The sequence below is a fragment of the Bos taurus genome, chromosome 13, assembly GCF_002263795.3.
Source record: "Bos taurus isolate L1 Dominette 01449 registration number 42190680 breed Hereford chromosome 13, ARS-UCD2.0, whole genome shotgun sequence".
NCBI lineage: Eukaryota > Metazoa > Chordata > Mammalia > Artiodactyla > Bovidae > Bos > Bos taurus.
The window spans coordinates 63,608,261-63,669,208 of NC_037340.1; the positions used below are offsets into that span (position 1 = coordinate 63,608,261).

The 60,948-nt window shown below is 41.8% G+C and overlaps 1 protein-coding gene and 1 non-coding gene across 2 annotated transcripts; both read left to right on the forward strand.

Moving 5' to 3' along the window:
* Positions 1-31,560: 31,560 nt before the first annotated feature.
* ASIP (agouti signaling protein) lies at positions 31,561-59,867 on the forward strand. The gene is made up of 4 exons (NM_206843.2): positions 31,561-31,723; positions 54,538-54,707; positions 56,023-56,087; positions 59,510-59,867. The coding sequence occupies exons 2-4, from the start codon at positions 54,548-54,550 to the stop codon at positions 59,684-59,686; spliced, it is 402 nt and encodes a 133-aa protein (NP_996674.1). The 5' UTR covers positions 31,561-31,723; positions 54,538-54,547; the 3' UTR covers positions 59,687-59,867.
* On the forward strand, positions 47,518-47,702 carry LOC112449441 (small nucleolar RNA SNORA73 family). The gene has a single exon (XR_003038006.1). It is a non-coding gene; the product is annotated as a small nucleolar RNA SNORA73 family (small nucleolar RNA).
* Positions 59,868-60,948: the final 1,081 nt, after the last annotated feature.

Here is a 60,948-nt window from a genome sequence, read left to right on the forward strand (position 1 = left end):
TTAAGGGTTATCATGCTATGCTATGCTATGCTACGTCACCTCAGTCGTGTCCGACTCTGTGCGACCCCATAGACTGCGGCAGCCCACCAGGCTCCCCCGTCCCTGGGATTCTCCAGGCAAGAACACTGGAGTGGATTGCCATTTCCTTCTCCAATGCATGGAAGTGAAAAGTGAAAGTGAAGTCGCTCAGTCGTGTCTGACTCTTAGAGACCCCATGGATTGCAGCCTAACAGGCTCCTCCGTCCATGGGATTTTCCAAGCAAGAGTACTGGAGTGGGGTGCCATTGCCTTCTATGACCCAATAATTCCACTCCTAGGTATATACCCAAAATAAATGAACATGTATCCACACAAAAATTTTTACACAAATGTTCATAGCAGTATTATTCAAACTAGCCAAAAAATGAAACAACCCAAATTCCTGCCAACAAATGAATATATAAGTGAAAATGTAGCATATCCATAAAATGGAATGTTACTTAGCCTTGAAAAAGAATGTACTGATACATGATACAACACAGATAAAATTTGAAAACATTATGCTAAATGAAAGAAGCCAGTCATGAAAATCTACATATTGTATGATGGTTGCATGATTCTGTGAAAATGCTAAAACCACTGAAATTGTACATTTCAAAAGAGTGAATTTTATATATGTGAGTTATGTCTCTGTAAAGCCATTATTTTTAAAAATGTTTTATTCCATCCCTCAATGATGCCAGCAGTCCGAGGATAGGGGGAATGAAATGTCCATCAAATACTTTGACTATTATTCCATTGTTGAATGAGTTTTTGTAATAAAAGGTGCATTATTATCATCATCCAGAAAGCCAAAATCATGTTAGTTTTAAGGGCCACACTGATGTGGCCAGAATTGGCTGATCAGACTAAAACAGCAAAATCATAATTTAAGAATGAATCGACAGCAATGAGAAACCCTCAGATGGGTTCAATGGTTCTGATTCTTCAATTCCTCAGGAACCAGTAGGGTCAATACTCACTGCAATATGGCCTGTTTTCACCATGAGACAAATAAGCCAGCTTCTGACAGAAGTCATAAGTCTGGCGTGCAGTGGCAGCTTCTACATCAGAAACATAGAATCTACGTAGAAATGTGTGCCCAGTGCGTGTATGATGTGCTACCATGTCTAATGTGATGTTGGATCTAGATAGCAGTTGTGGTAGTCTGAATGATGCAAGCGGCCTGATCAGCAGCTTGATTCCAGTTGGTATTATAAAAAAATGAGCCCTTATTTTGTCTGTCACGTGAGTGATCCAGACTGATTGGCATCTGCAGTTTGTTCCCAGAGTTCATGACCCAAAGAGGGGTTCCTTTAATCTGTCAGTCTGTCGTCTTCCAAGCAGCAAATCAGACAGCTAAGAATGGGAACAGCCAAAGAGTCAGTTAAAATATATAGCATGACTAGTCTTAAGGTAAAGGTGATTGCTTTCACTTCAGCTCATTGTGCTAATTGGTCCTATTGCAGGCGGTCTTCTGGAATTGTTGGAGCCAGCCAGCCAGTGAACACCATCAGTTTTCACTTTAATAAAACCATCAGTGAACCAGTCTTAGGCATTTAGGAGAACTTCTGCAAATCAAGGGCCCAAGTGAGCTAGTGAGGGGAGAAAGTTTTCACATAAAGTTGGCTTATCACTAAAGCCAGCCCAGCTATGCACTTAAATATACCATTTCCACTTGACTAGCAAGGCCTTTTGAATCTTCCCTGGTTGACTGTAGAGTTCTTGTTTATCCATCCAAAATGGGACTATCAGGCTGAAGAGTTACACAGCCTCGTGTGTCAGGCATTCAGCTTCAACAAGGGTTTAGTAGCAGGTTAACACTTGCCTTTTTTTTTTTTTTTAATTTAAGGGTTGTACTTGGTAGCTGCATCAGGCAGGTAGTGCTGTATAGTAGGAAATGGCCTCTAACCTATAACTCATGCTCTGATTTCCTTTTCCTTCTAGGAATCTATATTGTTTCTACTGGACCTCTTGTTCTCTGTTCAACCGAACCTGTAATGTCCTTACTTCCCCCAAAACTCACATCCTCATTGCTGTTGTTTAATTCAGCTTCGGGGACTCCTGACTCATTAGCTGTTGCCACATTGTCCTTTTACAGGGCCCCTGGGGCTTTCTGTCCATTGTCATCCCTTCCTTCTCCCACCCTGAGGAGAATGAGCAGCCACCATTCAGGCACCATTTTTTGATGGTTTGTTTCAGTCCTTCCTCAGACTGCTCAACTACATTAACAGGAAGGGCACTGGGAGACCATTTGCCCCCATCTCTCACCCACCACTTGTATAACACTACTCACTACCAGATCCCAAACAGCGTCCTCATAACCCCAGTCTTTGCCTATGGGGTCCAGATCCTTTGTCTTCCAAAGAGTCATGTCTCTGTCAGCATCCCATCATCAGAATTCTCAAGGCTGAGATGTGATTTTTATCCTGCTTACCAGCTGTGTAGGACTTCCCTGGTGGCTCAGACAGTAAAAGTGGTAAAAATGTCTGCCTACAATGGGGGAGGACCCAGGTTCGATCCCTGGCTCGGGAAGATCCCCTGGAGAAGGAAATGGCAACCCACTACAGTACTCTTGCATGGAAAATCCCATGGACGGAGAAGCCTGGTAGGCTAGAGTCCATGGGGTTGCAAAGAGCCGGACACGACTGAGCGACTTCGCTTTTCACTTTACCAGCTATGTAATAAAAACCTACTGGTCTTCCTGAGTAGAGAAAAACTGAGTTCTTTCCTCTTGCCTTTCTCTCCTATGTGCCTTCTTTACTTTCATCTCACACTTCTGCCACATTCACAGCACTACAGACAGCATTTATGTGGGGCTCTTTCCCCACACCAAGCAATTTTCTGCAACACCAGCTTATTGTTCTACAAGTCAACTCAATTTTGACACTATCTACCCAAAAAGAGCAGCATTTTCCACAAAGAAAGAGGTCAATGCCACAAAGTACACCCTGGTACACCACTTAAGACACCGTCAAGAGCTCAGATTTTTACCTGTTTTTCCGAACAACAAGGTTGGTCAGTTCCAACAACTTCCTGCTTGGGTTTGATTGATTTGCTAGAGTGGCTCACAGAACTCAGCGAAAACTTACTGAAGTTTTCCAGTTTATTAAAGGGTATGATAAAGGATACAGATGAACAACCAAATGAAGAGCTACGTAGACCAAGGCTGGATCCAAACAGAGGAATGCCAGTCCCTGTGGAGTTGGGGTGCTTCACCCTCCTGGTATGTGGATATGTTCACCACCAGAAACTTCCCCAAACCCAAGCTATTGGGATTTTTATGGAGGCTTCCTTGTGTAAGTGTAATAAATTATTAACTGCCTTTCCAGCCCCTCTTCCCTCTCTGGAGAAGTGGGGATTGGGGGAGACTGAACATTTCAAGCATCTAAATAATGATTTAATCTTTCTAGTGACCAGCCCTCATCCAGGGACCAACCAGGAGCATGCCCAGTCACCTCATTAAAAAAAAAAAAAAAAAGATGTTTCTAACACTCTTACCACTTCGGAATTGCCAAGGGTTTTAGGAACCCTGTGTCAGAGACCATATATTAGAACAAGAGATGCTACTAGTATTCTTTGTTGTTCAGTTGCTCAGTCATGTCCAACTCTGTGACCTCATGAACTGCAGCACACCAGGCTCCCCTGTCCTCCACTATCTCCCAGAGTTTGCTCACATTCATGTCCATTGAATCGGTGATGCTATCTAACCATCTCATCCTCTGCCACCCTCTTCTCCTTCTGCTTTCAGTCTTTCCCAGCATCAGGGTCCTTTCCAATGAGTCAGCTCTTTGCATCAGGTAGCCAAAGTATTGAAGCTTCAGCTTTAGTATCAATCCTTTCAATGAACATTTAGGGTTGATCTCCTTTAGGATTGACTGATTTGATCTCCTTGCTGTCCAAGGGACTCTCAACAGCCTTCCCCAGCACCACTATTCAAAAGCATCAATTCTTCAGCACTCAGCCTTTTTTTAGGGTCCAACTAGTGTTCTTATCACTTAGGAAATTATAAGGGTTTTAAGAACTCTGCACCAGGAAGTTGGGGAGGGGAGCATGCAGAGACCAATATAGATATTTTCTTTTATCTTACACAAACTAACGTTAGCATGTTGCTGGCAAGAGACTCAAGACTCCTGAGTCATAAACAGAGTACGTTATTGCTCACTGTATAGCAAACAACATGAAGCATGTTTACATTGGTTCTCATAAGTATTATGGTGGTCACAAGGAGGGCCCAGGTGGATGCCTAAGCGAAAAAAAAGCAAATTTCATTTGAGGTAATAGAAATGATAGCATGGAGCTTCTCTTCTTGTGGTATACTGTTTAAGGGAAAAGTCTCTGGAGTAAGATTAACTATTCCATCAATTTTATGGTTGTATAACTGTGAATGATTTTCTTCATCTTGCTAAACTCCAGTTTACCCATTATAAAATAATAGAACCTAGAATTGTGAAGATTAAATGAGATAAAGCATGTAAAGTGCTCAGCACCACCTGGCACAGAGTAACTGTCAATTTATTTTTAGTTAACATGTTCTTACTATCTTGAGTTCCAACAAGCAAATTGCCTGACATTTGTGTAAATCTCAAAGCACTATATTAAACACAGGATATGCTTACATCTTAGAGAAAAGGCTATATTTACATAAGGTCTTTGGTGAATCAAAAGGAAAAAAGTACAGTTTTTCAGGAAATAGTTGAGAAAAAAATAAGGTCATGTTCTGAGGCTTCAGGTGGACATGAATTTTGAGAAGGACACTATTCAACACACTACATCCATAATTTCTGGTCGATGCCTTCAGTCTAAAACTTTTAACTAACCATAAATGCAATAAGGTAGAGGAAGGGTAATTAAAGAGGCCCAGTTTTAGTTGTGACCATGCCACACAACAGTATGTAACAATGGGTAAGTCTCTTTGTTTCTCTGGAACTCAGTTTTCTATTATATAAACTGAGAGGGTTGCACTAAACAGACTCATAACATCCCTCTCAGTTCTTAAATTCTGTGATTCTTAAATTATGAATTCATTCACTTCTCACTGGACATTAATTGAGCATCTCTGGAGTCAGGCCCTGCACTAGGACCTGGGGATATTGTGGCAAACAATGTATTTAGATGCCTTTCCTCATGGAGCTTACATTCTACAAGAGAAATACAGGCACTACACACATTACACAAATAACTGTAATTTTATTCACTCTAAGAAAGAAAAGTACAGGTTGCTGTGAGAATGTACACTGGTGAGCCCTAACCCAGTTTGGGTCTTCTCTGGTGGCTCAGATGATAAAGAATCTGCCTGCAATGCAGGAGACCCGGTTTCGATCCCTTGGTCAGGAAGATCCCTTGGAGAAGCGAATGGCAACCCATTCCAGTATTCTTGCCTGGAGGATTCCATGGACAGAGGAGCCTGGTAGCCTACAGTCCACAGGATCGAAAACAGTTGAACACAACCGAGCGACTAATGCGTGCACACACACACACACTATCCAGTTTAGGGGGTCAGAAGATGTATTAAGTAGGTAACAAAAAAAGCAACAGACAGGCAAAATTATTTGAGACTAATACCATCTGGATTTAGAAAAGGCAGAGGAACCAGAGATCAAATTGCCAACATCCTTTGGATCATTGAAAAAGCAAGAGAGTTCCAGAAAAACATTTACTTCTGCTTTACTGACTACGTCAAAGCCTTTGACTGTATGGATCACAACAAACTGTGGAAAATTCTTAAAGAGACGGGAATACCAGACCACCTTACCTGCTTCCTGAGAAATCTGTATGCAGGTGAAGAAGCAACAATTAGAACCGGACATGAAACAATGGACTGGTTCCAAATTGGGAAAGGAGTATGTCAAGGCTATACATTGTCACCCTGCCTATTTAACTTATATTCAGAGTACATTATATGAAATGCTGGGCTGAATGAAGCACAAGCTGGAATCAAGATTGTCAGGAGAAATATCAATAACCTCAGATATGCAGATGACAGAAAGTGAAGAGGAACTAAAGAGCTTCTTGATGAGGGTGAAAGAGCAGAGTGAAAAAAGCTGGCTTAAAACTCAGCATTCAAAAAACTAGGATCATGGCATCTGGTCCCATTACTTCATAGCAAATAGATGGGGAAACAGTGGAAACAGTGGCAGACTTTATTTTCTTGGGCTCCAGAATCACTGCAGATGGTGACTGCAGCCATGAAATTAAGATACTTGCTCCTTGGAAGAAAAGCTATGACCAACCTAGACAGCATATTAAAACACAGAAACATTACTTTGCCAACAAAGGTCCTTTTAGTCAAAGCTATGGTTTTCCCAGTAGTCATGTATGGATATGACAGTTGGGCCATAAAGAAAGTTGGGCACTGAAGAATTGATGCTTTTGAACTGTGGTGTTGGAGAAGACTCTTGTGAGTCCCTCAGACTTGCAAGGAGACCAAATCAGTCAAACCTAAAGGAAATCAGTCCTGAATATTCATTGGAAGGACTGATGCTGAAGCTGAAACTCCAATAATTTGGCCACCTGATGCAAAGAACTGACTCTTTGAAAAAGACCATGATGCTGGGAAAGATCGAGGGCAGGAGGAGAAGGGGATGACAGAGGATGAGATGGTTGGATGGCATCACCAATTCAATGTACATGAGTTTGAGCAAGCTCCAGGAGTTGGTGATGGACAGGGAAGCCTGGCGTGCTGCAGTCCATGGGATCACAAAGAGTCAGATATGACTGAGTGACTGAACTGAACTGAATACCATCTCGTTGTGTAACTACTATAGGAATTGAAGCAGTAAAGAGTAGCTTTAAACCACAGTGCCTTCTGGCATCTCCAATAAGTTCAAAAGTTCGTAATACCCATGAAACCCAGTGGTAAAATTTGCTCCTATTTTCATGATTATATAACTCTGAAACTTTCAACAATTTATGAGCCAGTTAGTTCTGTAAAAACAAGGAAATGTCTGTGGTGGAAGTCTGTCAAGTGGTCTGTGCCTCAAATAGATGGCTTTTCATTCCAGTTGTGACTGAGATGTCATAACACCTTTCCCTAAAGATTTTCCTTCATAACTAGAAATGAAATTTTTTCTCTTTCTCCCAGTTTCAATCCAAACTCTCCTAAACCTGAGATTACAGAGACAACAAGGGAAGTTCCCCAAACTCTGTCCCATTGTTTCCTGGAGAAAATCAGACTGGGGTCTCTGTGGTGTCTCTGGAGTTCATAGAATGGCCATGGGAGCTGTGGGTAAAAATGAAGATATGTAGTTGGGACAGAATTGGGGTCTCTGAGAGAGAGAGAAGAGCAACACCACTTTAGCATTGGGAACTCTGGCCCTGACCTGCAGTCTGACTCCAGGATCACATAGAACCTATTTCTTCATTGAAATATTTTCTTGACTCATCTTAGGAGAATAGGAGATGAGCTTCTTGAAATCAGGAACAAAATCTTCTAAAATCTATAATGATCTATATTCTTGTTTTATCTTTTGTAACTTTTTTTGCCTATAGGATCACCACTAGGCTGCACACCTATACAGCTTTTAACAACTACATTTCCCTGTGTGTGGTATAAGGGAAATTTGAGAGGCAGTATATTGAAATAGTTCAGAACAAACCATTAAACTGCTCTGTGCCTCTGTCTTCTCAACTGTTAAACGAGAATAATTCCTAGTTTATAGTCATTGTGGGGGCTTCCCTGGTGGCTCAGATGGTAAAGAATCTGCCTGCAATGCAGGAGACCTTGGTTCGATCCCTGGGTTTGGAAGATTGCCTGGAGAAAGAAATGGCAACCCACTCTAGTATTCTTGCCTGGAGAATCCCATGGACAGAGGAGCCTATTGGGCTATAGTCCATGGGCTCGAAAAGAGTCAGATATGACTGAGTGACTGAGACACACATAGTCATTGTGAGAGTTAACTGAGATAAGATAAAGTTCTTAGCACTATGGCTGGTACATGGTAAGAAATCACTATTTGGTAGCTGTTACTATTATTACTGCTGGGCTAGGCCATATCCATATCTTTCTAGAAAGTAAAAAAGCTAATAAGGATTATAAGCTGGTAACCTGAGTCTTGGGTTGCTATTTATATCACTTAGGCTGCCATTAACTAATTTCCCTTTCACTTTGAGCAATGTAAGAAAGGAGGGGTTTACAGAGCACTAAAGGATTAAGCTGGAGTAGGAAATGGCAACTCACTCCAGTATGCTTACCTGGAAAACTCCATGGACAGAGGAGCCTGGCAGGCTACAGTTGATGGGGTTGCAAAGAGTTGGACATGACTGAGTGACTGAGTACTAAGGATTAAGCAAAAGTTGCCAAAAAGATTGAATGATCATCTCAGTGATCAATTATCTGAATTGTTTCTCCAGTGCCCATGATACTTGACATAAAGTAGATGCTCAACAAATATTTTAATTTGGTGAAATTATTGAAATTGAGTGAATTAATATATGGAAGCTCATCAAGAACCTAGATGTTTACTTTGTGTGATTTTACCATCAGGAAAGTCAACCCTGTCCCAAAATTGCTAGTTCATTACCTGCTCTCGTATCAGAAACATTCTCACTTAAGATCTGTTCTTTTAAGACTTTATATCATAAAAAGACTATTAAAGGTGCCTAAAGATGCCTCTTTCCAAAGAACCTTATAGAACTCCTTCATACTGCAAGCAAAAAGGAAAGGAAAGAAGGAAGAGAGGGAGGGACTTAAATAGTGCTGGGGATTTCTCCATTGTTCCACTTAATACTGTTATTATGAGTGTTAAATGAGAGGGAAGAATCTGCTCAGGCTCTCTCAATTCTTTTTGATGAGCTTCTTACCTAAACTAACTGAGTCTGATGATTAAAGAACCATGACCCCTAAATGCAAACCAACTCTTTAATCTGGTGCTTAACTGAAGTTGTTGTTCAATTGCTAAGTCGTGTCCAACTCTTTGAGATCCCATGGACTACAGCATGCCAGGCATTCCTGTCCCTCACCATTTCCCAGAGTTTGCTCAGACTCATGTCCATTGAGTCAGTGATGCCATCCAACCATCTCATCCTCTGTTGCCCCCTCCTCTTACTGCCCTCATTCTTTCCCAGCATGAGGGTCTTTTTCAATGAGATAGCTCTTCACATCAGGTGCCCAAAATATTGTAGCTTCAGCTTCAGCATCAGACCTTCCAATGAATATTCAGGGTTGATTTCCTTTAGGATTGACTTGTTTCATCTGCTTGCTGTCCAAGGGACTCTCAAGAGTCTTCTCCAGCACCACTGTTTGAAAGCATTCATCCTTCGGTGCTCAGCCTTCTTCATGGTCCAGCACTCACATCCATTCATGACTACTGGAAAAACATAGCTCTGACTAGATGGACCTTTGTAGGCAAAGTAGTGTCTCTGCTTTTTAATATGCTGTCTAGATTGGTCATAACTTTTCTTCCAAGGAGCAAGCGTCTTTTAATTCCATGGCTGCAGTCAACATCTGCAGTGATTTTGGAGCCCAAGAAAATAGTCTGTCACCGTTTCCATTGTTCTCCCATCTTTTTACCATAAAGTGATGCGACTGGATGCCATGATCTTAGTTTTTTGAATGTTGAGTTTTAAGCCAGCTTTTTCAGTCTCCTCTTTAACCCTCATCAGGAGGCTCTTTAGTTCCTCTTCACTTTCTACCATTAAGGTGACATCATTTGCATATCTGAGGTTATTGACATTTCTCCCAACAATCTTGATTCCAGTTTGTGATTCATCCAGCCCGGCATTTCTCATGATGTACTCTGCGTTTAAGTTAAATAAGCAGGGTGACAATATATAGCCTTGAAGTTCTCCTTTCCCAATTTTGAACCAACCTGTTGTTCCATGTCCATTCTAACTGCTGCTTCTTGACCTGCATACAGGTTTCTCAAGAAGCAGGTAGGGTGATCTGGTATTCCAGTTTCTTTAAGAATTTTCCACAGTTTGTTGTGATCCACGCAGTCAAAGGCTTTAACATAGTCAATGAAGCAGAAGTTTTTCTGGAATTCCCTTGCTTTTTCTATGATCCAACAGATGTTGGCAATTTGATCTCTGTTTCCTGTCTTCTTTTCTAAACCTAGTTTGTACATCTGGAAATTCTTGGTTCATGTATTGCTGAAGCCTAGTTTGAAGCATTTTGAGCATTGCCTTGCTAGTGTGTGATCTATGTGCAATTATCTGGTAGTTTGAGCATTCTTTGGCATTGCCCTTCTTTGGGACTGGAATAAAAACTGACCTTTTCCAGGCCTGTGGCCATTGCTGAATTTTCCAAATTTGCTGAAGTAACAGCAGTCTATTCTGACATTGAAGAAAAACTGGCTGTGTAAACTATATGAAGACAACACAGCATCTTGTTATGGGATTTCAAGGGCAATTTTGACTATGTGCAATTTTTGCTATATAAACTGACTTTAAAATCTAACCCCTGGTATACGATATGCCTTCACTATATTCATTTTAATCTGCTGTCACTTCTGTGTGTGTGTGTCACACATGTGTGCATTCTATGACTACAGATGGAATGATAGCTAGTTTGTATTTTCAGTGGAAAAAGAATAATTAAGCAATTTGTGAATTATGTTCTAAATTTATATTAGCTTGTATTCTAATTCTTAAGCATTTAAATGAGATCTTCTGCCTTGATTATAATTTTTAGTAAATGAACTTCAGTTTTGACATTGTATTATATTTTTAGTTTTTCCATTCAAAAAATTTTATTGGACACCTCCTAGTTAGCTGGCATAGGGCTAGCTGTCACACATTATTTCCTTGGAAATCAATAACCACAAAAGTTTTTGTGAAAATCTGCTTCCTCCAAAGCCACTGAGGAGTGATGAAAGAACCGGATCATGAGTGAGGCAAGGTAAAGTCTGAAATCTGCAAACACAGAGAAGGAGACAGTGTAAATACGTGCTAAGGCAGAAGTGAGGTATGAAGGAGACTTTGTTGACACTGTAACATGTCTGGCAAAATGGTGCTTGGTGCATCTTTAGGAAATATTCTTTCTAGAGTTAAGTGCCAAAGAGTCCCTGGCATCAGAAAAAACAGGCTCATCTTCTCTTAAATGATCTCTAAGCTGCTGGAGATCAAGGGAACACTCTCTAGGACAGGGGGGAAAAGAGCATTGCACCTAACAACTGCACAAAACATTCTTAAAATACCCTTGGAATATTTATTTATGAAAACTGAACAAATGCTAGGCCATAACGTGAGGCTAAACTTATTTTAAGTGGTTAGTATCAGACCACATTCTGAAACTACAACGCAATTAGTTTAGTAACCAATAACAAAAATTTTAAAAACTTCACGTATTTATGAAATTTAAAACTTAACTCATAGGCAGTTATACTGGCAACTAGAAAATACTTATAACTGAACGGTAGTAAAACTACTATGCATCCAAATGACGAGATGCAATCAGCCACTGTTTAGAGGGCAATTCATATCCTTAAAGGGAAAAATGGGGCTTGCCTGATGGTTCAGCAGTAAAAAAAATCCACCTGCAATGTTTTGGGAAGATTCCCTGGAGAATGAAACGGCAACCCACTCCAGTTTGCTTGCCTGAAAAATCCCCTGCACAGAGGAGCCTGTCCAAAGTGTTACAGAGTCGGACACGACTGAGCAACTGAGGACACACGCAAAGAAAAAAAGGAAGAAAGTCTTAAAAATAAAGAAAAAAGGAAAAAAACAGCAGAATAAATTCTAAGAAAGCAAAAGGAAAAGAAGCAGAAATTAATGACAAAGAAAGCAAATATACACTGAAGAAAATGAACAAAGCCAAAGTTTGGTGTTTTGGAAATGCCATTGATAAAATTAAGTAGACAAAAGAAAATATAAAAATAAACTATAACATTTTTTATAAATGATAAAAAAAATAAATAAATATTAGACCCTGATAATGGGAAAGATTGAGGGCAGTAGGAGAAGGGAACAACAGAGGATGAGGTGGTTGGATGGTATAACTGACTCAATGGACATGAGTTTGAGCAAACTCTGGGAGATGGTGAAGGACCGGAAAGCCTGGCGTGCTGCAGTCCATGGGATCTCAAAGAGTTGGACATGACTGAGCGACTGAACAAGAAGAAGTGAATGTAGAGGATGGGAGTATGGATAAAACAAGATTGTCTTTTATTTTATTTCTTGGCTTTGCTGGATCTTCCTTGCTTTTGTGTGGGCTTTCTCTAGTTGCAGTGAGTGAGGGCCACTCTCCAGTTGTGGCATGGGCGTCTCATTGCAGTGGCTTCTCTTGTTGCAGAGCATGGGCGTTAGGGCTTTTGGGCTTCAGTAGTTGCAGTATGCAGGCTAGTAGATGTGCATGGTCATAGTGGCTCCGAGGCATGTGGAATCTTCCCAGAGCAGGGATGGAACCAGTGTCCCCTGCACTGGCAGGCAGATTCCTATCCACCGAGCTACCAGAGAAGTCCTAGTTTTGCATATATTTAAAATTACCCACTATAAAAAGTTAAAGAGATTTTAATGTGAAAGGTAAAACTATAAAACTTTTAGAAGACAATATAGAAAAATATCTTCATGACCATGGGAGGGAAAAGATTGAGATTTCTTAAACATACAGAAAGAAAAATAAATTTTACTACATTAGACTTAATAATTTATTCATCTAAAATACCATAAAGAGATTAAAAGAACAGGCCACAAATTGAAAGAAAATATTTGCAATACATGTAACCGACAAAGGGTTAGTACACAAGATACTTATGAGTAAGAAAAAGACAATCAATGGAACAGTGGGGAGGAGACATGAACTGGAATTTAATAAAGAAGAAAATTCAAATGCCCATAAGAATATGAAGGGAATGCGCAATCTCTTTGGTAGTCAAGAAAATGTAAATTCACATTGTAATGAAGTACTGTTTTATACAGAATGGGCAAATTTTTTGAAGTAAAAAAATAACCAAATATTGGTAAAATAATGGGGCAAGAACAGTCCATATTCACTCCTGACTGGAGTGTTAAATTGGTAAAATCATGGTAGAACACAGTTCGGCATTATCTAATTAGGTTGAGCATGCATACATCTTTAAAACCAATCAGTTCCATTTCTAAGTGAGTAGTATGTAACCACTGTGTGTGCCAAGGAGACTTACTCAATAACATTCAGAGAAAAAAAAAAAATATTCAGAGCCCCACTGTTATTAATTGTCCATACTGGGAGCAACTCACATGATCATCCCGGTAAAATATGGATAAATAAATTGTGGGATAGTCACACAATTGAATACCATATAGCAGGAAAAGTAACTAAACCACAACTTCACACATTAAAAGGTAAAACAAAAGAAGCAAGTCACATAAGCTAAAGTTATGGGACTCTATTTAAATAAAGTTCAAAATCAGGCTAAATTAGACTATTTATTGTTTAGAGATTAAACCTAGACAGTGTATTAAAAAGCAGAGACATTACTTTGTCAACAAAGGTCTGTATAGTCAAAGCTATGGTTTTTCTAGTAGTCATGTTTGAATGTGAGAGTTGGACTATAAAAAAGGCTGAGTACCAAAGAATTAATGCTTTTAAACTGTGGTGTTGGAGAAGACTCTTGGGAGTCCCTTGGACTGCAAGGAGATCAAACCAGTCAATTCTAAAAGAAATCAATCTGAATATTCATTGGAGGGACTGATGCTGAGGCTGAAGCTCCAATACTTTGGCCACCTGATGCAAAGAACTGACTCATTTTAAAAGACTCCCATGCTAGGAAAGATTGAAGGCAGGAGGAGAAGGGGATGACAGAAAATGAGATGGTTAGATGGCATCACCGACTCATTGGACATGAGTTTGAGTAAGCTTCCGGGAGTTGGTAATGGACAGGGAAGCCTGGCATGCTGCAGTCCATGGGGTCTCAAAAGAGTCAGACACAACTGAGCGACTGAGCAACAACTGGTGTGGTAGAACATGAAAGCAAGCCAGGGGCATTATTCAGCTGAAATTCGAGGCAACAATTTCCAGTCTCTGGAAGACTCTTAAAGAGTGGTGCTGATTCCAGAAGAAGTAAGATTTCATTAAGGAAGATATTTTTGGATAAAAGGATCTGAAGCCTCTTAGATAGCACCCTGGTGGCTCAGACAGTAAAGAATCTGCCTACAATGAGGGAGACCTGGGTTCAATCGCTGGGTCAGGAAGATCCCCTGGAAGAGGGAATGGCTACCCACTCCAGTATTCTTGCCTGGAGAATTCCATGGAAAGGAATTCTAAGGAATTCTAAGGAGGGCTAAGATGGGTTCAGTTTCTGGGTTCATCAGTCCACGGGGTTGAAAAGAGTCGGACGTGACTGAGCAACTAGCACTTTTAATTTTTTTCAAATAACACCAGAGGGAGTTAGGCTCTTGTCTCTGAAAGTGTGGTTCAGGCCTCACCTCTCAAAGCCACTTTTTTTTTTTCTTTTTGTTTATGTAGATCATTTTTAAAGTCTTTATTGAATTTGTTACAGTATTGCTTCTGTTTTATGTTTGGGGTTTTTGGTCAACAGGCTTGAGGGATCTTAGCTCCCTGACCAGGGATTGAACCTGTACATCCTGCATTGGAAGATGAAGTCTTAACCACTGGACTGCCAGGGAGGTCCCTCAAAGTCACTTTCTTCCAATCAGCAGAGATGCATACAGCCCTCAGAGGCAGTTCTGCACCCAGAAAAACTATTCTAATAAGTTCCAGATGTGGTGCAGAAAGCATGCCATCACCACTCCAGGCAAACCACATGACCCCCCTGCCCAGCTCACCCCACACAGGAAACTGAAACCTGAGCCCAATGGCCTATTCAGACTCTTTCCTGGAAATATTATGTACTAGGTCAGTATTACAGAGTTTTTAGAAATAGTTCACAAGCATCTTCTCATCAGATCTTCACAACCCTGTGACATGCCCCTTGACCTTGGAAAACTTCCCAAATCCCACACTTCAAAGTACCTGTATTATACCACTGAAGTGAAGTGAAGTGCAAGTCACTCACTCATGTCTGACTCTTTGCAACCCCATGGACTGTATTCTTCAGGCCAGAATACTGGAGTGGGTAGCTGTTCCCTTCTCCAGGGGATCTTCCCAACCCAGGGATCGAACCCAGGTCTCCCACATTGCAGGCGGATTCTTTACCAGCTGAGCTACAAGGGAAGCCCATATTATAGCCCTGCTCACCTATATTATAGCCCTTTTGTGAAAACCAGCCAAAGGGCTCTTGAGAGGTGAGTTACTCAACTCTACCCAATGTCGGAAAACCCTGTGGGTCTGCAAAACTAACAGAAATGTCAATATTCTTGGAAAGAGATCTTAATTATCTGTACTTGGAATTCATTAGAAGCTATTCATAAGACCTAGCCAACTTTTAAAAATATTAAAATTTTTAATTTAAAAATATTAAAAAGCAGAGACATTACTGTGCCAACAAAGGTCCACGTAGTCAAGGCTATGGTTTTTGCAGTGGTCATGTATGGATGTGAGAGTTGGACTTTGAAGAAAGCTGAGTGCCGAAGAATTGATGCTTTTGAACTGTGGTGTTGGAGAAGACTCTTGAGAATCCCTTGGACTGCAAGAAGATCCAACCAGTCCATCCTAAAGGAGATCAGTCCTGGGTGTTCATTGGAAGGACTGATGCTAAAGCTGAAACTCCAATACTTTGGCCACCTTATGCGAAGAGTTGACTCATTGGAAAAGACTCTGATGCTGAGAGGGATTGGGGGCAGGAGGAGAAGGGGACAACAGAGGATGAGATGGTTGGATGGCATCACCGACTCAATGGACATGAGTTTGGGTGAACTCCAGGAGTTGGTGATGGACAGGGAGGCCTGGCATGCTGTGATTCATGGGGTGTCAAAGAGTTGGACATGACTGAGCGACTGAACTGAACTGAGCCAACTTTGAGAAAGAGGAAATTAATATTAAGCAGCTATTATGTACCTGGCACTGTGTTTGCAGCTGTTTATGGATTGTTGTTGGTTAGTCACTAAGTTGTTTCCGATTCTTGCAACCCCATGAACTGTAACCTGCCAAGCTCCTCTGTCCATGAGTTTTCCCAGGCTAGAATACTGGAGTGGGTTGCCATTTCCTCTTCCGGAGGATCTTCCTGTCCTGAGAATTGAACCCATGTCTGCTGCACTGGCAGGAGGATTCTTTACCCTGAGCCACCATGGAAGTCCTGTTTATGGGTACTTAATAAGTGTTTGTCAAATGAATGAATGAATTTCTCACAATAACACTGTGAGATAACACCCTTTCAGATGAGGGATTAAGAGAGGTTTAGGTTCAAAATTACACAGCTAGCTAATAAATGGCAGAGCTCGGTATCAAACCCAGGTTTTCTGGCATATGCTCTTTTCTTTCAACATCAGTTCAGTTCAGTTCAGTTTCTCAGTCACGTCCAACTCTTTGCGACCCCATGGACTGCAGCACACTAGGCCTCCCTGTCCATTACCAACTCCCAGTGTTATTCAAACTCATGTCCATTGAGTCAGTGATGCCATCCAACCATCTCATCCTCTGTCATCCCCTTCTCCTCCTGCCCTCAATCTTTCCCAGCATCAGGGTCTTTTCAAATGAGTCAGCTCTTCGCATGAGGTGCCCGAAGGATTGGAGTTTCAGCTTCAACATCAGTCTTTCCAACAAATATTCAGGACTGATTTCTTTTAGGATGCATTGGTTGGATCTCCTTGCAGTCCAAGGGATTCTCAAGAGTCTTCTCCAATACCACAGTTCAAAAGCATCAATTCTTTGGCACTCAGCCTTCTTTATAGTCCAACTCTCACATCCATACATAACTGCTGGAAAAACCATAGCCTTGACTAGACAGACCTTTGTTGGCAAAGTAATGTCTCTGCTTTTTAATATTCTGTCTAGGTTGGTCATAACTTTTCTTACAAGGAGCAAGCATCTTTTAATTTCATGGCTGCAGTCACCATCTGCAGTGATTTTGGAGCCCAGAAAAATAAAGTCAGCCACTGTTTTCCCTGTTTCCCCATCTATTTCCCATGAAGTGATTAGACTGGATGCCATGATCTTAGTTTTCTGAATGTTGAGTTTTAAGCCAACTTTTTCAGTCTCCTCTTTCACCCTCATCAAGAGGCTGTTTAGCTCCTCTTCACTTTCTGCCATAAGGTTGGTGTCATCTGCATATCTGAGGTTATTGATATTTCTCCCGGCAATCTTGATTCCAGCTTGTGCTTCTTCCAGCCCAGCGTTTCTCATGATGTACTCTGCATAGAAGTTAAATAAGCAGGGTGACAATATACAATACAGCCTTGACGTACTACTTTTCCTATTTGGAACCAGTCTGTTGTTCCATGTCCAGTTCTAATTGTTGCTTCCTGACCTGCATACAGATTTCTCAAGAGGCGGGTCAGGTGGTCTGGTATTCCCATCTCTTTAAGAATTTTTCAGTTTATTGTGATCCATGCAGTCAAAGGCTTTGGCATAGTCAATAAAGCTGAAGTAGATGTTTTTCTGAAACTCTCTTGCTTTTTCAATGATCCAGTAGATTTTGGCAATTTGATCTCTGGTTCCTCTGCCTTTTCTAAAACCAACTTGAACATCTGGAAGTTCACAGTTCATGTATTGATTGAAGCCTGGCTTGGAGAATTTTGAGCATTACTTTACTAGCGTGTGAGATGAGTGCAATTGTGCGGTAGTTTGAGCATTCTTTGGCATTGTCTTTGTTTGAGATTGGAATGAAAACTGACCTTTTCCAGTCCTGTGGCCACTGCTGAGTTTTCCAAATTTGCTGGCATATTGAGTGCAGCACTTTCATAGCATCATCTTTTAGGATTTGAAATAGCTCAACTGTAATTCCATCACCTCCACTAGCTTTGTTCATAGTGATGCTTCTTAATGCCCACTTGACTTCACATTCCAGGATGTCTGGCTCTAGGTGAGTGATCACACCATCGTGATTATCTGGATCATGAAGATCTCTTTTGTATAGTTCTTCTGTGTATTCTTGCCACCTCTTCTTAATATCTTCTGCTTCTGTTAGGTCCATACCATTTCTGTCCTTTATTGTGCCCATCTTTCAACATACCCCACTGCTTTTGAAGAGTTGGAATCATACAGAGAGAAAATAGAATGTTTCCTCTTGAAAAGAATGTTTATAGCTTGTAGTCAGAATCAAGAATCATAGTATTTCCAAATGGTCTTAAATATTTATTAGTATGTGTACTAATAAGTTTTTCACTTACTATATACACAGTGCATTACACACATAGTAATTATCTATACTTCTAATGATTTAATTATCTGCATAGATAAATCTCAAGTAATAATAGTGAACACATAGTGCTTACTATATGCACTGTGTATATAGTAAGAGCTTTAGATATTTTAAATTATTTAATTCTCACAGAAGCCTTATGAGGTTTGTACAGTTACTATCCCTATTTTACATATGGGAAACTGAGGTTCACAGAGGTTAAGCAACCTACCCAAGATCACACAGATAGCCATGGTAGAAATAGGATATGAGCCTAGGCTATCTGCCCTGGAATCTTAGTGTTTGACCATCAGGCTATACTACTTCTCAATAGTATTATATTGCTGAAAATTAAGATGTAGGATACATATAGTAGAAACCATTTATATAAATGTTTAAAACCCTCAAAACATTTCTGTGGGGTTTTTTTTGTTGTCTTTTTTACAAAATCGTGTATCTAGAAGTATAAAAATATTCATGGGAGTGGTACTCACCAACTCAGGCTGGATTGTGTTTACCTCTGGGAGAAGAAGGAGAAATGAATGGGGAGCCATATTATAACATTCTATTTCTTTGTTTAAAACTCTGAAACAAATAGGGGGTTAACACATGGTTGAATATGGGTTTCCCATGTGGCTCAGTAGTAAAGAATCCGGGTTTGATCCCTGCGTTGGGAAGATTCCCTGGAGGAGGGCATGGCAACCCACTCCAGTATTCTTGCCTGGGAAATCCCATGGACAGAGGAGTCTGGCCACTTACAGTCCATGGGGTCACAAAGAGTCAGCTACAACTTAACAACTGAACATGCTCATGGGTGAATTTAACAGTTTATGTGACTTGTCCAAAGTCACATAAAAGTAACAATTTTTTTTTTTTTTTTGGCTACACTAGACCAACTAGTCAGAGAAGGCAATGGCACCCCACTCCAGTACTTTGCCTGGAAAATCCCATGGATGGAGGAGCCTGGTAGGCTGCAGTCCATGGGGTCGCTAGAAGTCGGACACAACTGAGTGACTTCACTTTCACTTTTCACTTTCCTGCATTGGAGAAGGAAATGGCAACCCACTCCAGTGTTCTTGCCTGGAGAATCCTAGGGACCGGGGAGCCTGGTGGCTGCCGTCTATGGGGTCGCACAGAGTCGGACACGACTGAAGTAACTTAGCAGCAGCAGACCAACCAGTCCATTCTAAAGGAGATCAGTCCTGGGTGTTCTTTGAAAGGAATGATGCTAAAGCTGAAACTCCAGTACTTCGGCCACCTCATGCGAAGAGTTGACTCATTGGAAAAGACTCCGATGCTGGGAGGGATTGGGGGCAGGAGGAGAAGGGTACAACAGAGGATGAGATGGCTGGATGGCATCACCGACTCGATGGACGTGAGTTTGAGTGAACTCCGGGAATTGGTGATGGACAGGGAGGCCTGGCGTGCTGCAATTCATGGGGTCGCAAAGAGTCGGACACAACTGAGCGACTGAACTGAACTGAACTGAGGTCTTTGTTGCAGCCCATGGGCTTTCTCTAGCTGTAGCATACTGGGGCTTCTCTATCTGTGGCACACGGGCTTCTTGTTGCAGTGCCAAGGTTGCTGTTGTTGTGGAGCATAGGCTGTAGAGCATGCAGGCTCTCCAGTTGAGGCACGCAGGCTTCATAGCCCTGCTGTGGGATCTTAGTTCCCCGACCAGGGATCTAACCTGTAGTCCCTGCACTGGAAGGCGGATTCTTAACCACTGGCCCACACAGTAAGTCCCCAGGTGGAATTTTTTTAATAGATCACTGAGTCTCATTCTCCCATTTAGGATTTGAGAACAGTCTGTATAGATTAGGAAACCAACCAGATAGTAATCTGTTCAAGGGCCTACTGCAAGTCAGTGGCAGAAAACAAGTCCCTAGACTTCAGAGCACTTTTGACTCTCACCACCACCCTTTCCTACATCCTGCCATTCTTTCCTACATCCTACATTCTGTCTTACCTCCTGATTTACCCCCAAAGTTTCGTGGTTTTTCCTGCTGGACAACTTGTATTTGTCCTGTTGGTTAATTTCTTTTAAGGAAATAATTTTTGATTGCTCACTTATATTCCATTGTTCCATATTCAAATAGGATTATATTTTAGAGTCATAGGGCTTCCCTTGTGGCTCAGCTGGTAAAGAATCTGCCTGCAATGTGAGAGATCTGGGTTCGGAAGATCCCCTGGAGAAGGGAACAGCTACCCACTCCAGTATTCTGGCTTGGAGAATTTCATGGGCTGTATAGTCCATGGGGTCACAAAGAGTTGGACATGATTGAGCAACTTTCACTTTTACTTTAGAGTCATAAGGCCCAATCAGCACCAGAGCCAAGCCTTTCCCTAGGAATTTTATGTCTTTTCTCCTTTTTAACTCCTTCTTCTTATTTTTTTCCCTTGGCTCTATCTTCCACAGCCGTTGATTCCCATCATCTAGTATCAATCAGACTCAAGATGTTGTCTCCTCCCGGTTCCATATTTGAACTCTTGATTTATCTGAACAGCTTACTTGGTGGGTCATACAAGGAATGAAAATTTAGAAAAGCGGCACATCTGTGGAGGGCTCCACAGGTCCCAAGGTGTCTACATGGTTTCATTTGATTGGCCCAGGGTGGGAGGCAAATGAGACAGTGGGTTCAGACAGTTTATATGACTTACCCGAGATCGCAAACAGAAAGTAACAAAACCTGAACAGAATCCACATCTTCTGACTTTGTATTTACTTCTCTTTCCAATTGTCCCTGTCTCCATAAACCACCAAAAAGAAGTTGGTCCCTACAAATGAGGATAAATCAATGAAGGACTAGAGATCATCACTACCTGTCACATTCTTTCACCACCATCCCCAGCAAAACAGATAATACTTGCTGCATGTCCTTATGTTAAGCTGCTCTTCTCTGCAGAACCTCAAAACTTCACATCACCCAGGGGTCATAAGTTGTGACCCTGTAAATTCCAGTTTGTTCAAATAAGCTCAAGTGAGCAAGAAGAGGTGAACCACAGACTAATCACTTATCATGTCAGCAGAAGGGCAACCCTTCAACTGTTGAAAATTTATGTAGAAATGTTTAAAATTATGAGACCAATATTGAAAGTTCCCAAAGAGATTTTACTAATAAGGCAGGCTAGGCCTCAGCAATCTGCCTACCTAGAGTTTAACTTCTCCAGTGAATGCTGCTTAGCCCACCCAGATGCCGGGGTCCTGCCCCGGCTGATCCAGGGTATTCGAAGCGGGGACGGCGTCGGCGACCTATTTATTTAAATATTTTATCAAAGATATAAAGAGTAATAGGATGAGGATAGCTCAGTAGGAAAATTCAGTGGAGAAAAGAGGCTGAGTAGCTTGGTTTACGCGGGAGACCAATAAAACTTCAAGACAAGAAGCTTGCACCACTTACGTAGGCCGCAGGCGTCCTTCCGTTCTCCCGAAGGAGAGGAGACGCTGAGGCCTCCCCGGTCGGATCTTAGAAGCCCAGGCATAATTAGTAAGCATGGTGGGTTCCGCGCTCCAGATGGAGACTCAACCAGAGTGAGAGAGAGAGCGACATGGGGAGACCAGTATTTCGAGAAACTGATCCCAATTCTTTATTTTCCAGAGTCTGTTTTTATACACTGAGATGTTATACAAAAGTCATGTGGGGACAGCAGTCCTGACTTTTATTAAAGTCAGGTGCTTCACACAAATGTATACAGAGGTCTTAGGGGTGTTACATCATCTTCTGGCCAGGGGGGCCTGCTGACAATTTACAACCCTCTCCTTGTGACAGCGGTCAGTCAGTCAGGACACTTATTTCTCCAGGGCTGATTAGTCTCAAAACAGATGCCACCCAAATAAAGTTACATTCCTACAGGGTGAGGGTGTAGTGGGTTTTAGTTAAGGAAAGAATTTACTTAGCCTAAGGTCTAACGTGATTAATATCAAAGGTTAATACTTATTCCTTCTATATATTCATTAATGTGTGTAAGGGCAGGGGATATGGAGACTTAGCAACAAACGTTGGCTCAACAAATGAAAAACCCTTCACCAACACAATTTCTAATTAGCCCACTATACTTATAGTTTTCTAACTTCTCTAAAGAACCTGTTTTTAGAGGGTTTAAAGCATCTCGTGCCTCTCACGGTTGGGAGGCTGTGAGCAATCACATGTGGCCCGACGAGCCTGTCAGGCAGGCTAGAGAAACTTCAGAGGAGTTTGTAGGTTAAAACACTCTTGTCACACCCAAGAGTTTTTATTGACTGGAGCTCTAGGTTAACTCCTTCTCTGAAAGAGGTGGTGGGGGACAGCCCCCCGTAAAGTCAGAGGTATAGGTAAGAGCACAAAGTAGTAAAGTAGGCAGGCTCTGGTTATGGGGGTAGACGCTCGAGGATTTCCAGGGGGACTCCTGAGGCTCGATCCCGCCTTTGCGTATGTCGAGCCTCCTTCCTCATGACCTTTGCCATGGGTGGAGTACCTCACTCTGGCCCCCAACACCCAGAATTTCTGAAAGAAGCTAAATTAAACCTTTCTTTGGCAGGATGTGTTTTTCCAGGTTAACTCGTTATGGCAATTCATTAGTTTCATTCTCTGTCCTGGGATCGATTCTGAATTAAAATCTCATTAAATCCTGCCCATGGGTAACCTCAGTGCAGCCACTTCTTTTCCAACCCTTTACAACCTCAGTGTCAACACCAATTCTAATTCCAAAGACTGGGGAGAAAAATAGGGAGACCAGACCACAAGGCTTGCGGCCATCAGAATGGGTATGAAGGCAGTCTTCACTTGGCTGATGGCAGAGATGCAATGAGGAAGCCAGCTACTGGGAGTTCCTGGGGTCTTTTAAAAATCTCACAGCAACACATCTTGCCTCTGCTGCATAAGGACAGGGAAGACGCTCAGCTCTGGCTTCCCTTAGAGATAAAAGACACTGTAAGTAGGAAAAAAAATTTTTCTTTTCTTCTGCTGCCTACAGAGATCCTATCTCCTTCTCTGTGTTTAAGTTTCAAATGGCTAGAGAGCCCCTCTGTAAAATAAGCACTGCCCTTTACTTTTTCTACTTTTGTAAAAAAAAACACAAACACCTGTTCTGCTGTTCCATTTACTGCTGCTTTTCTGATGCTGAAACGTTTTTTTCTTTGCATTGCGGATCAGTGAGACTATTCCTGCCTGTGAGATGGAGTGAAGTTTAAAATAATGTTTGCAGTAGGGTTGTTTGTTTTCTTGTTCTTGTCCTTGAAATGAGGGTTGAGCTAGCCCCCAGCCTGCTCTGTTACAAGGTGAGAACCAGATTCCTTTGGCCTCCACTTTCTGAGGGGAAGCATTATCAATTTAAATATGCTTTGGAGGAGGGTGTGGTAAAGCTGCTGTTACTTTTGAAAGTTTAAAGAACTTTGTGGGTCATCCTTCATTTCTTCATTTTCAGGAAAGCTAAACAGATTTATTTGTTTCACTTTTGTGGATCAGAGTAGTTTAGCACAAAGAAAGCAGTCTACCTTTTGTGGGCTAGTAGCTTCTTATTACTCTATACCCTGCTTTTTCCACTTTCTAGCAGCAAAAGAAAAAAATTCCCTAGAAAGACATACTTTAAAATCTCAGCCCTGATGTCAGAATCACATTTCAGCGCTTCTTTAATGTCTTCAGGAAGTCACCAGTAGTATCAGATTTCTAATGGCTTTCAGAGAGTAGAATTTGGGATTTCAGATCAGTCTTCATGTGAAGAATTGGTTCATTTCATGTTTATTAGAGCAAAACCAGACAACCAAACTTCCATTTGTTGGAAATCTTCCTTTTCCTTTCCAAGTGTTTGGTTTTTCAGGGTGGAATGCCTGTTTCAGCACATTTTAATGCCCTTCAGAGGAAAGCTTGGATTAATATTTTCAATTGTGGATGCATTTGTTCTGTTTCAGCAACACTGGATTTTCTGCCAGTTTCATTGGAGAGGCTCTAGGAGGCTTAAGAGATGAAACATTGGAGTCACTTTGGATTTTCTTTGGCTATTTTAGGGGCTTTTGTGAGAGTGAGAGATCTTGACCCATTCTAAAACACAATTTCACAGTTGTTTGTCTCAAAACCTTTTCTACTTTGTCTAAACACAAAGTTTCTCTAATTCACACATGGTCTTAAGATTTGCTCGGCTATATTCCCTTTGGTCTGCCTTGATCCTTTTCTGCAGAAAATTTCTCTGACATCAAAGCCTCTTCCCTTCCTTCTGCTGAAAAGTTGTTGAGAGCTGTAGAAGACCATCCATCCAGCTTCAGGCTACACTCAACAAGTAAAGAATACCCAAGTGACACGAATTCAGAACATTAGAAGACAGTATGATTACTGGGCCAGAGAAAAGAGAGAGAAGTAGTTTCTGGACAATAAAACCGTAACCAGTAATGTCCCCACAGTGATCTTTGTTGAGTGATAAGAACTAAATCAAGCCAAAGGGAATGATGTCAGGAGATTAATCATTTTAGCAGCTCCTATCAGCATTGCATTCCTTATACACTGTGGGAATGCATATCTGGGGATTGGGACTCTTGAATCCTGTTTCAGTAGAACAGCAGACAGACTTCACATTGACATGCAGCTGCCAGGATGCTTTGTGTCCTTTTGCTTCATGAGGAGGAGCACAGCATGAAGCCTTCTTAGAATTCTAATGCAGAGCCTCTTGGGCAGAGCCTGGGCCTGCCACATGGTTCCTGGTCTCAGAAGAAGAGTCCTGAAGCAGGCTGTCCATGTAAAACCCAGACCAGAATATTATTAGAATATTAGAATATTCTATAATAATAATATAATATCAGTTCAGTTCAGTTCAGTCGCTCAGTCATGTCTGACTCTTTGCAACCCCATGAGTCACAGCACGCCAGGCCTCCCTGTCCATCACCAACTCCCGGAGTTCACTCAAACTCAGTCCATCGAGTTGGTGATGCCATCCAGCCATCTCATCCTCTGTCGTCCCCTTCTCCTCCTGCCCCCAATCCCTCCCAGCATCAGAGTCTTTTCCAATGAGTCAACTCTTCTCATGAGGTGGCCAGAGTACTGGAGTTTCAGCTTTAGCATCATTCCTTCCAAAGAACACCCAGGACTGATCTCCTTTAGAATGGACTGGTTGGATCTCCTTGCAGTCCAAGGGACTCTCAAGAGTCTTCTCTAACACCACACTTCAAAAACATCAATTCTTCAGCGCTCAGCTTTCTTCACAGTCCAACTCTCACATCCATACATGACCACTGGAAAAACCATAGTCTTGACTAGACGGACCTTTGTTGGCAAAGTAATGTCTCTGCTTTTGAATATGCTGTCTAGGTTGGTCATAACTTTCCTTCCAAGGAGTAAGCATCTTTTAATTTCATGGCTGCAATCACCATCTGCAATGATTTTGGAGCCCCCCAAAATAAAGTCTGACACTGTTTCCACTGTTTCCTCATCTATTTCCCATGAAGTGATGGGACCAGATGCCATGATCTTCATTGACAAACTGAATAATATTCTAATAATATTATTATATTTTTATTATATATTATTATATTATATTTTATTATATATTATTATAATATAATATAATAATATAGAATAATATTATAATATTATTATTCTAATACTAGAATATTATTAGAATATTGTTCAGTTTGTCATCCATAAGGCATAAGAATTAAACTAGTCAATTCAGTCACAATAATCAAATAAGTCTATGTGTATAGATATAGCCCAAGAGATCAAATCATTTTGGTATTGTTTATTCTAATACTGGTTAAAATGGTAAAGAAGACTTTACTCAAGACTGTTGCCATAGGGATGTTGCAATAGGAGAGGAAGATCAGGCTCAACTCAGAATACAAACAAGGACAGTTGGGAATTTTTAGCCAGTGAGGACATTGAGAGGATTAGAGGATGGAAAATTACTAAGAGGAGACATCAAGGATAAGGGGATTCTTGCTAACTTAACCTAACAGGATTCTTGCTAAAGGTAGGCTTATACATCAAAGGTGGGGATGAGAAACTTGATTAGATATCGAATGATCATATATCAAGGGTGGGGGAGTTCTCACTAAATTGACAGGATTCTTGCAAAATCTGAGCTATGCAGGTCAAAGAATGGAGGGCCAAAGCCAAGGCCTAGTTAAGAAGAGGGCTCAGAGAAACCTAACTAAAGTTTGGTCAGGGAGAGTCTTTGTAAGTACCTACAAGCTTTTTTCTCTTCCTCCCCTCTATTCGCATCCTACTTCCCCCAACCATAGCAGCTACAAAAGCCAGGTCTCCACTTTCCTCAGCCAGTCATCCCTTAGACTTTCCAGATTCCCTCATTATTGAAAAACACAATGTGTTGTTGAAAAACTCCAGTTTCTGGAGTCCTGGAGTCTCTCAGGACTCAAGGTTCAGCATCTCAACTAGCAAATGTATTTCTGACTCATTCTTGTCTCTGATTGCTAGGGTCAATTTACTCCCTGATGAAAGAATCAAGGCCCTCCCCACTTTGGGAAACTAGCTTTCCATTTGTGGAGAACATCTCTGACAGACCTGCTGGCAGCATTTGCAGTCCCCACCCCCAGGGACAGTAGAGGAGGAAGAGCTAGTGATTAAGCAAATACATCACCCTCCCTTTAGTGGCCGCATTTTTAGTCAATTGGACAGTCAACCACTTTAACTGATAGAGAACTGAGTGTACAGAACTAAAGGAATTCTAAAACCAGTTTGAGAAATGGGGTGAACACTGTTTTGTTTTTATTTCTACTGTAGCAAGCTGGACTGGGCCAGAATGGAAGACCACCAAACCAAGGAGTTTGTAATTTTCCTTCTTTTCACTTCAGGCTAAAGTACCAACCTTCTTGTATGACTCTGGAGTTAGGAAGGCTTGGGATCAACTCCTCTCTCTATCACATGCTACCTCTGTCCCTTGGGCTGCTCTGGGTTTCAGTGTCCTCAGCTGTGATACACAAATTGTTAAGAGGATTAAATGTACATAATGTGTCTATAGGAGTTTTCCAGGTGGCGCTAATGGTAAAGCACCTGCCTGCCAATGCAGGAGAGATAAGAGACTCAAGTTCTGTCCTTGGTTCAGGAAGATTCCTCTGGAGAAGGAAATGGCAACCCACTCCAGTATTCTTGCCTGGAGAATCCCATGCACAGAGGAGCCTGGCCGGCTATAGTCCATAGGGTCACAAAGAGCTGGACTCATGTACCTAGAGCAGAGCCTAATGTATAACAGGTGCTTGATAAATGGAAGGTCTTATGACTCATGTCTCTGCCCTTGTCAGTAATTAGCAACTTGACTTATCTTCCAAGGAAAAGAGTAGCACAGTGGAAAATGTTCTAAGCTTGACTCAACTGATTCAAGTGTCTGGGAAATCTCTTTCCTGCTGTCAGTTTCCTTATCTGTAGAACCAGAGTGAATAGACAGAATCAGTGTTTTCACACATGGCTGTACATCACAATTGCCTGGAAACTTATTGAAAGTATGTCTCCCAAACTCCATCCCTGGAAGTTTAGATTCAGTGGGCCGAGGACAGGCTTTGGCATTTACATTTTGTAAAAGTTCCACGAGCAAATGGATGAACAAATGTGGTATATTTACAGTGGAATACTAATCAGCTATTGAAAAAAAGAACAAACTACTTAAACATACAAAAAAATGAACGAAGCCTCAAAAACATTATATTGAGCAAAAGAAGTCAGATACAAAAGCTGAATCATCATTCAGTATGATTCCATTTGTGTGCTCAGTCGTTCAGTCATGTCCTACTCTTCTGTGACCCTGTGGACTGTAGCCCACCAGGCTCTTCAGTCCGTGGAATACTCTAGGCAAGAATATCGGTGTGGGTTGCCATTTCCTATTCCAGATGATCTTCCCAACCCAGGGATCAAACCTGCATCTCCTGCTTGGCAGGTGTATTCTTTACCGCTGAGCCACCTGGGACACCCTGGGATTCCGTTTATGTGAGTACAAAACCCAGAAAAATCAATCTATGGTGGTAGGAGTCAGAATAGACATTACCCCTGATGGGTGAAAATGGATATTGCCTGGAAAGAGACACAATGGAACTTTCAGGAATGGAAGAAATGTTCTATGCCTTGATCTGAGTGGTGGTTACACAAGTGTATAAAGTTAGAATTCATCAACCTTGATACTTAAAATTGGTGCATTTTACTGTATAGAAATAATATCTTAACAAAGTACTGTTAGCAAAGGAGCAAAATGTTCTCCTAACAACCCTAATGCACAGCCAGGTTTAAGTTTCCTGGACAAGATGATTCCTAAGATCTCTTTCAGTGCGAAAGCACTGTGGTTCTTAAATCCTCATTTCAGGTCCCCTTAGTACTCTTGCCTGGAAAATTCCATGGACTGAGGAGCCTGGTGGGCTACAGTCCATGGGGTTGCAGAGTCAGACACGACTGAGCGACTTCACTTTTCACTTAGTCATTTTTGTCCACAAATTAGATTATTTCTTTTTAAATTTTTTGTTTAGTTATTTTACTTTTGGCAGTGCTGGGTCTTGGTTGCTGTGCACGGGCCTCCTCGGGTTGTGGTGCACAGCTTCTTATTGTGATGGCTTCTTTTGTTGTGGCACACAGGTTTAGTTGTTCCGCGGCACATGGGATCATCCCAGACCAGGGATCGAACCAGTGTCCCCTGCTTTGGCAGGTGGATTCTTTACCACTGGACAGCCAGGAAATCCCTCTTTTCCCTTTCTTGATCAAATGCAAGATCAAAGATATTAAGAAAAGCCATAGTGTGTTAGTGTTAGTCTCTCAGTCATGTCCGACTCTTTGTGACCCCATGGACTGTAGCCCGCCAGGCTCCTTTGTCTATGGAATTCTGCAGGCAAGAATACTGGAGTGGGTAGCCATTCCCTTCTCCAGGGGATCTTCCCAACCCAGGGGTTGAATCCAGGTTTCTAAGGGATGCTAATGCAATTTAAGAGTTGTCTAAGCCCCAGTATGACAGAACAAAGGCCGAGGAAAAAAATATGAAACCACTATCTGACTGAAATCTGATATGATATGAAATCTCACATCTCTCTAGTCTTGTTGGCCCAAAGGAACCAACAAATCTGAGGACTTTCTGTTGCTGGTTTTATTTTTTCTTCATTCATTTACCAAATATTTATTGAGTGCCTTGCTTTGTGTCAAGTACTGCTGGGTAGTGGGAGCAACAAAACGAATATGATAGCAAGGTCCCTGCCCTCAGGAAGTTTAAATTCTATAAGAAAAGGAAAGCCCATACAAAATAAATATTTATTATTAACAACTATTAATTGTTACATTGTGGGTAAGTGCTATGAAAGAAATAGGATGATGAGACAGATAAATACCAAGGAAGGATGCTTTTTAGATAGAGTGGTCAAAGGAGGACCACCATTTGTACAAACAATATTTGTACAGAGATCCAAAGATTGCCAATGATCCAGCCAGGTGAAGAACTAAAAAAATCAAGTTCAAGACCAGGGAATGAACATAGGGCCAAGGTAGAAGGAGTACAATATGTCTAAAATCTAGTAATTGAGTGGGAGAGTCTATCAGATGAAGGCAGAGAGAGTAACAACAGGGCCTTACAAGAATTTGTGATTTTATTTAAAGAGCAATGGGAAACTATTAAAGTCTTTAAGCAGGGGATGATATGTGATTTTAATTCCCCCTCTCCCTACCCCTCAAAAAAAAAAAAAAATCTCTCTACTATTTTGGAAATGGATGAAACAGGACAAGAATGAAGACAGGATGTTAATTAAAAGACATTTACAGTTGTCCAGGCAACAGTCCCAGAGGTTCAGAATCTGCTGAATTGCTAATCAAAGCTACCCTAGCTTTGGTAACTCAGTTAACCAAAGACAGAGAACAAGAGCAAACAACTTAAGAAGTTAGTGAATTCCTCATGCTCAATTAGCCTTGTCTTTCTAATGTTTTGCCCACATGTCTAGATGAGGCTGATTAAAGGATACCTCAGAAGGTGGGGTTCAGTCCCTAAAGTACCTTTCTTCAAACTCATTCACAAGAGGCAATCTTGAGAAGTGAGCCAAATTTGTGACCAAGGCTCTCCAGGTGCTTTTCATAAGTTTCTTTTTCTCTTTTAGGGTCTCACACTCACCCTCAGCAGAATCTACCCTCCTAACACAGTGCCCCAAAACTCTCTCAAACCCTTCTTTCTTTGCTTCTCCTTTCCTTTCTTCAGAGGTCTGCCCTTAGATAGGAAAGTAGAAAACTAATCCAGTAGTACTAATTACTACCAACTTAACCATGACCAACAGCATTTGCATTTGATCCTTACAGCCCATAAGACATGCTATGGAATCTGACTAGTTAAGGGAAGATATTTTGAGGAAGACTGTGGCTTAAATTCTGTTTTGTGAATTATCCCTCTCTGTTTTCACATGGAATTCAGACTAGTTGACAGAGGTTGTTTGAAGGAAAACGTTAACTGGAGACACCATTGATTGTGGACCCTGAGGCCTGGATCAGCTAGAGGGATTCAGAGCAACAGAGGGTGGGACTGGCTTTCCATAGAAATCTTAAGAGAGGACAATCCAGGCAGTCCCCAAGTAGAGGGCGCCATCTTGCTTGGCTGAAGGCAAGAACCCAGAAACAGGCCAGTGCAACGGGCCTGGAGGAGGCAAGACTTAAACAGGCTTCCGAAGGGAAGTATAGGATTTGGAGAAGGAGATGATGAATGGCCATGACATTCTAAACAAGGTGAATGGGGGAATTCCCTGGTGATTCAGTGGTTAGGAATCTGTACTGTCACTCCCGAGGGCTTGGGTTCAATCCCTGGTCGGGAAACTAAAAATCCCACAAGTCATGTGGCATAGCCAAAAATGAAAGAAATAGCATAAAATAAACAAGGGGAATGAAGCCCTTGTTTTCAGATTAGAAGGTACAAGTCCACAACTCTCCCCATAACTTGCTCCCTATTTTTCACCCAAGGTTGTAGAGAGAAAAGCTGGAAGTCAAGCATAAATCCATATCTGACAATGACTGATTCTCATTGATGCTGATGGTGCTAACTTTTCCTTCCTTCTCTTCTCTCCCGACCTGGGCAAGTTGGAGTCCTCTTAGGGATAGGCAACACTAAGTCACAACCCTGGTCTTGTAAGTTGGATGAGCCATGCTTTATTCTTTTTAAAGAGAAACAGCCCATTCAGAGAGAAACAAAATCAACATCTCGGCTTGGCTATAAATAATTGCCCCACTCTTTAGAAAGTCTAAGACCTAAGAGCTCTGAATCTAATCAGCGTCTCAAAGGGCTGTGATCTACCAGATACAGAGAGAGACCAGACCACAGTACAATTTATCTCTTCCTTTTTTTTTTTTTCAGTATTGTGAGAATATTTTTCAACATGGAGAATTTCATGTAACCTCCACCCAGAGTCATCCATATTTTTTACTATATTTGCTTCAAGTCCTTTTTATTTAAAACAAATTACAGGAGGGGAGGAGCCAAGATGGCGGAGGAGTAGGACGGGGAGAACACTTTCTCCCCCACAAATTCATCAAAAGAGCATTTAAACGTCGAGTAAATTCCACAAAACAGCTTCTGAATGCCGGCAGAGGACATCAGGCACCCAGAAAAGCAACCCAACTCTTCGAAAGGAGGTAGGAAAAAATATTAAAAACAACAAAAAAAAGAGACAAAAGAGGGAGGGACGGAGTTCCGTCCCGGGAAGGGAATCTTAAAAAGAGAGAAGTTTCCAAACATCAGGAAACCTTCTCACTGCCGAATCTGTGCCGAGCTTTGGAAGCACAGAGGGCAACATAACAGGGAGAAAAAATAAATAAACAATTTAAAACTCGCAGATTGCGAGCCCTACGATAACTCCCCCAGCAGAGAAGCAGCGCAGACGCCTGCATCCGCCATTAGCAAACCGGGGCTGGGCAGGGAGGCGCGGCGCGGGCTGCATCGCTGAGAGTAAGAATCTGGCCTGAATACCCTGAGCGCTATCTGAGCGAAATAATTTGGGCTAGCAAACCAGACTGTGGGATACCTACCACGCGAAAAGCCAGCCCTAACCTAAGACCGCCAGGCCCGCGCACGGAACAAAGGACTGAACAGAGATAGCCGGCTGCAGACCTTCCCCCTCCGGTGACAGGCAGCCAGAGCCGGAAGGGGGCAATCGCAGCCCCAGAGAGACATTATCTATAAAATTGTAAGCAGGCTTCTTTGCTAACTAAAACTTCTTGGGGGTCTGGACGGTCAACATCTGCCTGAGAAGGTGCGCCGGTTTTACATCCAGATAACCGAGCGGTGGGGAGGCGATAAGTCGCAGCATTGGCGCTCGCCTGGGAAGAGCAAATTGGCGCTCGGACCTGGGAAGAGCACAAAACGCAGGCCCAACTGAGTCTGCACCTCTGAGGACTACCCGAGTGCCTGAACCTGAGCGGCTTGGACCTGGGAGGTGCATGCAGCCCAGGGCCAGCCTCGGATTGTTCCCGGCGGAACAACCTAGAGTCCGAGCAGTGTGGACAGGGAGGCTACACGCGCCGTGAGCGGGGGCAGACCCAGGGTGGCTGAGGCACTGCGAGCCCACGCCAGTGTTATTTGTTTGCAGCATCCCTCCCTCTCTCCCCACAGCGCGACTGAACAAGTAAGCCTAAAAAAAAAAAAAAAAAAAAGTGTCCTCCACCGTGCCCTTTGAGTCAGGGCGGAAACCAGATACTGAAGAGACTAGCAAACAGAAGAAGATATAACAGAGGGAAACGCCTTGGAAGCTACAGGCAATAGATCAAAACCCTGTGGTTACTACAGACTACATAGGAAGGGGCCTATAGATCTTGAGAAATATAAATCTGACGAAGGAACTAGCCAAAAATGAACTGAACCCACAACACCCACAAAAAAAAAAAAAAAAAAGTCCTAGATATATTTTTATTATTTTTACGATCATTCTTTCTTTTTTTTTAATTAAAAAAAAATAAATTTTAAGTCCTCTATTGTTCCTTTAATTTTCACCTTTATATCCTAGTACTTTGCAAAAAAAAAAAAAAAAAGACCCTATTTTTTTCTTCTTCAGCAAACTTCATATATATATATTTTATAACTTTTTGACCTTGTTTTTTTTTGTTTGTTTTTGTTTTTTTCTTCTTTTCTTTAACATTGTATTTTTGAAATTCTAAAATCTACTCTAGATTTTTAATTTTCGCTTTTTGGTATATGTTATCAATTTTGTACCTATAGTTTTTTTTTTATATAATTTCTGTGACTTTTTTTTTTTTTTCTTCTTCTCTGTTTCTTTCTCTTCTTCTTTTATATAACATTGTATATCTGAAATTCCAAACTTTACTCTAGATTTTTAATTTATGCTTTTTGGTATTTGATATCAATTTTGTACCTGTATTTTCTTTATAATTTTTGTGACATTGTTCGTATTTGTTTGTTCGTTTTTTCTCTCTTTCTTTTCCTTCTTCTTTTCTTTAACATCGTATTTTTGAAATTCCAAACTCTACTCTAGATTTTTAATTTTCGCTTTCTGGTATTAGTTATCAATTTTGTACCTGTACTTTCTCTATAATTTTCGCGACCTTGTTTGTTTTTGTTTGTTCATTCTTTCTCTCTTTCTTTTCCTTCTTCTTTTCTTTAACATCGTATTTTTGAAATTCCAAACTCTACTCTAGATTTTTAATTTTTGCTTTTATGTATTTGTTACCAATTTTGTACCTATAAGGACCCAATCTTCAGGACCCATTTTTCACTAGGGAGTGAGATTACTGGCTTGACTGCTCTCTCTCCCTTTGGACCCTCCTTTTTCTCCACCAGGTCGCCTGTGTCTCCTCCCTAACCCCTCTCTACTCTACCCAACTCTGTGAATTTCTGTGTGTTCCAGACGGTGGAGAACACTTAGGGAACTGATTACTGGCTGGAACTGTCTCCCTCCTTTTCATTCCCCCCTTTTATCCTTCTGGCCACCTCTGTTACCTTCCTCCTTCTTCTCTTCTCTGTATAACCCCGTGAACATCTCTGAGTGGTCCAGTTGTGGAGTGCACATAAGGAAGTGACTACTGGCTAGCCCACTCTCTCCACTATTGATTTACCTCATCTCATTTGGGTCACCTCTAACTCCCTCCTCCCTCTTCTCTTCTCCATGTAACCCTGTGAACCTCTCTGAGTGACCCTCACTGTAGAGAAACTTATCATCTTTAATGTAGATGTTTTATCAATGGTGCTGTATAGAAGGAGAAAGTTTTGAAACTACTGTAAAAATAAGACCGATAATCGGAAGCAGGAGACTTAAGTCCAAACCCTGACTCCAGGGAACTCCTGACTCCAAGGAATATTCATTGACAGGAGCTCATCAAATGCCTCCATACCGACACTGAATCCAAGCACCATACAAGGGCCAATAAGTTCCAGGGCAAGACATACCAAGCAAATTCTCCAGCAACAAAGGAACACAGCCCTGAGCTTCAAGATACAGGCTGCCCAAAGTCACCCCAAAACTATAGACATCTCATAACTCATTACTGGACATTTCATTGCACTCCAGAGAGAAGAAATACAGCTCCACCCACCAGAACACCGACACAAGCTTCCCTAACCAGGAAACCTTGACAAGCCACCTGTACAAACCCACACACAGTGAGGAAACGCCACAATAAAGAGAACTCCACAAACTGCCAGAATACAGAAAGGACACCCCAAACTCAGCAATTTAAACAAGATGAAGAGACAGAGGAATACTCAGCAGATAAAGGAACAGGATAAATGCCCACCAAACCAAACAAAAGAGGAAGAGATAGGGAATCTACCTGATAAAGAATTCCGAATAATGATAGTGAAATTGATCCAAAATCTTGAAACTAAAATGGAATCACAGATAAATAGCCTGGAGACAAGGATTGAGAAGATGCAAGAAAGGTTTAACAAGGACCTAGAAGAAATAAAAAAGAGTCAATATATAATGAATAATGCAATAAGTGAAATTAAAAACACTCTGGAGGCAACAAATAGTAGAATAACAGAGGCAGAAGACAGGATTAGTGAATTAGAAGATAGAATGGTAGAAATAAACGAATCCGAGAGGATAAAAGAAAAACGAATTAAAAGAAATGAGGACAATCTCAGAGACCTCCAGGACAATATTAAACGCTACAACATTCGAATCATAGGGGTTCCAGAAGAAGAAGACAAAAAGAAAGACCATGAGAAAATACTTGAGGAGATAATAGTGGAAAACTTCCCTAAAATGGGGAAGGAAATAATCACCCAAGTCCAAGAAACCCAGAGAGTACCAAACAGGATAAACCCAAGGAGAAACACCCCAAGACACATATTAATCAAATTAACAACGATCAAACACAAAGAACAAATATTAAAAGCAGCAAGGGAAAAACAACAAATAACACACAAGGGAATTCCCATAAGGATAACAGCTGATCTTTCAATAGAAACTCTTCAAGCCAGGAGGGAATGGCAAGACATACTTAAAATGATGAAAGAAAATAACCTACAGCCCAGATTATTGTACCCAGCAAGGATCTCATTCAAGTATGAAGGAGAAATCAAAAGCTTTTCAGACAAGCAAAAGCTGAGAGAATTCTGCACCACCAAACCAGCTCTCCAACAAATACTAAAGGATATTCTCTAGACAGGAAACACAAAAACGGTGTATAAACTCGAACCCAAAACAATAAAGTAAATGGCAACGGGAACATACTTATCAGTAATTACCTTAAATGTAAATGGGTTGAATGCCCCAACCAAAAGACAAAGACTGGCTGAATGGATACAAAAACAAGACCCCTACATATGTTGTCTACAAGAGACCCACCTCAAAACAGGGGACACATACAGACTGAAAGTGAAGGGCTGGAAAAAGATTTTCCATGCAAATAGGGACCAAAAGAAAGCAGGAGTAGCAATACTCATATCAGATAAAATAGACTTTAAAACAAAGGCTGTGAAAAGAGACAAAGAAGGTCACTACATAATGATCAAAGGATCAATCCAAGAAGAAGAGATAACAATTATAAATATATATGCACCCAACACGGGAGCACCACAGTACGTAAGACAAATGCTAACAAGTATGAAAGGAGAAATTAACAATAACACAATAATAGTGGGAGACTTTAATACCCCACTTACACCAATGGATAGATCAACTAAACAGAAAATTAACAAGGAAACACAAACTTTAAACGATACAATAGACCAGTTAGACCTAATTGATATCTATAGGTCATTTCATCCCAAAACAATGAATTTCACCTTTTTCTCAAGCGCACATGGAACCTTCTCCAGGATAGATCACATCCTGGGCCATAAAGCTAGCCTTGGTAAATTCAAAAAAATAGAAATCATTCCAAGCATTTTTTCTGACCACAATGCAGTAAGATTAGATCTCAATTACAGGAGAAAAACTATTAAAAATTCCAACATATGGAGGCTGAACAACACGCTGCTGAATAACCAACAAATCACAGAAGAAATCAAAAAAGAAATCAAAATTTGCATAGAAACGAATGAAAATGAAAACACAACAACCCAAAACCTGTGGGATGCGGTAAAAGCAGTCCTAAGGGGAAAGTTCATAGCAATACAGGCACACCTCAAGAAACAAGAAAAAAGTCAAATAAATAACCTAACTCTACACCTAAAGCAACTAGAAAAGGAAGAAATGAAGAACCCCAGGGTTAGTAGAAGGAAAGAAATCTTAAAAATTAGAGCAGAAATAAATGCAAAAGAAACAAAAGAGACCATAGCAAAAATCAACAAAACCAAAAGCTGGTTCTTTGAAAGGATAAATAAAATTGACAAACCATTAGCCAGACTCATCAAGAAACAAAGGGAGAAAAATCAAATCAACAAAATTAGAAACGAAAATGGAGAGATCACAACAGACAACACAGAAATACAAAGGATCATAAGAGACTACTATCAACAATTATATGCCAATAAAATGGACAACGTGGAAGAAATGGACAAATTCTTAGAAAAGTACAACTTTCCAAAACTGGACCAGGAAGAAATAGAAAATCTTAACAGACCAATCACAACCATGGAAATTGAAACTGTAATCAAAAATCTTTCAGCAAACAAAAGCCCCGGTCCAGACGGCTTCACAGCTGAATTCTACCAAAAATTTAGAGAAGAGCTAACACCTATCCTGCTCAAACTCTTCCAGAAAATTGCAGAGGAAGGTAAACTTCCAAACTCATTCTATGAGGCCACCATCACCCTAATACCAAAACCTGACAAAGATCCCACAAAAAAAGAAAACTACAGGCCAATATCACTGATGAACATAGATGCAAAAATCCTTAACAAAATTCTAGCAATCAGAATCCAACAACACATTAAAAAGATCATACACCATGATCAAGTGGGCTTTATCCCAGGGATGCAAGGATTCTTCAATATCCGCAAATCAATCAATGTAATACACCACATTAACAAATTGAAAAATAAAAACCATATGATTATCTCAATAGATGCAGAGAAAGCCTTTGACAAAATTCAACATCCATTTATGATAAAAACTCTCCAGAAAGCAGGAATAGAAGGAACATACCTCAACATAATAAAAGCTATATATGACAAACCCACAGCGAACATTATCCTCAATGGTGAAAAATTGAAAGCATTTCCTCTAAAGTCAGGAACAAGACAAGGGTGCCCACTTTCACCATTACTATTCAACATAGTATTGGAAGTTTTGGCCACAGCAATCAGAGCAGAAAAAGAAATAAAAGGAATCCAAATTGGAAAAGAAGAAGTAAAACTCTCACTATTTGCAGATGACATGATCCTCTACATAGAAAACCCTAAAGACTCCACCAGAAAATTACTAGAAATAATCAATGACTACAGTAAAGTTGCAGGATATAAAATCAACACACAGAAATCCCTTGCATTCCTATACACTAATAATGAGAAAACAGAAAGAGAAATTAAGGAAACAATTCCATTCACCATTGCAACGGAAAGAATAAAATACTTAGGAATATATCTACCTAAAGAAACTAAAGACCTATATCTAGAAAACTATAAAACACTGGTGAAAGAAATCAAAGAGGACACTAATAGATGGAGAAATATACCATGTTCATGGATTGGAAGAATCAATATAGTGAAAATGAGTATACTACCCAAAGCAATTTATAGATTCAACGCAATCCCTATCAAGCTACCAACAGTATTCTTCACAGAGCTAGAACAAATAATTTCACAATTTATATGGAAATACAAAAAACCTCGAATAGCCAAAGCGATCTTGAGAAAGAAGAATGGAGCTGGAGGAATCAACCTACCTGACTTCAGGCTCTACTACAGAGCCACAGTTATCAAGACAGTATGGTACTGGCACAAAGACAGAAATATGGATCAATGGAATAAAATAGAAAGCCCAGAGATAAATCCACGCACATATGGACACCTTATCTTCGACAAAGGAGGCAAGAATATACAATGGATTAAAGACAATCTCTTCAACAAGTGGTGCTGGGAAATCTGGTCAACCACTTGTAAAAGAATGAAACTGGACCACTTTCTAACACCATACACAAAAATAAACTCAAAATGGATTAAAGATCTAAACGTAAGACCAGAAACTATAAAACTCCTAGAGGAGAACATAGGCAAAACACTCTCCGACATATATCACAGCAGGATCCTCTATGACCCACCTCCCAGAATAATGGAAATAAAAGCAAAAATAAACAAATGGGACCTAATTAACCTTAAAAGCTTCTGCACATCAAAGGAAACTATTAGCAAGGTGAAAAGACAGCCTTCAGAATGGGAGAAAATAATAGCAAATGAAGCAACCGACAAACAACTAATCTCAAAAATATACAAGCAACTCCTACAGCTCAACTCCAGAAAAATAAACGACCCAATCAAAAAATGGGCCAAAGAACTAAATAGACATTTCTCCAAAAAAGACATACAGATGGCTAACAAACACATGAAAAGATGCTCAACATCACTCATTATCAGAGAAATGCAAATCAAAACCACTATGAGGTACCATTTCACACCAGTCAGAATGGCTTCGATCCAAAAGTCTACAAATAATAAATGCTGGAGAGGGTGTGGAGAAAAGGGAACCCTCTTACACTGTTGGTGGGAATGCAAACTAGTACAGCCACTATGGAGAACAGTGTGGAGATTCCTTAAAAAACTGGAAATAGAACTGCCTTATGATCCAGCAATCCCACTGCTGGGCATACACACTGAGAAAACCAGAAGGGAAAGAGACACGTGTACCCCAATGTTCATCGCAGCACTGTTTATAATAGCCAAGACATGGAAGCAACCTAGATGTCCATCAGCAGATGAATGGATAAGAAAGCTGTGGTACATATACACAATGGAGTATTACTCAGCCATTAAAAAGAATACATTTGAATCAGTTCTAATGAGGTGGATGAAACTGGAGCCTATTATACAGAGTGAAGTAAGCCAGAAGGAAAAACATAAATACAGTATACTAACGCATATATATGGAATTTAGAAAGATGGTAACAATAACCCGGTGTACGAGACAGCAAAAGAGACACTGATGTATAGAACAGTCTTATGGACTCTGTGGGAGAGGGAGAGGGTGGGAAGATTTGGGAGAATGGCAATGAAACATGTAAAATATCATGTAGGAAACGAGTTGCCAGTCCAGATTCGATGCATGATGCTGGATGCTTGGGGCTGGTGCACTGGGACGGCCCAGAGGGATGGTATGGGGAGGGAGGAGGGAGGAGGGTTCGGGATGGGGAACACATGTATACCTGTGGCGGATTCATTTTGATATTTGGCAAAACTAAAACAATTATGTAAAGTTTAAAAATAAAATAAAATTAGAGGAAAAAAAAAAAAAAAAAAAAAAAAAACAAATTACAGAGGGAACTCCCTGGAGGTCTAGTGGTTAGGACTCCATCCTTCCAAAAAAAAAACTACAGATAAAGTTAGAGTTTCACTTAACCCTCTTGCTCCAATCCCCATAACTTTTATATTTCTTCAACTTTTCCTCCCTACTTAACTTTCTCCTCCGCACTTTCCTTTTCTGACTATTTTGTGTGTGCTGCATGCTAAGTCGCTTCATTCGTGTCTGACTCTTTTCAACCCTATGGACTGCAGCCTGCCAGGTTTTCCTGTCCATGGGATTCTCCAGGCAAGAACACTGGAGTGGGTTGCCATGTCTTCTTCCAGGGGATCTTTCCAACCCAGGGATCAAACCCAAATCTGCTGAGTCTACTGCATTGGTAGTTGGGTTCTTTACCACTAGCACCACCTGGAAAGCCCCGCCTGTTTAATTTTCTTCTCATTAATTCTTTTTTTTTTTTTTTTCTTTTTTCACCATGCCACGCAGCTTGTGGGATTTTAGTTCCCCAACCAGAGATTGAACCCTTGCATTCATCAGTGATAGCACAAGAGTCCTAGCCACTGGACCACCAGGGAATTTCCCTCTTCTCATTAATTCTAAAACCTAGTGAGTTTAATATTTTATACACTCTTCTAAATATGTTTTTCAAAATAGAAGACCAGTTTAAAAGGAGGCTTCTTTAAGGATCTTGATTACTTTTTGGGTGCATATCTGGTCCTTATTTGAAACAGGATTCCATTCCAAGATAAAAGTTGTGATTATTAACTTATATGGTACTTCTTCTTGTGTAACTTTTAAATTGCCTTTAGAATTCTAAAGATATTTTAAGCAACTTGCAGCATTAGAATGAATTTATGGCCTCTCAGAATTACAATTTTGAGTAAAAACACTTAACAGGCTATCTTAATTCTGGTTGTGTCAACTTCAGTTCAGTCGCTCAGTTGTGTCTGACTCTTAGCGACCCCATGGACTGCTGCACGCCAGGCCTCAAACTCATGTCCATTGAATCAGTGATGCCATCCAACCATCTCATCCTCTGTCGTCCCCTTCTCCCACCTTCAACCTTTCCCAGCATCAGGGTCTTTTCCAATGAGTCAGTTCTTCACATCAGGTGGCCAAAGTATTGGAGTTTCAGCTTCAGCATCAGTCCTTCCAATATGTCAGCTTAAAATGAAAATTGTTTTTTAATTATAAATTCTCTTGATTTAGGCCATGTATTACTATCCTTACTAGACTTGGCTATAAATCATTGTCTGCTTCCTGAAATCAGATTTATTTTCAGAAGGCAAATTCTTACCATCAAAAGGAATATTCAACAGAGTGTGTTGCAGCCTCTCTGAAGGGGATGCTGCTCATATGGAATCACAGCAGGTTATGTTACTGAACTCAGGTCTGGTTGCTTGTTGCTCAGAAATTAATATTTGAGAGGCAAGTGTTGGTAGAAATAGAAAATGTTGCTTTTAATCAGAAAGCCAGCTTTCTGGGGAGAAGGTGGACTCATGTCCCCAAAAACCAACTCTGAAGATTCTGCTAGGCCATGGAAGTTTTTTAAGGGAAAAGGGGAAGTAATCTGTTAATCATTGAGACAGGGGACCACACTTATCGCCATATCCCCTGTGTGCAGGTTTGTTGACTACTTGTGATCTTTCTTTAGATAATATCTTGTTCATATAATTTGTTTGTGAGATTACTGAAGGGAAGACTGGGGAAAGAGGTCTGGTCATCTGTTAATTACTTATTCTTCATTTCTGGTGTTTTGATCTACAGAAAGAATCAACAGATGAGGGAAGATATTATGTGATCAAAAGATGTGAAAAGTATGCTTGGGCAGGAGATGAGTAGAGCATGGTGGTGGTGGTGCCTGGCTTAAGGTTAGTTACAGTATAGCTTTGCCAAAGTGACAAGACAAAATGGGCCTCCTCCATAGATGCTTACAGTCAGAGTTAGAAGAGACCTTAACCATCTAATTCAAATCCTTTTTTGTACAGGTGAAGAAAAAGTGCCCATAGAGAGAAAGTAACTTTCCAGAAGTCCCACAGTGAATTCCTGGCAGGGCCAGGCCTAGAACCTAGGTCCATTTTTGAACCTGCTCCATTAAGATGTATCATGCCTGGAGCACAGACAGCTGCAGGGAACATCTAGAAGCAATCTTATCATTATATAACTTACTGTTGAAACTGTTGAGTGTAATTTAATGTTTCCCCTAATCCACAAACTTAATTTTTTCCTCAGAAACTTCTTTATAGCCACATGTCACACTATTAGTATCAGCTTTCTCATTCTTATAACCAGAAATGGCTTCATGAGTATTCATGTGAGCAATTGCAAAGGGCCTCATGCTTGCTTAGTTTAAGGTGTTCCTTGAAATTCTTAACTTTTTAGCAAGTGGGTCCACATGTTCATTTTGCACAGAACCCCACAAATTAGGCAGCATACTGGTAACTTACACCCCCTGAGATAGAAATGAGAAAGAAAATGGTCTCCCCATTTTGTTAGGAGATTGTAATGAAATGCCTAGAGGATCAGGAACTTCGCACCTGTACTCCTGACTCAGATCACTGACTACTTCCCACAACCCCAGGCCACCAACCTATTTTGGATGTGCAGGACCTAATAATCTTCCCACTATGCGATTTGGCTTCTTAAGAAAAGCTCTAAGCAACCTAAATGTCCATCAGCAGAGGAATGGATAAAGTAGAGCAAGACATATATATAATGGAATATTACTCAGCCCTTAAAAAGGAACAAAATTGGGTCATTTGTAGAGACATGGATAAACCTAGAGACTGTCATACAAAGTGAAGTAAGTCAGAAAGAGAAAACCAAACATCACATATTAATGCATATATGTGGAATCTAGAAAAATGGTATGGATGATCTTATTTGAAAAACAGAAATAGAGGCACAGACATGGAGAACAAACACATGTACAACAAGGGGAGGAAGGGGGAGTAGAATTAATTGGGAAATTGGGATTGATATGCATACATTGTTGATACTATGTATAAAATAGATAACTAATGAGAACCAACTGTATAACTCAGAGAACCCTACTGAGTGCTCTGTGATGACCTGAGTAAGAAGGAAATCGAAAAAAGAGGGGATATATGTATATGTAGGGCTGCTTCCATTTGCTGTACAATGGAAACCATTTATGTTGCTGAGAAAGCAATTTCAGTTTTGGACCATGAATTTTAAATCATTATCAGATCAGATCAGTCGCTCAGTCGTGTCCGACTCTTTGCGACCCCATGAATCGCAGCACGCCAGGCCTCCCTGTCCATCACCAACTCCCGGAGTTCACTGAAACTCACGTCCATCGAGTCAGTGATGCCATCCAGCGATCTCAGCCTCTGTCGTCCCCTTCTCCTCTTGCCCCCAATCCCTCCCAGCATCAGAATCTTTTCCAATGAGTCAACTCTTCACATAAGGTGGCCAAAGTACTGGAGTTTCAGCTTTAGCATCATTCCTTCCAAAGAAATCCCAGGGCTGATCTCCTTCAGAATGGACTGGTTGGATCTCCTTGCAGTCCAAGGGACTCTCAAGAGTCTTCTCCAACACCACACTTCAAAAGCATCAATTCTTTGGCGCTCAGCCTTATTCACAGTCCAACTCTCACATCCATACATGACCACTGGAAAAACCATAGCCTTGACTAGATGAACGTTTGTTGGCAAAGTAATGTCTCTGCTTTTGAATATGCTATCTAGGTTGGTCATAACTTTCCTTCCAAGGAGTAAGTGTCTTTTAATTTCGTGGCTGCAGTCACCATCTGCAGTGATTTTGGAGCCCAGAAAAATAAAGTCTGACACTGTTTCCACTGTTTCCCCATCTATTTCCCATGAAATGATGGGACCAGATGCCATGATCTTCGTTTTCTGAATGTTGAGCTTTAAGCCAACTTTTTCACTCTCCACTTTCACTTTCATCAAGAGGCTTTTGAGTTCCTCTTCACTTTCTGCCATAAGGGTGGTGTCATCTGCATATCTGAGGTTATTGATATTTCTCCCAGCAATCTAACTAGGCTCAAACACATCTTTATTAATCAAAATTGGGATGATTACAAGTAAGTTTTGTCAGTGAGAAAGTTTATTCTTGTACCATAAAAAATTTATCTGTTGGGGTTCGACAAACTCTTAGAAAGCATTTTCTGCTTCCTGCTGGTTGTAGAAGCCTTTTCCCTGCAAAAAGTTGTCCAGATACTTGAAGAAGTGATAGTCAGTTGGCAAGAGGTCAGGTGAATATGGCGGATGAGGCAAAACTTGTAGCCCAATGTATTCAATGTTTCTTTTGAATTTTTAAAATCTTTATTTATTTTTTAATTGAAGGATAATTGCTTTACAGAATTGTGTTGGTTTCTACCAAATGTTAACATGAATCAGCCATAGGTATACATATGTCCCCTCCTTTTTGAACCTCCCTCCCACCTTCCTCCCCATCCCACCCCTCTAAGTTGTTACAGAAACCCAGATTGAGTTTCCTTTAAAAAGCTAGGGATAAAACCACCATATGACCCTGCAATCCCACTACTAGGCCTATACCTGGAAGAAACTAAATTCATTCAACTTTTGAATCATTGGTTGTGCCATGTGTGGTGGAGAAGAATCGGGCCCTTTCTGTACCATGCTGGCTGCAGGCATTGCAGTTTTTCATACGTCTCATAGATTTGCTGAGTATATTTCTCAGATATAATGACTTTGCTGGGATTCAGAAAGCTGTAGTGGATCGGACAGGCAGCAGATCTCCAAACAGTGGCCGTGACCTTTTTTTGGTGCAAGCTTGGCTTTGGGAAGTGCTTTGGAGCTTCTCCTCAGTCCAACCACTGAACTGGTCATTGCCAGTTGTCATGTAAAATCCACTTTTTGTCACACGTCACAACCCAATCAATAAACGGTTCGTTATTGTTGCATAAAATAAGAGAAGACGACACTTCAAAATGACGATTTTTAAAATTTTCGGTCAGTTCATGAGGCACCCACTTATCATGCTTTTTCACGTTTCCAATTTGCTTCAAATTCTGAACGACCATAAAACAGTTGATGTTGAGTTCTTTGGCAAGTTCTCCTGTAGTAAGAGGATCAGCTTCAGTGATGGCTCTCAGTTGTCATTGTCAACTTCTGATGGCCAGCCACTGCACTCCTCATCTTTAAGGCTCTTGTCTCCTTTGCAAAACTTCTTGAACCACCACTGCACTGTACGTTCGTTAACCATTCCTGTGCCAAAAGCACTGTTGATGTTGCAAGTTGTCTCTGCTGCATTACACACCATTTTGAACTCAAATAAGAACATCGCTTGAACTTACTTTTTATCTAGACATCATTTCCCTAGTCTAAAATAAAAATAAAATAAACAGCAAGTAATAAGTCGTTAGCCAAAAAAAAAGCAAGAAATGTGCATTAAAATGATATGTAACATAATCACATTTATTTAAGAATGTATTCCAATATCAAACAGCACAGTTCGACAATGCAAAACTGCAGTTACTTTGCACCAACCTAAATAACACAACATTGTAAAGCGACTATGCTCTAATAAGGATTTTTTTTTTTAAAGCTCTAGCCAAATAATTGATTAAAATAGAATGGAAATCTCAGTAATTGGCTTTGGCAGTGCACATTTGGCTACCAGTGGCCTGATGGCTATAAAAGGAAGCCTCCCTCTAGGGCAGGAAATTCAAGGAGACTGCCAAAGGGAAAGAACAGCAGAGGCTGTGTGCTAAAAAGAACCATGCGAAAGAGGGAAGAACTGGCAAGAGCAGCACAGAATGTCTGAGCACTCCAGGAGCTACAGCCCAAAACTGGAAGGAGGCTGAGGAAATCAGAGGTCAACAATAATCCATGAAATCACCCAAGACCCTGAGCAGTTTAACCACACTCTTTTTTCTGCCTACCTGAGGCATTTATTTCACTTGTACCTCAACTCTAGCTCTTCTTCTCTCCTCCTTTTTTTGTTAGTTATTTGTTTGTTTGCCATCTAAAGTCAGGGACTTGTTTTTCTAGGGACCCTTTATTCATCGTTTTTTTTTTTTGTTTTTTTTTTTTTTTTTGGTGCACCATGCAAGCTTTCAGGATCCTAGTTCCTCTGACCAGGGATTGAACCCAGGCCTATGGCAGTGAAAGCACTGAGTCTTAACCACTGAACTGACAGGGAATTCCCATATTCATTTATATTGACCATATAGTAAATAGACTCAATTGAGAGAAACATTTATTGAGGGCTTATTTTGTGCTGAGCTTAGGCATTAGGGCTAGGGGTAGTAGGGAGGCGATGGGCATGGAGATGAGTAAGGCAAAGGCTCTGCCCTTAATGAGTCTTCAGCCTAGAAAAGACAGACAAATGAACAAATTATTACAATACAGTGTGTCTAGGGAGGAGACACTACTTAAACTTCCCTGGAGAGAAGTGACAGGGATTCATGTCAAGTCCCATGGCATTCAAAAAGTATTTGTTGCTTGATTGGCTGTTCTTCTTGTTAACTAAGTAGGTAAAGCATATTGTCACTCTCCTGCTACCCCAGGAGAGTGGGGTAAATTTCTAATTTGGTGTGATGAAAATTAGAAATTTTCATCACTAATAAGCCTGGGTGGACATTAAGGAATGGGTCAGTAGCCCCATTGGAGCCTCCCATGCTCAGCCCAGCCAGGCATATCACCAACCGCCCAGGTGGATGAAACATGTGTAAGGCAGCGGGATCCTTCTGCAGCTGCTGAACATCTGGTGTGAGGAATCTAGGTAACTGTGAATGAGAGACATTACTCCTCTGGTCCAGACCCTCAGTATTTGGTACAGCTAGTTTGGCTGAGAAACTAAACCAGAACAAAAATTAAGTGTTACTTCTTCCAGCTTTTGGCATGTCAGAAACTGTGGCTATGAGCCAGAAGAGTAACAGGCTTTGAGAGTGTTCCAGGGCAGAGCAAGAACCCCAGGTAATAGGAAGGTATGCCATGAGAAAACCCTACATTTTACTGACAGAGGCAGTAGGTACTGAGAGCAAATTGCATGCTGAATTTAAGGTACAAAAGGGGAGGAGGGTCTTGCAAATTCCCCAGGCTCACTATCACACAACAAATATAACTCTCTGTCCAGCTTCTTAAAATCCTTTGGTGTTATGTCAAACAGCTTCTAATATTTTATTTCTATCCTCCTTTATTTTTTCTTGTTGTTGTTCAGTCACTCAATTGTGTTCAATTCTTTGCAACCATGGGCTGCACCACACCAGGCTTCCCTGTCCTTCACCATCTCCCAAAGTTTGCTCAAATTCATGTTCACTGAGTTGATAATGCCATCTAACCATCTCATCCTCTGTCACTCCCTTCTCCTTTTGCCTTCAGTCTTTCCCAGCATCAGGGTCTTTTCCAGTGAATTGGTTGTTTGCATCAGGTGGCCAAATTATTGGAGCTTCAGCATCAGTCCTTCCAATGAATATTCTGGATTGATTTCATTTAGAATTGACTGGTTTGATCCCTTTGCTGTCCACGGGACTCTCAACAGCCTTCTCCAACACCACAGTATGAAAGCATCAAAGTGTTTCTTATTACAAAGTGATAACATGCTTGTAAAAATATTCAAATACATCCAGTATGGATACCCCAGGAGGTCACTCTACCTAGGCTCTAAGTGGTGTACAGGAGCGTGATGTGCAATCCCTTTCCACAATGTTGGGGGTGAAGCCGGGCATTGCAACTGCACCTGCATATTCCTACAGCTTCTCAGAGTCCTATGGACAATGACTGAGAAGACAAACCATGCAGGAAGCATCTAAAAAAAAAAATCCTGGCTCCCCTCCCAGGTGCCACCAGCACAGCCCAGAGCAGGCTGTCAGGACTTCAGCTCATAAACACCTAGTTAGGTCAGCAGCTAATATTGTTTGCAGTCTTCAAGAAGATTCTGCTGCCTTTACCTCTTCTTCAGTTCTCATCTTTCACTATACCTCTGTCCCAATAGGTGGTTAGCCATCCCCCATCACTGGGACATGACAATTCTTTCCTTTCCTTTGGGGACCAAGGCCTTGACCTAAAGGATGAAGGTGTCAGCTTATCCCCAGTGTCATAGCTAAGGGGATGTCTGTGGCATACACTCAGTGCCCACTGAATACTGATACACCATCTCCCTACCTTACAGAGATACTCTGGACACAGTCTCCCATAGCCCCTCAATCAACCCTTACGCATTAGTACTCACGTGCGTGCACACACACACGCACAAACAGATCAACGCTCCTGAGGTGTATAAACTACTCGCGTTTAGCCATGACTTTTCATGCCCTCTTTTTCAGACTTTAATCAGATTCAGTCCCACTAATACACTTATAAATGCCTCAGCTCTTAAGGGTACACAAGTAGCCTTTACAAAATCCTTCTTTGTGCGACTACTTAACCTCCCCAAAGATCAAGAAGCAGGAATCAGAAGTTATGGATTCATTGAATGTTAAAATAGGTCTTTCCACTCTTTCATCCATTAAACAAATCTGTATTCAGGTTGTACTCTGTGCCTTGTAATGTGTACCGGGTTGTATGGTTCTCTCCTTTTGTTTCACAGATAAGAAAGCAGAGGCCCAGGTGAGCTGAGGGTGCACACAGTCTCTTAAATGGCAGGTATATCCATGAAACCTCACTCCCCTTTCTGGATTCTTTATATCCACATACTGAAGAGAAACTCATCTTAAGTCCTAAGCAGTAACTTAAAGCAGATGATGAGCTTAAGAGGAAGAATTACCACCAGTGATACCACCGATCAGAGGACATTCTTCACTACTATGGAGTGGAAGGACAGATTACTCTTAAGAAAAGCAATTACACAGGTCACTGCTGTCAGTGTTATGATCCTGTATTAGCAGATGGAGTGTGTGTCCCCTGTTGAGGAGTAATAGCACCAGGCTTTGTATAGGTTCCCAACCCGTCGCCTGAAATGGCAAAGTCCCCCAACTCTGAAAACTGTTTGTTTTTTTTTTCTTTGCTAACTCATTTGGCAACAAAATCTGTCCTGAACTGATGCAAATCAATTCTCAGTCTTTGTTTATCCTTTGTATATTCACACCTTTTTGCTTCAGAAGCATCAATATATTTGTAATGGGTGCTTCTAGACCCCATATATGTGGTTTAATATAGTATATAGAAGATATTGTTTTTCTAAAATCCACAAAATCCTGAATTAAAAAAAAGAAAATTGACCCCAAGGATCACAATACATCTAGGTATTGTGGATGTATATTATATTTAGAATATACAGTCTCTTACAGGATTGGTTTAAGAAATATTGGTTCTTACCCTCTCCCAATACATAAATAAGATTGATTTCACTGAGACTATACCCTTCCCAGGCTCAGTCTAGTTTTATAGATTCTGTAACTATAAAAGAAACTGTATTTTCAGTTTATTCCTTAAGAGTTGCTTGTACAACAAAGGAAACAAAAAAATTAAACCTTGGAATTCACTATAATCTGAATTAGTCTAGAGATGGTACCTGGTGACTTCTCCTGCCTGCCTGTTGTGCAATGGCTAGTATATTAAACTGCTGGTTGCTGTGCTGGTGATAATTCCTGCATTATCAGGTGTTCAGAGGAAGTGATGCACATTGGGTCTCAGTTCATCTCCCCCAAACTCCAGTCACTTCTTTTCTGACTCACATTTCCCAACTCTCCTTTCACTTCAGTGCAGGAATTCTCAGTATTATTTTTTTAATATTTATTTGTTTATTTGTCTGTGTCGGGTCTTAGTTGCAGCACATGGGATCTTCTTTGTGTCATGCGAGATTTTTCATGCTTGCTTGACAGCCCCTTGTGAGTCTCACATTCTAGACAGGGTCAGGAAACTTTTCCTGTGAAAGGCTAGATACTAAATGTTCTATGCTTTATGGACCACATAGGGTCTCTAGTTGTTGTCTGGCCACTCCTCAAGGCTTGCAGGATCTTAGTTCCCCAACCACGGACTGAACCCTGGCCTTCACAGAGTCCTAACCACTGGACTATCATGGAATTCCCTGTTGTTTTTTATTTTTTAATAGAACATTTTACAAATGTCAAAACCATTCTTAGCTTGAAGACCATACAAATGCTGCACAAAATATGGAAAAAGAAAATGAATACTGCAGTCACTAAAGGCCACAGATTCAGCTTCAGTGATAAGTAAATAAATGCTTGTGTAACAAGCTAAGTACTATGCTTAGGTCAGAAGTGGTCAGGCATAAGAAATGGTAAAGGGGGAGCTTTGTATTGGGACCAGGAGGTAGCTAAGCTCTGTAAGGACAGGCATCATTTTGTATCTTGATCACTATTGTAACCCAAAAATCTAGCATAGCACTGATTTATAGTAGGTACTTAACTAATAATTTTCACTATGAAAGCATTTGGTGTCATTTTGGGGGGTTCCGAAGAGCTCTGGTACCACAGTCCTTTATGTTTCAGTGCAGAAAGAAAGAGTTCAGGAAGAGACAAAGTGATAGATTAAGAAATGATTTATTTGAATAGGCTGCTTGTGAGGCTTACAAGCCAGAGGGTGACAGGGTGCCATACCCCAAGAATTTAGTGGGCTGCAGTTTTATAACCAAAGTAAAAGTAGAGAGAGGGAGAAGAAATTTCTTTTTCTTGAATAGACGTCATCCTTCCATCATCAGCTCCTCCTGTAGGTTGAACAAGAGAATTTTCTTGTTCTACGTGGCCAAGCTAGGTCCACAAATTACTGTTTTTTATGTGTGCAGAGAGCATGTCCTAGGGAATCATTAACTTATTGAGCTCACTGGACAAGATGTCTCATGCCAGCATTGTTTTATTGTTTGTAGGCATATCTCATACTTCTGTTGTATGGTTTGTTGCTAAGCAAGCCCGCTTGGTTTTGTGGTTAAGCAAACCTGATTTTTTTTTAATCTGAGTAATTGGTTTTTTTAATCTGAGTAATACAAGGGTCTCCCGTATTTTTTCTACTTACAATCCCCTAGTGGGATTAACTATTTAATGACCTGTTTTGTCCCTTTGTGAAAGTTGCTCAGTCGTGTCTGACTCTTTGTGACCCCATGGACTATACAGTGCTTGGAATTCTCCAGGTCAGAATACTGGAGTAGGTAGACATTCCCTTTTCCAGGGGATCTTCCCAATCCAGGGATCAAACCCAGGTCTCCTGCATTGCAGGTGGATTCTTTACCAGCTGAGCCACCAGGGAACCCCAAGAATACTGGAGTGGGTGGACTATCCCTTCTCTAGTGGATATTCCCAACCCAGGAATCAAACTGGGGTCTCCTGCATTGTAGGCAGATTCTTTATCAGCTGAGCTACCAGGGAAGCCTTTTGTCCCTTTACTCTGTATCTGTCAACGAGATGAATGAATATGTGTGTATGAATGAATGGAAATTGGACTTTATTTAAAAGGAAGCTTAATCTGGTTATATGTTCTAAAGTCAAGGCCAATGAGGAGGCTTTTATGGAAGACCAAGTGGGAGGAACTAGACCACTAGGGACAGATGGAATGGAAAGGGAGGGAGAAATGGTTGTGAGAAATGGGAGGAATGAAAATCACTAGAACTCAAATGACTGATTGATTGGATGTGGGGAACAAGAGAGAAGGAAATTGCTCTCCAATCTAAGAGCCCAGCAGCAGCATCAGAGAGAGAAGGGAGTCCTACGATGAAGAGATGGTCCAGGAGTTGAGAAGGAAGGAATGGAGGAAATCGTTCAAATATAGTTTTCCTCAGTCCTAACCAACTAGCCATACCAGGCAACCCTGATGGCTCTAGTTAGACTGAACTTGGCTAGAAGAACCTTTTGGTTGGCCAAGAATTTAGAATTCAAGTGGCATCTAAAACAGGCAGAGAGGCCAATTGGAATAGGTGGGTATGACAGCAGAGCTACAGCAGCTGGAAGGCAACCATGAGGCTCTTGAAACAAAGAACCAGTCTAACTGATGAGATGACCCACTGCTGCTGCTGCTGCAGTCACTTCAGTTGTGTCCGACTCTGTGTGACCCAGTGGATGGCAGCCCACCAGGCTCCCACGTCCCTGGGATTCTCCAGGCAAGAACACTGGAGTGGGTTGCCATTTCCTTCTCCAATGCATGAAAATGAAAAGTGAAAGTGAAGTCGCTCAGTCGTATCCTACTCTTCGAAACCCCATGGACTGCAGCCTACCAGGCTCCTCTGTCAATGGGATTTTCCAGGCAAGAGTACTGGAGTGGGGTGCCATTGCCTTCTCCGAGATGACCCACATGAACACTTAAAAGAATAATGAAGTACTAAGTGATATGGTATTAAGTTTAAGACCTGGAAGAGTTCAGAAAAAGGAGAGAACTACTGGGGCTGACCTGAAACTGAGAGAGAAATGTGCCAACACTGGCATTGAGCTGGGCCCTGGAGGAAGGATAAAATGTGATTGGGGGAGCTCAGGGTAGATAATGTTGTTGAAGTCAGAGCAAAGGCCTCCTGATGGAGGAGTAGTGTAACTGGTTCCACTGAGAAGAAGGTATGGGCTGGAGTGAAGAGGAAGTGGAAAATATGAGATTATTTAAAGAGAGCATAAAGTAAAACTTGGTAAGAGATTGGATGTAAAGATCAGGGAAGAAAGAGTCAAAAATTAAAACCAACATTCTTGACTGTGGAGGGTGGTGATTGGACAAAGATAGAAAGCACAGTGAAGCCAGATCATGCTCGCAGTTAACTTATGCAAAGTCAACCATATGTACTTAGTGAGTGGGTGAGAGAGGGGAGAGAAACAATTTAAATATGCAGGTGAGGCAAGGCTAGGACTTCCCTGCTGGCACATTGGATAAGAATCCACCTGCCAATGCAGGGGACATGGGTTTGATCCCTGGTCCAGGAAGATTCTACATGCCATGGAGCCACTAAGCCCATGCACCACAACCACTGGGCCCACATGCCTAGAGCATGTGTTCTGCAACAAGAGAAGCTACTGCAACGAGAAGCCTGCACACCACATGGAAGAGTAGCCCCTGTTCACGCAATTAGAGAAAGCCTGTGTGCAGCAACGAAAACCTGGCACAGCCAAAATAAATACGTTTTAAAAATAAATAAATATGCAGGCGATTCTGATCAACCTCCTATCCAAAGAGCCCCTGTTCTGTGAGAAGGAGACAGCCACTCCAGAATTGAGAGCTGCGGATATGCTTTTCCCTCAGCTGGTCTCAGTTCCTGTACACCTCTCATAGTATGAACCTTTCATTATGCTGATGGTGATCCTGGTGTTCAAAGAAAAAGATTTTTTTCATACAATATGATCCCTAAAGGCAAGCCAATTACTTATTCCAGTGTGAAATTAAAAAAAAAAATTCCATCATTTGCCAGCTAGAGAAACTGTACTCTGCGATTTTTGCTTTAGAGTCTAACTTTACACCTGAAAATGTAACAACAGGACTATTTGCAAGGGAAAATATCCTTTAGAATGCCCTGAGTTGAGAGTAACAGAAAACTCCACTCATACTAGTTTAAAACAATAAAGGGGGGACTTCCCTGGTGGTCCAGTGGTTAAGACTCCCCCTTCCAATGCAAGGGGTGTGAGTTTGAGCTAAGATCTTACATGCTCCACAGCCCAAAACCAAAACATAAAACAGAAGCAATATTATTACAAATAAAGGCTTTAAAAATGGTTCACATAAAAAAAAAATCTTAAGAAAATAAAGGGAATATATTGGCTTGAGTGTGTGCTGAGTCACTTCAGTCGTGTCTGACTGTTTGAAACCCTATGGACTGGAGCCCTCCAGGCTCCTCTTTCCATGGGATTCTCCAGGCAAGAATACTGGGGTGGGTTGCCATGCCCTCCTCCAGGGGATCTTCCCGACCCAGGTCTCCTACATCTCCTACATTGGCAGGCAGGTTCTTCACCTCTAGTGCCACCTAACTAATAAGTCCAGATACGATAGCAAGAACATGCACAGGGTGGGTGAGGAGTGGGGATCGCACATTCAGAGACGATAAGATGATGCTGAAACTGTGAGCCCTGATTGAGACAAACAGACATTTGTGGGAAGAAACCCACTCTGGGATCTGTCTTCTTCATCAAAACCCAGCTAGCAATAAATCAGTAAATCTAGCTAGCCTATGTGAACAGGTCCATCCTATCCTTCTGACACAAAACATACCCGCATTCATTTCCTCTGGATGTCAGAATATAGCATATACAATGACCTACACATTTATCCAAAGGAGTCATTTATCCATGCACCTTCTCTTGAGTCTTAACTCATGAGCTTTATTCTCTGTACTTTAATAAGACCTCTGCCACTGTGAGGCATTACTGGGGACCTATCAACAATTCTGCTTAGGCCTTGGATCTCCTGGAGCTACTGACATAAAATGAAACAAAAACAGCACCCCACCCTCTGGAAGGCAGAGACCAATTGCAATGCATTCTTTTTCTTTTTGCAATCTCCCTCCCTTCCTTGTCTTTCTTCCTCTCCCATCTCTCCGTTCCTCTCTTTTTCCTTCATGAGTTCTCCTTCCCTGTCCTAAGCCTTGCTGGTCCTCCAGCTCCACTGGGACACTGGGCTGTGGGATGGGGGTCAGAGTACCAGCCCAAAGAAACATGAAGAAAGCAGGAGGGCACATGCATCTGCCAGAACCCCTGGCCCACCTGACTGCCTTCTCTGTTACTCTCAGGCCTCCTGGGATGGATGTCAGCCGCCTCCTCCTGGCTACCTTGCTGGTCTGCCTGTGCTTCCTCACTGCCTACAGCCACCTGGCACCTGAGGAAAAGCCCAGAGATGAAAGGAACCTGAAGAACAACTCTTCCATGAACCTGTTGGATTTCCCTTCAGTCTCTATCGTGGGTGAGTTGCCTGGCCTGCGGCCCAGCCTCTGGGCTCTGGCCCGTGAGAAGGGGCTGCAGGGGGTCAAACACTCCCCAAGCCGATATCAGGATCCATTGCCATCGGTCAGAGCTCCTTTATGCTCATTCCTCAGAACAATTCTGGAGGAATCAAGTGCCCCTTAACTCATTTGGTTAAGAAAGCTCTGCCTCTCACCAATCTAATATGCAGCTTAGCATGATAGAGGCTCTAAGAAACCACAAAGTCAAGGCACTTGGTGAATTTGGTTTAACTTGGTGTTTCTGAAACTTACTAAATCACATAACTCCTATCAGTGGTAAAATTTTTAGAAAATGCTGCAGAATATAACCAAATTTGGGACAAACTAGTTCTTTCATGCCAGGGTTGAGAATTGAAAATGACTGCTCAGAGGAAAATATCAGGGGTATTAGAGCCTAGCATTGGAAAATTTCTGGTTTAAATTCATCTGACAATAATTATAATAAAATATATATTTATTTTCTGATAGGCACTCTGAAGTGAATACTATTTTTATTCCTATTTTATTCCACAGCTAAGTAAATTAAAAGTTAGAAAAGTTAAGTAATTAACATACAGTTTGTAATTGGCAGAGACGGTCCACGGGTCGCAAAGAGTAAGACAAGACTGAGCGACTGAACTGAACTGACTGAACTGAATACACACCCAGGTTCTGGGTTAGGTTCTGTTTAACTCCAGAATCTAAGCTCAAAACTAATATTCCTTACTGACTTGCCTCTCACTTCAAAAAGAGGATATTCTAGATATATGGGAAGGGACTGAAGCACATTAACATTGGTCTGTGTCAGATTTTCCACTATATAAACATACCTCATTTATCCTCACAACTCTTGAAGGTAGGTATTACAGTACCTACTTGCATATGAGAAAACTGAGTCTTAAGGAGATTAAGTAGGTTGTCCAAAACCACAAAGCTGTTATGTGGCAGTCAGGATTCAAATCAGGTCTGCCTGGCTCCAAAGCTCTGAGAAATAGGAAATAGGAATACCGGAAACACAAGACCATCCTTGTAGAGACACTGAGTCCATTTTCCAGGGCCTTCTTGGATTTTCCCTTTTGCTTTCCTTCAGAGAACTCTTTGCTCTCAGTCTCTGTCTCCAGGTCTGCAGCCAGGCTGCAGAAGCTGCTGGCCTAAGTCCCAAGATATGATCTATCCAAACAAACCTTCATCCTCTCCCCAACCCTGGGGCTTCCTAGAGCCCTCTCTGCTCTTTGCACTTCACTGAAGTTAAGGACCCTCAGAAAATGGCTTTGTTCCTTCTGTCTCTCTTTGAAGCGCTGAACAAGAAATCCAAAAAGATCAGCAGAAATGAAGCGGAAAAGAAGAAAAGACCTTCCAAGGTAGGCCTGGGAGTTCACATTGTCGGGATGGGACTGGACTTAAAGCGGGAGGACACCTAAGCTCTGGCTAGAAAATAAATGAAAGATTTCCAGGGTTGCATGCCCCAGAGAAACTGAAAGCTACCAAAACCGTCCTGACCTCAAGCACTGAAACAGACAGCCAACAGCTGAGGTCCAGGATGCTGAGTAAAATTGCTTATCTACACTAAACTAGCTTGAACCTTGCCTAAAATAACTAGCTCAAACTTCCTAAACTAGCTCGAACCCTGCGTGAAATTTCACTGTCATTCATTCTTTTGGATGAAAGCAATGTTTCCCAAACCTCAGTCATTTCAGAACCATTTCTACAACTTTTACCACATCTGAGTTCCACTTATTTAATATTTGTTTAAAACTTAAAAACAAAAATACTATGTAACAGGACTTCCCTGGTGGCTCTATGGTAAAGAATCCTCCTGCCAGTGCAGAAGACATGGGTTGGATCCTTGGGTCGGAAAGACCACCACACGGCTCGGAGCAACTAGGCCTGTGCGCCCCGACTATTGAACCTGTGCTCTAGAGCCGGGGAGCTGCAACTAACTACTGACCCTGTGCGCCCTAGGGCCCATGCAAGGCGACAAGAGAGGCCACTGCAACGAGAGGCCCAAACACTGCACCTAGAGAGTAGACCCCACTAACCACAGCTAGAGAAAAGCCCTCGAAGCAACCAAGACTCTGGACAGCCAAAAACAAAAATAAATTAAAAGAAAAACAACTATATAATCATGATAGAAAACCAGTATCACTTGGCATAAATAGGAAGTAACCATGAAAATAAGTAAAATGAAAATAAAACCTTGTTCGCAAATTCTAGCGAATTGGTTCTAGCGGTTGGTGTTGCTTGCCACGTTCTAAATCTTAGACTTGCTCTCTGCATTAACAAAGAAGGATTAGAAAGTGTTGGGGAAACACTAAGGATATATTGACATCAAACTGAGCCTTTCCATTTGAAAGAGACTGAAAAAAGAATCCTCTCTCACTGTGTGATTCAGTGTCATTTAATATTCATGTACTGCCTAAAATTGTACCACCATGATACAGGTTCCCACACTTGGAGAAATACTAGATTAAGGCACTGTTGAAATGCACAGTGTTCCTATTTTAGTGTGCCTCATTTGATCAGATCATGGCAAACAGAGCCAGAATACTGTACTAGGCATTGGAACACGACCTGGCACTGTTTGCACAATAAAGTTCCCTGTTCTCTTTGAGCCTTCTGTAAAGTGAACAAGCAGATCAGATGATTGACAGCACTGTAAAATCTATTTACATGCTAGATTCTGGGAATACAGTAGTGAACAGAGAGATATATAACTGCTCTCATGGAGTTTACACTCTTCTGGGAGAAACAGAACAGCACGTTAACCAGTGCCGTTCAGATAATGATAAACACTGTGAAGGAATGAAAGCATGGCAGTGAGACAGAAGAAAGGGAAAGTGGTCAGGGGAAGTTCTCTAGAAGGAGGCAGCACTTAAAAGACTGAGAAACTCTGTAATCTTGAGCCACAGTGTTCAATGGAAATGCAATGTGAGACACATATAAATTAAAATTCTAGTAGCCAGATTTTTAAAAGAAAAAAAAACAGGTGCAATTAATATTAATATTTTATTTAACTCAGTAGATCCCAAATATTATAATTTTAATATGTAACCAACATAAAAAGTTATTGATATTTTACTTTTTTTGCGCTAAGTCTTTGACTTTTACACTCTCAATTCCAATGCCCAGTTTTTAACACTAGTGAAATACAGTCCTAACAAAACAATGTTCAGTTCAGTTGCATCCGACTCTTTGCGACCCCATGAATTGCAGCACTCCAGGCCTCCCTGTCCATCACCAATTCCCGGAGTTCACCCAAACTCATGTCCATCGAGTCGATGATGCCATTCAGCCATCTCATCCTCTGTCATCCCCTTCTCCTCCTCCCCCCAATCCCTCCCAGCATCAGAGTCTTTTCCAATGAGTTAACTCTTTGCATGAGGTGGCCGAAGTATTGGAGTTTTTCAGCTTTAGCATCAGTCCTTCCAAAGAACACCCAGGACTGATCTCCTTTAGAATGAACTGGTTGGATCTCCTTGCAGTCCAAGGGACTCTCAAGTGTCTTCTCCAACACCACACTTCAAAAGCATCGGTGCTCAGCTTTCTTCACAGTCCAACTCTCACATCCATACATGCCAATGGAAAAACCATAGCCTTGACTAGACGGACTTTTGTTGGCAAAGTAATATCTCTGCTTTTGAATATGCTATCTAGGTTGGTCATAACTTTCCTTCCAAGGAGTAAGCATCTTTTAATTTCATGGCTGCAATTACCATCTGCCGTGATTTTGGAGCCCCCCAAAAATAAAGTCTGACACTGTTTCCACTGTTTCCCCATCTATTTCCCATGAAGTGATGGGACCAGTTGCCATGATCTTCGTTTTCTGAATGTTGACCTTTAAGCCAAGTTTTTCACTCTCCACTTTCAATTTCATCAAGAGGCTTTTTAGTTCCTCTTCACTTTCTGCCATAAGGGTGCTGTCATCTGCATATCTGAGGTTATTGAGATTTCTCCCAGCAATCTTGATGCCAGCTTGTGCTTCCTCCAGCCCAGCGTTTCTCATGAGGTACTCTGCATAGAAGTTAAATAAGCAGGGTGACAATATACAGCCTTGACGTAGTTGTCTTTAATGGGAAACATTTTACTTCATCTTTAAATTTTAATTAAAATTAAATAAAAATTGAAAACTTGGTTCCTCAGTTGCCCTAGACACATTTATTAAAGTACTCAGCAGCCACATATGGTGGGTGGCTGCCTGCACTGGACAGCATAGCAAAGAATGTCCCCAGGAAAGGAAGCCCCAAAACAAAGCGCCTGCAACAAGAACTCATTTGCTGTGTTCGGTGCACAGAGGGCGAGTGGGTGGGGCAGTGTGTTTAAGACCAGTGGGAGTGGTAGGCGGGCCAAACCACAGAGGGCCTCAGGGATCCCAGTAAGGGGAAGGAGGACGTGCTTAGTCCCTTGTGCGCTGGAGACTGGACAGTAAGGGGGCAAGGGCAGCAGACAGGGGCCAAGCCCAGGGTTTCAGCGGTAGCGAAGAAGTGGCTAGACTCCGAACCTACCGTGAAGGCAGTACCAACAGGGATTGCGGATACACTGGAAGGGGAAGACAACAGAGACGGTAGTTTAAAACCGTGCAGCTGAGTGGGATCCCGTAGGGAGAGAAGAGGCCAGCCCCGAGCCAGTAAAGTGTTGATGGCGGAGCAGGCTGGGACCCGCTAGGGTGCTCTGTGGGCATGGTGGACAGCAGGTGGGGACGTCTAGTCCGAGGAGTTCCCAGGCAGGGGTGAGGACGAGTGGGGAGGACGTAGATGGCTCGGGCAGCCCCGGCGTTTCCCCGCAGAGAAAGGCTCCGATGAAGAACGTGGCACGGACCCGGCCCCCGCCGCCTACCCCCTGCGTGGCCACCCGCGACAGCTGCAAGCCTCCAGCGCCCGCCTGCTGCGACCCGTGCGCCTTCTGCCAGTGCCGCTTCTTCCGCAGCGCCTGCTCCTGCCGCGTGCTCAACCCCACCTGCTGAACGCGCCTCAGGGTGGCGGGGCGGGGCTCCCGGGGCCCTGGGCCCTTTCTGGGGTGGGAGAGCTCTGGTAAGAGGGGCTTCCGAAAAAGGGGTGGGCGTGGCTATTGACGTTGGGGCGGGGCTTCAGGAAGTCTCAGCTAGGGCTGGGCTAAAATCCAAATACATGTAATCTTCTCGAAAATGTGTGGCTTTTTCTTTAAGGAACCCGAACCAATCTTTTCCCTTCGCCTAGTCCCCTGCACCGCAGAAGTTACGCGAGCTGCGCACCTGCTGTCTCCCAGGCCTAGGGAAACGCGGTTACTTAGCCCTGAGGCTGCACTCCTGGTAAGCGCTTTTCTGGATCTGGCAGCCAGAGACAGTGCTGCCCCCTACCTTTAACCCTAGGGACACCCGAAGTGGAGACGCTCAGTCGTGTCCGACTCTTTGCGACCCCATGGACAGTAGCCTACCAGGCTCCGCCATTCATGGGATTTTCCAGGCAAGAATACTGGAGTGGGCTGCCATTTCCTTCTCCAGGGGATATTTCCAACCCAGGGATCGAATCCAGGTCTCCTGCATTGCAGACAGACGCTTTACCGGCTGAGCCAGGACACCCGAAGCTGCCTCCAAAATCAGGGAGGCAGAAAGTAAAGTCGCTCAGTCGTGTCCGTCTATTTGCAATCCCATGGACTGTAGCCTGCAGGGACTTCCAGACACCCGAAGCTGCCTCCAAAACCAGGGAGGCAGAAAGCAACCGTTAAGGAACTACTGGGCCTCCCAGGCAGCGCTGTGGTAAAGAACTCGCCTGCCAATGCAGGAGACACAAGAGACGTCGATTTGATGGTCCCTGGTAGGGAAGATGATTCCTTGGAGTAGGAGTCAGTTCAGTCGCTCAGTCGTGTCCAACTCTTTGCGACCCCGTGAATCGCAGCACGCCAGGCCTCCCTGTCCATCACCACCTCCCGGAGTTCACTCAGACTCACGTCCATTGAGTCAGTGATGCCATCCAGCCATCTCATCCTCTGTCGTCCCCTTCTCCTCCTGCCCCCAATCCCTCCCAGCATCAGAATCTTTTCCAATGAGTCAACTCTTCGCATAAGGTGGCCAAAGTACTGGAGTTTCAGCTTCAGCATCATTCCCTCCAAAGAAATCCCAGGGCTGATCTCCGTTAGAATGGACTGTTTGGATCTCCTGGCAGTCCAAGGGACTCTCAAGAGTCTTCTCCAACACCACACTTCAAAAGCATCAATTCTTCGGCGCTCAGCCTTCTTCACAGTCCAACT

Bases quoted from the DNA above. Each gene is read 5' to 3' on its own strand.
- ASIP (NM_206843.2), top strand. From the start codon at position 54,548: ATGGATGTCAGCCGCCTCCTCCTGGCTACCTTGCTGGTCTGCCTGTGC. The intron at 54,708-56,022 runs GTGAGTTGCCTG...CTCTCTTTGAAG, and splicing joins CCCTTCAGTCTCTATCGTGG to CGCTGAACAAGAAATCCAAA. The intron at 56,088-59,509 runs GTAGGCCTGGGA...GTTTCCCCGCAG, and splicing joins AGAAGAAAAGACCTTCCAAG to AGAAAGGCTCCGATGAAGAA.